This window comes from Pipra filicauda, unplaced genomic scaffold, assembly GCF_003945595.2.
Source record: "Pipra filicauda isolate LSUMZ 115617 unplaced genomic scaffold, ASM394559v2 scaffold401_size638136_pilon, whole genome shotgun sequence".
NCBI lineage: Eukaryota > Metazoa > Chordata > Aves > Passeriformes > Pipridae > Pipra > Pipra filicauda.
In genome coordinates, this window is record NW_024104534.1 from 345,461 (window position 1) to 403,908 (window position 58,448).

A 58,448-nucleotide genomic window follows, 5' to 3' on the forward strand; every position below is an offset into this window, starting at 1 on the left:
CCAACGATGGAGATTTTACAACTTCTCTGGGCAGCCTCTCCCAAGGCTGCAGCACTCTCCTGGTAAATAATGTGCTCCTTTTGTTGAAAAAGAATTTCCCTGGTTTGCAGCATGAGACCATTGCCTCTCATTCTTTCACCTGCAGGAGAAGCTTGGATGCATCGGAATTCTCACCTCCCTTTTCAGTAGTGTCTCTGCAATGAGATCCCCCAGCCCTCCCTTCTGCAGGCCAAACAAACCTAACCCCCATCACATCTCCTCACATGGCACATGCTCCTGCTCACCAATACTGGGGCTGTTGTTGGAGCCTCTCCAGTGTGTCAACATATCACATGTAATGGGGGAGTTTTCTAAAAACTGCACAGAATACTGCAGATGCAGCCTCACCAGTACCAGGCAGAGGGGAATAACCACATCCTCCATTTGCTGACCACTTGTTAATGCAATCCCATGACTGTTGTTGCTGCAGGGAAGCACTGCTGACACAGGTCCAACTTGTTTTCCACAAGAATCCCAAGGCCTTTCCTGTAGGGCTGCACCCTACAATCAATCCCCAGTTTGAACTGACGCATGGAGTTGTTTTGTTCCAGGTTGAAAAAATAAAGCGATTTTATTTTTCAGAGAATAAAAACAAATATATGAGGTGAATTAGACCAAATTTATCATGTCATTAAAGAGTTAAACCCTCATTCCTCTCATGCTGAATGTGATACTAATACAAATATGGAGCAATGGTGGTACATGGTAGCCCTGTTTCATACCTGAGAAATCTTAATTTTCTGCAGGAAGTTCTGACGTCAGTCACAGATATAAGCAAAGGGGCTGTAACTCAGCACAAATTACCCTTTTCCTAGCAAAAGGTCCTGCAGGCTTGAAAGAGAAGCTGGTAGGCCACTGGAATGAATCCCACTTCTATCTGTTCCCCTAGGACCTCAAAGGAGGAGCAGGCACCATTCCTAGAGGGGATGAGCTCTGTGTGGTTTTAAATCAGCATTTTAATCCTTCTTTTGACTTTGCAGATAGGCATACTAGCAAGAATTATCCTTCGTATACATTGAGGTAGGACACAGCTCCAGCTCTTGTAATCAACTAATTTGTTACTGTTCTAAAATAAAGAGTTTTTTATTTCCTACAAGAAGAGATAATTTATATCTCATGTTACCTCTGGTTCAACTAAATGAAAAATGGTACATTTCTTGTTCTTAAAGAAATAAATAAAGTTTATTTTGAAAACCCACCAGTTATCCTATTTCAATTTCCTTCCAGCTTTCCATGTTTTTTTTGAGGCAGACTCTTTTTTTGTCCCCTTCTATTTTCCAGAATTGCCTACTTCTCTTCAGAATGTTAAAACACACCTGCATATCCTATAAAGTGAGTGCAAAGAACTAAGCAGAGAGATATAGAAATACAAAAACCACTGAGCTGGGAACAGTCTAGAGTTGCTACTGGAACTGCTGAGCACAGACCTCTGTTCAGGCCCTTGCCAGGCTCTGGAGGCTCCACACCTCTCTCCTGCCTTCTCATTCTCTCTGTGTGGAGATACATGGCTGAACAGGGAGCAGTTTCTGAAGAACAGATGACACGAGTGTGTGCTGTCATTTTGAAGGTGGCATGGTCTGTGGTCACAGAAGGAAGCCAATGAAGCTAACAGGCTTCTATACTGAAACACTCCTACAGCGAGACAGGTGATCCCACAGACTGCTCCTTCCTGCTGCTGCCCAGTGTGCCAAGGCACAGCCAGTGCTGGCTCCTGGGCCATGATCATGCATCTGGTCACCCCACTGCCTCCCCCTTCCTGATATACTGGGACAAGCAAAGGACTCAGAGGGCTCTGTAGATCTCATGACAACTACAAAGCACATCTAGAAGCTTCTGGGAGTGCAAAGAAATTTTCAGACAAAGGCTTTTCTTTCAGCTTTATAAATATGTTTTCAGCCATCATCATAATGGATCAAAAAATAGCCCCAAGAACACTCCCACAGAACAAAACTCCCATGCAAGAGCTGTTTCTCATTCTTTCCATTTTTTCTTGCTTTATGTACAAATAAGATTATTGAGAACAGGTCTGTACTTAACAAAAGGATAAACCCTGCTAATCTACTGATTTGTCAGCTAGCATTTTGCTTATCACAGCACTGTTTGTTGGCTGGGGCAGACGTGGTCCCAATGTGCACAGCTGCGCAATGAAAACTGCATCGCGTCCTGTGAGAGTGTGGGCAGGACATGCAGTTTGGGGGGCTGGACAAAACGACTGTTCAAATCACAGACTGCTGTGTTTGTGATCTGGCTGTCCACATCCATCTCTGACAGCACACAATGCCATGCTGGAGAACATGTAAGCCAGAGCCAGTGATGGCAGGTAGCCACACAGCTGGGAAATGAAACAATGGGATGATTTTTGTTAGCTTGACAGGCAGAGATGGCAGACCACTATCTGATGGGGCGCAGCAAACAACACACTGGAGAGCCTCGACCAGCACAAAGGACTCTGAATGCGAACAGGATGAATGGCCACTCAGGATGCACATGGACTACAGCCAGCAGTGATGACAGGGTATAAAACACAGGAGGATGACAGAAACTCAAATGGAACACAGTGTAGGGGAAAAACTGATGCAGATCAATACACTAGGAGAAAAGAATGACACAGAAGGAAGGGCCACTGAGTGCTGAATGTGAGTGGGAGAAGACAGGAGCCTTGGCTGGGGTGACCAGTGGGTGTGGGGTGACGGTACTGGTGCCCGGAGACAGAAATGGGACCGAGAGCAGCCAGAGCCACTAGCTGTCACTTGGGCCACCCAGCTGAGCACAGCCACCCGGCACAGCCCGGCATGACCACGGCCCTGGAGCCAGCACTGGCTGTGCCTTGGCATGCTGGGCAGCAGCAGGAAGGAGCAGTCTGTGGGATCACCTGTCACAGTTCAGGAGCGTTTCAGGACACTTCACAATGAGCCCCTGGAGCTGTCGGTGTGCTTCGAACACTGTGTCCTCTCCCGGACAAGGAGGAGCAGCTCAGCAAAGGCCTGTGCTGGGCACTGCAGCCAGACCATCCCCTCCCTCCCTCCCTCGCTCTGCTCCCGGGGCGGCTCCGCCGATGGGGCGGCAGCGCCGGGGCCTCCCGGCGGCTCCGGGGGCGGGCGGAGGCTCGAGTCTGACCCCGCTTCGGGCGGAGCCGCCGGGTGCGACCCGGGCGGGCCCACACCCCCCTCATCCCGCACGCACCCAGCACACCCCTTACGCCGCACAACCCTCACCCCACGCTCCGCACACACCCTTCACTCCGCACACTCCTCCCTCACGGCCTCGGGCCGGCGGTGCCGCAGCGCCCCCGTCGCCGCGCTCGGGCAGAGCGGTTGGTCCTGGCGGGGCTCCCGCCGCGTCCCGTCAGCCCCCGGGGCGGCTCGTGGGGGGCTCGGCCGGGCCGAGCCGCGCTTACGGCAAAGCCACCTCCATCCCACCAGGAGCAAAGCCCTCCCCTCCTCTGCGTGTCGAGCAAATCGCCTGACTCGCACTGTATGGAGGAGATCCGCTCCGTTCCCCCTTCTCCCGCCCCTGCATGGAGCGGGTGCTCTCCACTTCCCTCCCTTCCTCAAACACACCACGGCCCACAGCGCGTACACACACGCATAAGACACACAGACAGACACACACAGACATACAGAGACACACGAACAGGCACACACACACACACACACACACGCGCGCGCGGTGTCGGGCGCTGATCCCCACTCACCCCCTCCGCTCCTGCCAGATCCGCAAATACGCGCTGCCCGGAGGAGCCGCTGTCCCAGTCCCCGCAGGGTTATGCCAGGGACTGCTGCGGAGGCAGCAGGACAGAGCAGCTCAAGACCCTGGTTACAGCCTGACAGAGATCTTCTCTGTGTTTTCCCTAATTCACCGTTAGCTTCCCTCAACCAGGAGAGTCAAAACTGAGGAAAAAAACCAGGAATGGGCTCCCATTGCCCTAGTGAACCACTGGCAATCCTGCTGCATCCAGTCACAAACTCTCACTGTCCATCTTGTAGTGAATCAATACTCCTTACAGTCACCTGAGCATTACTCGGGTTTATTTTTATTTCGCACAACTTCTACTTAGGGTTGGCTAAATGTATTAGTTACACACACACCTGGTTACTTGAAGAAAGTAGTGAGTTACTTGAAGAAAGTAATGGGTATCTGCTGGATACACAGAAGTCCATATCGGGAGGGAGCCTGCCACAGCTCTGGTCATGGACCTCATTTCTCTGATTTCTAAATATAAAAAAAGGAAGATAATGTAGAGGATATTGGAGCAACTGAATTATTTGTGGACTTGTTTCAGGTTTGTGGCTATTGCAAATGTACTACCATTTTCCTGATGAAGAGCTATTATCTCCCAATTCTGCTGGAAGACCTGGATTCTTAGAGGTGATCATATTTGGTCTGACTCTTGGGAGTCACCAAAAGGACTTTCAAAACACACTGGTTTTGAATAAGTGCCAGTTTTTGGCCTTGAGGTCACTCAGAGAAAGAGTGGGAGGAATACAGCTATGGCTGTATTCAAGGTGTTTGGGCAGAGGCCTTTGTGACACTGGCTGCATAGGAATGGTCCCTTTCTGCATCTCTACAACTCACCTGGCCTTCAATGTCACGACTTTTGGCTCGTAACTTGTTAACCTGACATTCGGCAATATCAGCTCGTTCTTCGGCCTCTTCCAGCTCGTGCTGGGCCTTGCGGCATCGCGAGAGATTAACGTTTGCCTGTTCTTCCTGGAAGTCAGACAGCACTGTCAGTGACACAGACAAAAATGACATTGCCCTGTTACCATTAACACCCGTGGCCGTGCCACAGAAATGTCACCTGGTTTAGCCTCACAGGTACATACCTGCATGGCCAGTACCCTGTGCATTTCTATGTAGTACCCCTTGGAGGGCAGAGCAATTAGTCCTGCTCAGTTCCAGCTGGGAAAATTGGCTTGTGTGGCTCCAAAGGTGCAAGAGTTCCAAGATAATTATAGCTACGCCCACTCTGTTCTGAGCTGTCTTTATAAAATAAAGGATATTCAAAGGCAGTGGCCATTGTTGCCCTGTCAAACTGAGTATTCAAATATTTTAATGAGCTAGAGAGCCCAGACCTTTTGGAAATCTGTACCCAAGCCCACTGAAAAAAGACCTGCACTCACAGCTTCCTCAGCCTGTTTCTTGTATGCTTTCACTTTTAACTGCAGCTTGTCCACCAGGTCCTGGAGCCGGAGAATATTTTTCTTATCCTCTTCAGACTGTAGGAAGTGAAAATCATGTCAGCTTTGGAACACGGACCGAGGTCATCCACATAAGAGGGCAGAGGATTTGCAATACCTGGTAAGTGAGCTCCTTCAGCCTTCGTTCGTACTTGCGAGCTCCTTTCAGAGACTCTATTCCTCGTTTCTGCTCAGCATGAAGCTCATTTTCTAACTCATTAATCTGAAACACAGAATTATGGTGAAGATAGCAAGCTGCCAAGAATGGCTGCTGATCCTGCTGCAGGATCCTGGGGACCAGAGTTTTGCAGATAAAGGCTGCAGAGAAAGTGGCAGACAGAGCAGGGCAGATTCCCGTAGTTGCTTCTTGGGTCTAGACTAGCTAAAAAATGCTCACCATGCTATGTTAGTTGTGACATAGTGTATGAATCCATAGTTATTTATAAAAGGATATAGAAAGGTAAATTGTGCATACTTAGAGCATTTATAATCAGAATTAGGCTTAAATCTGTCAGAGAAGAGGAAATTGAAACAGAGAAGGGAGGATCTATCAATATTCACCAGGTAAATGGTGAAAATCTGTTTCATTTGTTATCTTTGACTCCAGCTCATCCTCATGAATAGTCCTTAACAACCTCCCAATGCTCCATCCCTCTTCTGCAATGTGTATGAGAAAAACCTGAATTCCAGTGTTTTTATTTCTGTGTGGATGTTTCCTTTCAAAGCCAAGAGCGCCAAATTCCCAATCAGTTGTGCTGTATTTTGAAACAGAAACAGCTGAAGAGCACAATAAGTGGGTCAGGCAAGTAGTCCACCTAGCCTAATGCTCTGCTTCTGAGAGTGGCAGCAGCATATACTATTTAGGGACAGCATGGGAACCTGGCTGCTGTCTACTCCCTTCACACTTGTCCAGTTTCCGTAGCCGTTAGATTAGAAGTGTAAAGTGTGGCAGCCTGTTCCCTTAAGTATGTCTATAAACCTGCTGATTTCTACTCCCTTTTTGAGCCTTTTACCATCTGCCTCTATAGCCTCTCATGGCAGCACATTCCAGAATTTCACTGCCTACTCTGTAAAGTACTTCCTTTTATTTATTTTAAACTAATCTCCAGGTGAAGATGTCTTGGTCTCTTCAAATAGCAGAGTCCTAGTCTTGTTTGTCAATACTCATAAGGCTTCACCCCCAGATCCTTCTTGAGCTGCAGAGAACAAAACTACACATGGTATATTTAATATAGTGGCAAGGATGCTCTCTGTCTTATTCTCAGCGCCTTTCCTAATGAAGCCCAAATTATTTTCTCTTTTAGGTCTTTGGTTCTACTGCACATTGAACAGTTTCTGAGACCTGTCTTGGATGAGACTGCGATCTCCTTCCTGTCTGGGCTGTATTTTTCAGTTCCAAGTTCATCCCCAAGTAAGTATGCTTTAAATTATTTTTCCCTAGACAAAAGTTACTGTCTGTGTCCACGTTATGTTTATCTGCCCCCATTTTTGCCCACTCAGTGTTTATGAGGTCATTCTCAAGTTCCTTGCCCACAGTGCAATGTTTTTCTAGTCGGCGTAGCTCTCATCAAACCTGCTGGGAATATCTGGGGCTGTCCCTGTTGCCACCCACACAAGAGGTTCCGGCAATCAAAAGCCCAGTCAGAAACTTCACCTCAGGCTACCCAAGTCTTCACCATACCCTTGCTTCTAGTTTCTGGAGTTGCTTCTTTCCACCCTTCAGAGCCAACTGCTCGGCCTCTTCCAGACGGTGCTGCAGGTCCTTCACTGTCTGTTCCAGATTCCTCTTCATCCTCTCCAGGTGGGCACTGGTGTCCTGCTCCTTCTTCAGCTCTTCTGCCATCATGGCCGCCTGGTTGTAGGGCACAGTTGTGTTACAAATACGCCTCCCCATCCTGGCAGTTCTGTGTCCCTGGGAGCAAGACCCAGCTTCTCACTGGTGTGTGGCCCTGCAAGTTCTCAGTCAGGGCCCACAGCTGTGCTAAGGATCTGTCATACAAAGAGGATCATTGTTCCTCAAAGTCTAAAACTGCTTCACCTTGGAGAACAGGCAGGGTTGACATAAAGAAAAAATTAATTAAGGCATGCAAATGGCTTGGTACCAAAGTTTTATTTTTTAAGTCATTGAAAATTAGGGATATTGTGAAATATCACCAGCTAGCACTCTGTGTCTCTGGGCTCCCAAGTGATTATGAGTGTCTGGCTATTTGGTGCCTAAATTTGCCAGAGGCAGACTACTAAGCAGTTTTTGCCAATGAAATGACCCTGAGTACCTCAAACTGCACTGAAAAGCTTGTGCCTGCTGAGATCCTCAGGACCCAGGATGGGTAGCTGTTCCCAGTGTGGCAGAGCAGAGAGGTCAGGGGGACATGCAGCACTGCAGGACTAGACACTGGTGCACCAGGACTTGATGCAATAGTGTCAGTATTTTCTGTTTCATTTCCATATACCTGTCCTAGATGGTCCTAAACGTTGGTAGTTCTGATGCTGTGAAACTGTAGTCTTATTTAAATGAAACATTTATATTCTCTCTTTTTATTTCTTACATGTCTAGCATTTGTATAGAAGTGTGTATGATTTTTGTCTTAATTTCTGATTTTCTGTACTGTGTCTAAACAGGCCTCGGTCCAAATAACTCTTTTCCTATTGCAATTTTGCCACCATCTGTTCTATCCTGTCTATTACATTTATTCTGGAAGCAAAAGTGAATGGGTTTGGGAAAGGGGAGAGGAGATGCCTCTTCAATACAGACTGCTAGCAGGACATGAGGACCATTTCTGAAGGGGTGTTCTGTGGCAAGCAGTGGGGCAGGGCTGTGTGAGGTCCATGTGGGAGGAATTGTGTGTCACAGATACTTTCTGTTGAAGAATTGGTTCTCCTCCACGTGATTCATACCTTTCTAAAGTGTAAAAGTGACTATGGTAGTATAAAATGGAAGGGAGGCAAGCAAGAGGACTCACATCTGTGATCGCTTTCTTTGCTTTCTCCTCTGCATTTCTGGCTTCCTGAATGCTGTCTTCGACTTCATTCTGTAAATGAGTAATGTCCACTTCCAGTCTTTTCTTGGTGTTGAGGAGGCTTGTGTTCTGTTGGGACAGTCAGAAGACAGGTCATTCCCACCCCATTTGTGCCACTCCCATATGCCTATGGTAATCTCCTTTACTAGGAGATGCCAAATACCTGTGAGTGGAGCAGCTGCACTCGCTCGCTGGCATCTGTCAGCTCCTGCTCAGAAACCTTCCGGGCTCGCTCGGTCTGCTCCATAGCAGCTCTCATCTCCTCCATTTCTGTTGTCATCAGATTGTTCCTACGCTCCACCATGGCAAGCTGCTCTTTCAGGTCATCATTCTCTCTCAAAGCATCATCTAAATGGAGCTGGGAATCCTTAGGAGGGGAAAGCACCATGAGAGACTCAGAGGCAAGCAGAGTGAATGGCAAAGACCTGTGGGACAGAAGCCTTGTGGTTCCTACCTTGAGTTGCCCTTGCACGGCTTTAAGGTGTTTCTGTGTCTCTGCTACCTGACAGTTGGCATGCCTCAGCTGTATTTCCATGTCATTCAGATCTCCCTCCATCTTCTTTTTCAGCCTCAAAGCATCATTTCTGCTTCTGATCTCAGCATCCAGCGTGGTCTGCATAGACTCTAATACCCTCTGGTGATTCCTCTTCAGCTGTTGAATTTCCTCATCTTTCTCTGCAGTCCTTCTATCAATATCTGACTTCACCTGGTTCAGCTCCAGCTGAACACGTAAGATTTTTCCCTCTTCGTGCTCTAAAGAGCCCTGTCAGGGTTGAAATATTATCATTTGTCTCTGCAGTGTCCATTGGTGGGAAATGCCCTTGCAGAAATGTGACTCTTTGCAGCCAGCAGGGCAGGTGTATTTGCCTTACTGTGGACCTTTAGAAAAGGCCAAGTACTGAAAAAACTGCTATCACAAACTCAAGAGTCACTGTACCTCATCTGGATATTAAATGGTAATTTAGGAATAATACTCCTTAGGGAAATGCCTCCAATACCACAAGGTCTGGGCACTGAGGGCTATTTTGACACTGCAGAGATAACAAATCATATGAAAACATAAAATAGGACAGCCAAGCCTCCTGCTCAGAAGCAGCTTGCCTTCTCTTGCACCTCCATGATGAATTCTGCTTAGGGACTCTACCCTTAGTCCCATTCCAGTGACTGTGTGGGCATGTTCCCCTTCCACACAGCCTTTTCCCTCTGGTACTGGTGTCATCTAGCTTCAGCTAAAAGGAGTTAAAAGCCTGAAGCTGGCTCTTTACAACCAGTGGACAGAAATAAGACATCCAGAGAATGAAACAGTTGATGTAGCCCTGGCATCCCTTTTAAGAAGAAACTCTCCAGAGATGCCTGTTTCTCCTTTTTGCTTCTAGAATCAGCCTATGGTGACTAATTCGGGATTAGATTGATGACATTTAGATGCATAAATTAGAGCAGATGGATTTCATGACCAATACCTCTTTCTCCTACTGCCCGCCCATCTAGTGAGATCTAGAGATGTACCAGTTGTTTTATACTTCTTTTTCTACCTAAGGGAAGTTACAGAGAAAATAAAGTGAGGCTCTTCTTAGTGGTGGACAGCAAAATGACAAAAGGCAACAGTCAACAGTTGGTACAAGGGAAATCCTGACTGCATATGAGGATAAAAGTGTTTTCCCATGAGAATGGTGTTGCACTGGAGAAGGCTGTCCAGCAATAGTATGACATATTCATCCTTAAAAATTATAAAGATCAATTACACAAGGCTTTGAGCAACCTAATATAAGTTCAAAGTTGGCCATGTTTTGACCAGGAAGTTGGACTAAAGACCTCCAGAGATCCTGTCCAACTTAAGTTAATTCTGTTTTTGAGGTATGCCGTAGGTATATCATGGACAGCTCATTAAGTGCTCTCAAAGACATTTTGTGGAGAATCAGATGTGGTCATGCAGAAGTATAAAACGTTTTCCAAGAGACAGGCAGGGCAGATAGGGAATAGAAGGCAGAACCCAGACAAGAGGGAACTGAAGGAGCTACAATGTGACCTGGAATGGCAAAAAAAAAGTAAGATTTGAAGCAATGGAGAACTGAGGGATAGCCAAAGACAGTAAGGAAGACAGAAATCATGGAATTGTGGGACCTGGCATACAGCCTGTGCCAGCAAAGCATGACAGTGTACTAGTGTACTCCAAGATTCAGCTGATCCCCAGCAACCTCTTCATGTTCATCAGAACGCACGTCCTGTGAACTGACTCCTCTTTAAACATGTTACTGACTCCCACTCATTCGAAGTGGAGGAACTCAAGAAATATTGTCTTAATTTTCTTCAGCATTCAGCTTGCTTTGAGCAGGGGGTGACATTGAGAAAACTCGAGTATTGGTTAGACCTTCTTGGAATACATCCTTGATTAATTTGACTAGAAAACAAAAATTATCAGTGTTTTGAAGTACAAATTACTTTTCTTCAGCTTTCTATGGGAGCAAATTCAAACATGATGCAAAATGAACTCAATTTTAGACTGGGACTGAGGTTTTTTTGTACATGGTAGTACAGCAAGGAATGCCACATTAATATGGAAGAGAAGCGGATCCTGAGCTATTTGGTCTGTCTGTGCTTTCTTGCTGCACCTTTTGGACAGTTTAAGGATATCAGGAATATAAAATATATATTTAAATTTTCCCCATTCTTGATTTCTTTGAAAGCAAGCACCTTATTGAGGACACTTACCTCCGCTTCTTCTAATGCTGCTTGTAGGTCACACTTTTCTTGCTCAATTTGCTTCTTTGCTTTCTCCAGCCCATGATTTGCTTTTCCACACTCAGCAATCTGTTCAGTCAGATCAGAAATTTCCTCTGCAACCAGAAAACACATACTCTTCTCATCTTAGATAATGTTATCAGTGGCACCTGCAATTGTTCTTTGGCAACGAGAGTGATGGAACAGAACTGATGTAATGGGATGAAGCAGTGAGGAGAAATCACAGAATCATGAAATCATAGAATATTCTGAGTTGGAAGGGACCCACAAGGATCGAGTCCAACTCTTCAGTGAATGGGTAGGGTATTGAACCTGTGACCTTAGAATTATTAGCTCCAAGTTTTAACCAACCGAGCTAATTGCACACTTCTCTCATGTGCAATCTTTATTTCTGATAACCTGCTCAGTGTGCAATTTGAACACAGTTCAGTGTGCAATTTGAAAATGAGAGGGACCAACTGGAATGAGCTCAGAAAATAATGTCAACTTCCTCTGGGTAGTGAAATTACATCTCCAAAGACAGTCCCCAGTGACCATTCAGCTCACAAAAAGGATCTGAGTTGTATTTCCTTTGTATAGATAGTTTGCTTATTAAATGCCAATCCCTTGTGCCACAGCTGCATAAACCTCCAATAATCAGGAGACAGATAACAGCCCTCCAGATTTTTTCTAGTGGCAGTGACTGACTGAAGTAATCTGAAAAAACTTAGAATCATCATAATTTCTGTCTATTCAGTTAATTTGGTCCCTATCCATGCATGGGATCATGACGGTGTGAAGGAGGAGGAAGTAGGATGCTGTAATGAGCTGTAGGCATGTGTTTGCAGGTGACTTTATGATCAGCTGAACAAGAAAGAAATTTGCTACCTTTATGGAAAATTATAAGGAACAAAACCTTGGGAAGAGGCAGAGTTCTGGTAGTCCAGAGATGTGGAAGCATCTTAGGGCTCATGGTGAATTCCTGGTGACAGATAGCTGAACTTACGCTGGAGGTTCTTGTTCTCTCGTCTGACAGTCTCAGCCTGGTCAAGCATTTCTTCATAGGCATTCTTCATCCGGAAGATCTCAGTGCTGAGAGAGCGAGACTCCTTCTGGGCAGCTTCCAGCTCAGCCTGACTCTCCTGGTACTTCTGCTTCCATTCAGCCATGACCTGGAGTAACAGAAGCATAAGAATGACCTGTTCTGCAACACTCCTGTCTCTGCACCTTTACAAGAACTCAAGAGGCATGACCTATCTTGCAGTCTTTGGCTTTGCACTGTTCTCTGCCTGTGACAATCAACTCGCTGTGATACATACTCTGGCTGTTTTGGTGGAATCTACTTAAATGTGCCTCTTCATCCAGCACTAGTGCATGCCCCAGACTCTCAGGCAGGAGTTTGATGGGACACCAGACTGGACGCTGTGGTTGGTCTGAATAAGGATGTGTGAGCCTTTGTATTACTGCAGGAGCCAGTGGTCCTGGACTCAGGAGAAGACTCCAACAAGAAAGGCTGGAGTCTACTGGTTCTCTCCTGAATTTGATACCACGGCTCTGTAAGGCATCCTTTTTAGTACAGTGACTTAATTCACTCACACAAGGCTAGACCAAGGCACAGGGGTATGCAACATCCGTAACTTGGTCCAACAGTGTAGATTCTTTTAAATATTAGTAAAGGCAATGCAGGCTGGAACATTACATGACTCTGAAGCTCTGCCTCACCCAAATACAAGGCTGGCAGACTAGCACCAGGCAAAAGTCAGGGCTTGATAGCTGACATGTGAGTACTTGCTCAGTCTGCTTGACCAAAGACTACATATGGATCCTGCCAGTCTCCCTTGCAAAGATTTCATGCTTTCAAAAACTATCAGAAGGCTACTTCATCATTTGTTGCGGTCATCTGGGTTTACTTACACAGTGACTTTATCTTTACCATATGTCATATTATGTGGTCCTTACCATAACTTTGCTTTGGGTAAGATGCAATTTATCTTACTGTTAGTGTAGAACTTTGATAATTTCAGAATTTGTCCTGGCCTATCAAATATCTAATGATGTTCAGATCTGGCATGGTCTTTTGAATGAACCTTGTCAAAATTCTTCTGCTTTTTATCAAATGCTGCACAGACTGCATTTGACCTCTCCAGGTCAATCGTCAGGTCATCCACTTCCCCCTGCAGCCTCTGCTTTGTCTTCTCCAGTGAAGCACACTTTGCATTGACAGCCTCAATCTGTTCCTCTGAGTTCTGCAGGCGCTGGGCCAGCATCTTCCTGCAGAACGAGAAAATCACCACTGAGAAAAGGAAAATTCTGACCTCAGAAAACGGACATGAAAGGCATTGGGAATGGGAGAGCAACATAGAACGCTGTGGTGCTAAGAGCCTGGGATGACACAGCACTCTGGAGTGGTGCATGGGAAGGGAGAATACGTACCCAAGTACATACTGTACCAATGTGGAGAGGGACCAGAAATACACTTTCGATATTGGCAGTGTAAAGAATGTGATTTTTCAACTACTATGGTTAGTTCAATAGTTAATGCACTGGAATTCTCTTATGTAGACACTCTTGAGCCTCGACCTCTACTCCTCCCTTAAATGTCTACTCACTTCGCTTTTCACTCCTAATACATTACAAAGCACACTGCTCTACGTATTCCCACTACAGGTGTATTCTGGTTTCCTTCAGTTATACTCATTTATACTTAAATATCTTTCTACTTGTTCCAGGCCATCCCACTCCCCACGTACTTGGCCTCCTCGAGCTCCTCCGTGCGCTGAATCGCGTCCGTCTCGTATTTGGTTCTCCACTGGGCCACTTCGCTGTTGGCCTTGGACAGGGCGCGCTGCAGCTCCCCCTTGGCTTCCTGCTCCTCCTCATATTGTTCCCGGAGCAAGTCACAGTCGTGGCGAGCGGACTGCAGGGCGTGGGCCAGGGCGTTCTTGGCCTTGATAGTTAAAATGATACAAATTGTCAAAACGCTAACAATGTGTGACTGGATTTTTTTTTACTGCACTTTGATCAAAGTTTCGCTTCATATCTCCCTGCTACAGTTGCTAGAGCAACAGAAGGAACAACATGAATAGCATTAGGGACTCTGTGTTTCAAACTTGATGCTATTAAACAAGGTCAGATGCTTGTCCATCTTTTTCTGGGACACCACCTCTCAAACACATCTGCACCAAATGCTTCAGGAAAAGATAGAATAAATCCAGCAACAGACAAGGTGCAAGCACTCCTGCTCTATTTCCTTTTTTTGGCTGCTGCTGTTTGCTTTGCCTCAAGGATTTCCAGTAGCAGTAAGGCAGACACACAGAGCTGATTTTATTCACTTCTCTCATGTTTTTGAACTTCAGAAGTCTTGATGAGAAGGACTTAAACTTTCTTCCTTATTTGATTTCTGATGTCTCTTCTCTATATTATACCACAAGGCACAGTTCAAAATTTTCACTGTTCTGATGTCACCACCTTTCTCTGAGGAGAAATCTAATTTGGTTTTTTTAGTGCATTTATTTATTTTACAAGTTGTCAGTCCAAATGAAAGCAAGTCACCTTATTTTCTTCCTCTAGTTGCCTCTTCAGCTCTTCAATCTGCTGAGTGAAAGCATGTTTGCCTCGAGTCAACTGAGAAATCAAGGACTCCTTCTCCTCCAGTTGCCGAGTAAGTTCACCTAACGAGAAAAAGTTGATTTTTTTAGACAGAGATATGAGACATAAAACAAATGAATGAGAGCAGCTAGCCATGTGGAAAGTGATTACAAGATATAATGTGGTAAATTGAAGGGTTAGAAGCAATATCATTCCCACCGATAGGAGAATCTGTCAAAGAGAAATGCTGTGCTGGCATCAGAGGAAAGAAGATAAACTGATCACAAACTCACACATTCATTTTGATTGACAGTTCTTCTTTTGGTTTGGTTTTATGTTTCCTTGGGTGGCATTTGTATGACTGCCACCAGGAGGAAATTCTACATTGTGAGTTTTGTTCAGATCACTGAGTAATGAACATGTTACAAAATACACAGGTATTCAGGCAGCATATTTAAGTACCTGACACGGGAGTATTACATCTCATCAGGGGACATACCATTCTCAGTCTGTAGGCGTGTTTTCTGTGTGTTCAGATCATTAATTAGTCGCACATGTTCGTCATCTTTTGTTCTGACTTCACTGAACTGGTCTTCGAGAGCTCGGCACATCTTTTCCAGATTGCTCTGTGAAGAGACAGAAAGCATCTCCTTCAGCTCATCCAGTTGTTCGGAACAACAATGGTAATGATGAGAAACATTTCTTCCTGTGCAGCAACCTTGGCTTTGGAGACAGACTCCATGTTACTGGCCAAGTCATCAATCTCCATCTTGAGCTCGCTCTTCTCCTTCTCCAGCTTCTGCTTGACGCGCTGCAGGTTGTCGATCTGCTCCCCCAGCTCAGCTGTGCTGTCCGCGTGCTTCTTGCGCAGGGCGGCAGCCGTGGCTTCGTGCTGCAGCGTGGCCTCTTCGAGGTCCCGGCGCATCTTCTGGAATTCTGCCTCCCGCTTCTTGTTCATCTCCACCTGAGCTGCCGTCGCCCCTCCTGCTTCTTCCAGGCGCTCGCTGATCTCCTCCAGCTCCCTGGACAGGTCAGCCCGATGCTTCTCTGCTTTAGCGCGAGAGGTTCGCTCGGCCTCGATTTCCTCCTCCAGTTCCTCATTACGGGCCTGAGAGAGTTAATTGGTTAAAAGAGGACTTCTGAATAAACAGATTTGAAATTATTATTAAGGAATAAAGAGCAAACATTCACATCCATTTATGGAAGCGTAGAAAGAAAAGCACCATTAGAAACTTCACTGAATTGGGTCCTAGGACATGCAATATTCAGCTTTGGAACAACAGTGAATGTAAAATCTGATACTTCATTTTATGTTACAGATCAGAATGGATTTATTGTTTTGTGAAGAAATTAGAATTGCACTTTTCTGAAGAAATAGAGGTGGTGTCACTGGAAAATGTAAAACAATGCAAATTTCTTGAAAATTTTCCAAAGGGCAAGCCAGAACAAAACAGTGTCCCTTCTCCATCAGCAAACAGGATGGAAGAAACTTTGAGATGAGCAGTCATGGCATAATAACACTGAAGAGAGCTGTCTTCTGGCTCTGCGTTTAGAAGGTGATCTTTGTCCTGATCATGACACATTATGTCACATTCTGTTGTTTCCTTAGAAAAGCCATTCTCAGTGTCATTTTTAAAGCCTATAACAGTCTTCACCTAAAACATTTCCTACATATTTATGTATGATTAGAGGCCAGAGTCACTGTAAAAGTGCCCTGAGATGGGAACAGCACGCAGAGTCCATATTAATGGTTATTCATTTGAGAGAAAATATTTTTGTAGAATGGTGTAAGAATAAATATTATTTAATTCTAAGAAACTTGTTCTTGCTATTAGAAGTATTAATAACTCTTTAGACTTTACCTGAAGCTCCTTAATTTTCTTTTGCAGCTGAGAACTTTGAGCCTGTTCATCTTCAATTTTACTTTGCAACTGGCTAATTTCAAAATCCTTTCTGTTAAAGAACAAGAGGGCAAATGCAATACAGTTAAGATAAAACCTGAATTTCAGAATTCAGAGCATAAGAGGTCAGTGCAATACTTTTTTAGCCTGTCATCCATCTGTTGCTTGTCATTTTCCAGATCCATGACGGAATCCTGAAACATTTTCAGATCACCCTCCAGTTTTCTCTTTGCTCTCTCAAGGTCCATTCGCAGTTTCTTCTCTTGTTCCAGAGATGCTTCAAGCTAAAACACATATAATATACTTTGAAACACATAAATTTTACTTTGAAAGTAACTATTCTTGTTTTAATAATCTAACTAAGTTGGAAATTGATGCATAGAGAAAACAATCAGATTATCTCCACCTGTGCTACACTCTCATTGTGAGATCAGAGCTGCCATGGTCATTTGATTTCAGTCATTGAGCTGTCCACAGCTTGGCTGTGCACAGTAGAAATAAAAGTTTTTAAAAAAAACAGAAATTAAAATCTTCCAGTGGCTGCAGTCTCTAGCATACAGACCGCTAAATATGGTCGAATTCCCAGTATTCATAACTTCCTGGCGTATATGCACACACAAATAACTGTGTAGCAACTTTCAAACTGTCACAGGTGTCCTGCTCCAGCTAATGGTTTAAATCAGGTTACAGAAGTCTACAATGCTGAAATGCCCAGTGATGAACATGAAAAATGTACTGCATTCTACAATTCCCTGTTAATTAGCTGAAATTATTAGAACTGGCTCAATTACTTTAGGTGTTGCTTATACTCCCAATTACAGATTTCTAGTCTCTTCTAATATGTTAGAGCATCTATATACAGAAATTGAAAACTTTTACTTACATCATCTACTTGCTGCTCCAGTTTGGTCTTGGCTTTGGTGAGCGTGCTGACTTTGTCTTCCTCAACTTGCAAGTCATCCAGCGTCTGCTGGTGGGCTTCCTGCAAGGCCTTTTTCTCCTTAGTGAGTTTAGAAATATTTTCATCCAGAGTTGCCATCTCTTCAGTAAGATTCTTAACCTGTCAGACAGCCAGCATCCATACTATGAAGGGATGCCTTGAGAAATGGCACAGCAAGAACACAGTGAGTGCATCCTTGCAAGCTCTTGCATGAATGTAGTCAACTCTCCACAGTATGTTTATATTGATTTTGATGAGGGCAGCAGCAAGTGTCATGCCTGAGGGTCTGACCTCTCTGGTTCTGCTTGTAGGAATTCTTGCTTTAGTTATTTTTGACCCCCAGTCCTATCCTACTGAATTCTGTAGTGGAACATGTTCTGGATCTTCACTTGCCTCTGAAAGCATTTCCCACTGGGATTTACAAAAGCCCTCTGAATTGCTCATGCTCAAGAAATGTCTCTCCTGCATGTGATATTTTGCTACGAAAACAGCTGTAAATTCTCAGCAAGTCAGGTTATTTAAAAAGATATGATCAAGTGGCAAGCATAACCAAAGATATGTTAAGTTTTCTGTAAAACTGAAAGAAACACAATGACGTGACAAAGACCCTTATGCCTGTGGAACAAGCATTCACATGTTTAGGGGAGGGGCTTCTAACTGGGCTCTGCTAGCTTTATCTTGGAAATTCCTTGTACTCAATAGAGCCTTGCACATCAGCAACCTTATCTCAAATGCATCAGGTCTGTGCATTAGCCTGCCTAATCCTTGCTTCCCATTTGTCACATTTGAATGTGAAAGCCTGACAGTAAAGATAAGGAAAATCCATGCTGCTAAGTGTGGAAGTGGCCCTGATATCCTAATACCCACCACTAGCTAGATTTTCTCTAGGCATTAGTGTAGCAATGTCCAACACATCTGTAATTGCAAACAAGATCTGGTATTGATCTCAGTAATGGCAGTGGAGGGAACTCAACATTGTAGCTACAGCTCTGCCATCATTGTTTCTACAGCAGGGCAGAACACTGTCCCCACACACATGGACTTTTGAATTCTAACATATATAACTCAATTCTGTTTCTTCATATCGATTGTAGAGATGTACATGTGCATTTCCTGGGAGATAAATGAGTTAATGACCACTTGATATAGACCGTCCTTGCTACACTGACAGTATGAACACCACAAATCAGGAAGGACTTTCGTTGTATCATCAGGTCAATGGAAGGGAAGGATATCCTAGCTGAAACCTGGTCTTCTTAAATACATCATAAGAAAACATTTAACATCTGCAAAATCAGTTCTCGTGCATGTGAGAAAGAACCAGCATAGCTGTTCTATGCTGAGTTGCTCACAAGCATCATAGTCCTCCATTATGCACAGGAGACACAAATATACTGATTCCTTAAGACTGCAAATAGGCAAATATGAAAATTCTCTATAAAGCACCATAACAACCTCTTAACTCTTTTTGAACTGTCACAGAAAATACATCGTTCCTAAGAAAAAATTAAAATTTTAACAGAAAAAATTCTGGCAGCTGATTAAGTGAGAATACCTCTCACCCATGCCTTGGGGACATCTCACTTCTGTTCAGAACACTTAAGAATGACTGCAACTTTCCACAAAACTGACAACTGTCTCTGAAAACTGTCTGGGGAAGAATAATTCCCCAATTTCTCTGTCACCTTATTCTCTGTTGCATGCTTCTCCTTTTCCACTTTGGCCAGAGTCATTTCAAGATCATCAATATCTTTCTTCAGCTCAGAGCACTCATCTTCAAGTTTCCTCTTCTTTGCTGTCAGTTCAGCATTTGTCTCCTCTTCACCTTCCAATCTTTCATTCAGTTCTTTAATTTTAGCTTCCAGCTGGATTTTACTTTTAATGAGTCCTTCACATCTCTCTTCAGCATCAGCTAGATTTTCCCTCTCCTGTCAGAACATATTGAATGCTCATTATATTTATCATAACAATGACAAAAGGCAACAAGTTCAAGTTCCATATCCACAAAATTGATTGCACAAGTCAGGGCAGTAATGCCTGTGATTCAATCATGAGGAAATTATCCTGTTCAGCCATGGCTAGAAAAGTGGACTATAATCCCATGGTAGAGACACTTCCTTTTAGCTGGTCAAATAGTTTGACTACAATACCATACAGTAGACTCACAGGGTTCAGTCGTAACAAGGAGCTTGCAAGGAATTAGTGAAATAAATAGGTGGGCAGAAAACTGGAATACTACCATCATGGAAGCATGGTCTTAGATGTGGATTTGTATAACATACAGCATTCAAAGTCAACTTTCATAGAACAGTAGATGAGTCTGACTTTAATAAGCTCCTTTAACTCTAATGATATGTCAGACTGTCTTTCCCCAGTTTATTCACATGAGCCTAATCTGGTTCCCATCATTCTTTAATCTCTCAGCCAAGATAGGGTCAAGCTCAACCTAGATTGTAGCCTGCAACTTTCACTATAGCTAACATTTTGTGACACATGATTAACAGATAAAATTTTGTCTAAATTAATGCTACTTTGATGTATTCTAGGCAGAATACGAGAACAGGTATCTGCTGTCTCCTAGGACAACAGAGGGCACCTGCAGCAAGGTCACAGATGATATCAAGTTGTGTGGGAGTGTTGAGCTGCTGGAGGGCAGGAAGGCTCTGCAGAGGGATCTTGACAGGCTGGATCGAGGGGCCAAGGCGTGAGCTTCAACAAGGCCAAGTGCCCGGTCCTGTTGTTGGGTCCCAACAACCCCACGGAGTGCTCCAGGCTAGGGGCAGAGGGGCTGGAAAGCTGGAAAAGGACCTGAAGGTGTTAGTGACAGGAGCTTAATGTGAGCCCAGGTGTGCCCAGATGAGTATGAAGGCCAGGAGCACCTGGCTCGTGTCAGCAATAGCGTGGCCAACAGGACTAGGGCAGTGACTGACCCCTGTGCTGGCACTGCTGAGGCATCTCAGATCCTGGGGTCAGTTTTGAGCCCCTCACGACAAGAAAGGCATTGAGGGGCTGGAGCATGTCCAGAGAAGGGAATAGAGCTAGGAAAGGGTCTGGAGCACCAGGAGCAGCTGAGGGACCTGGGGGGGCTCAGCCTGAAGAAAAGGAGGCTCGGGGGGACCTTATTTCTCTCTCCAGCTCCCTGATAGGAGGGGGGAGCCAGGGAGGGTTGGGCTTTGCTCCTAAGTGACAGGACAAGAGGAAACAAGCCTCAAGTTGCACCAGGGAAGGTTTAGACTGGATCTTAGGAAGAATTTCTTCAATGAAAGGGTGGTCAGCATTGGGACAGACTGCCCAGGGAAGTGGTAGAATCACCATTTCTGGAGGTGTTCAAAACTTGTGTGGATGTGACACTTAGGGACATGGTTTAGGGTTGAACATGGCGGTGCTGGACTTACTATTGATGGACTTATTTGATGATCTTACAGGTCTTTTCCAACCTCAACAATTCTATGAATTAAGGTGTTAAATTGAAGTCCCAAATGCTTGTAAACTGGGTGGGTTTGGGAGAACAGAGCATTGAGTACCAGGAAAGGTACAAAGAAACTCGGAAAACTCAGTGAGGTTAAGTTCTGAAGAAGGATTCAGATAATGAATCTGATGTTTAGCAGATACAGGTAAAAGCTTTGACATGTGAAACAATACAGGACTCTTGCTGAAACTCAACTGATTCAAAAGCACATGCCAACAAGTGACAGGTCCACTTGCACCAGACTGCCTTTGGCCTTGGTATTACCTATTAGAAGCTGACATGTGCAATTTCAGTCTCTGTCAAGCAGTATTCCAGAGAAAAGCAGTTTGCACAGATTCAGTCCTGTCTCTGACAGAAAAGCACCCCTGTCCTGGCTCCATATTTAATGATCAGCAGATGTGGAAACAGCATATATTTCATCCAGAATCAGACACCACTGTGAGGATCACGTTGTATATACTGTGGGACGTCTGATTCTTCCACTGGTGATTGCTTAATGGTAAAGTGGATTTATCTAGGAGTCCAGTTGGAACTTCCTGTATTCCTACTGGTGTTAATTTATGTGCTTTGTGCTCACTTTGCTTAGATGTAAGTGAAAAGACCAGATACAAAGCAGTGTTCCTTTTGCATGTCTGTTTATGAAGGACAATGGAAAAGGGAAGGGAAAGAGCAGCAGAGTAAGAGGAAATGGGGTGAATCTGAAAATGGAAGTTACTCACAGACTGGACCTGAAGCTGCAGATCATTTTTCTCTTGCAACAGGGTCACCATTTTTTCCTCCAGTTCTTTCATTTTTGCCTCAGACTTTGCAAACTCCTCCTTGATTTTCCCAACCCCCCCCTTCACGCTGACCGTCTCCGTCTCAGACTCTGCAGTCTTCAGCGAGGGCTTGATCTTGAAGAACAGCTTCATCCAGGGCCAGTGTTTGACATTCATGTATACACGAACGTTGTACTGAATGATGTAAATGGATTCTCTGAAAACACATGAAAACAGTTTATGAGAGTGTGTGACTTTAGCTGGAAACATACTCTCATTATTTACCCCAAAGCATCAGCATTTACCCCAAAGAACTTTTGCATAAGACTTTTCTTCGTCACCTCCCTTGCTTTTATTAAAGAGTCATTTCTAGGCCCTTATTGCAGAATGGCTGGTTTGGTAACTTGAATGACAACTATGTCATGATACATGAAGGAGAAATACTCCAAAACAGACAAACTTCTCTGGCATATTGGCTGGCAGTCTCTGAGACTTTCCTCAGTCTCAAGGAAAATGCAAGTGCTCAGGTATATACCAGAGTGAAAACTGAATCCTTGAAGTACTCCTGCTGAGATTACAAATCTAGCAGTTTCTGTCAATTGTGGAAACAGTAGCTTGATGCTTTTGGGGTCACTCAAAATAGCGAATGTCATATTAGAAATTATTAACAGAAACTGAAAAAAAAGAAACTTTTTAATGGTATTGAATGCAAAAAGATGTTGATGCTCAAAGGGAGATTAGACAAATCCTTGCAGAGAATTCTTAGAAACTATGTGTGGCTCAAGAAACATCTGAGCTAAATATATGCTGCACAGTATTACAAATAAAAGCAACTGGTTGGCAGAGCATCCTGTACATTTATGCAAGCCTTGCTCCCCCTAAAGCTTTCACTTGTCAACAACATTTGAGAAAGTTTGCTTGACTTGCCTAGTGCTGTCGCTCCTGCACTCTAAATTTTGCATGTGGAATAGCTGAAAGTAGGGAATTGAAAGGATGAAGTACCTTCTCTGTACAAGGTAGAATTGTTCATCTTAGATGATGGAGCCAGGAAAGGAAATTAAAGAAAAGTAGAGCAGAGTGGTTGTATGTCATTCCTTACAAAACCAATGTGATCCAGTGAAATGATGAGACATGTTCAAATCAGACAAACCTTAGCCCTTGTTCAGTTGTCTGTTTCTGTCACAGGGTTCTTTAAAGGTTGAAAACAGTAAGTAAGTAAGTGCATTTCTGGAGAAAAGGTTTCTAGTAAATACTAAGTATCATGGTCCAGCTGCATGATCTAATTGCTAAACAGCCACTGCTAGAATTTGTGAGGCTGTTGTGAGGAAGCTGTTAGTTTATAATTGCTTTGTTCCCACTTTCTAAGGTTCTTCTCCAATGACAGTTTTTTGTCTGAGATCATACACTGCATTGATGGACCCTTGGTCTGACACAGTACAATCGTTAGTGTTTTCTTATATTACCTTTTTACATTCATCTTTTTAAATTTAATTCTCATGAGGTACCCTCTGCACATAGCTTGTGTGTGAATGATCAGGCTCACGAGCTTCTCATCTCTCATCTCTTCTAGGAGTCCCAGAAGACCTGCCTTGAAAAACACCTATAACATAAAAGAGAGTCAAATAGTTTGAGGCTTAGGTGGATACGTGGCTATTGACAGCTGATGCAGGGTAGTACAAGTCAGTTTTGGAAAAGTAAAGGTTTAACAGCTGGAGAAATTTTGTGTCAGTATTCAAATCCTCAGTGTTCCTGTGATTCATGACAGATCGCTCTGTATGATCTAATCACATTATTGCAGTGTTGTTTACTGCCTGCTCCAGTGTAGGTCACGAAGATCTAGCTCATCAATAGTTATTAAATTAAATAGTCAACTTTCAACTTAGTACTATATCCTACTCTGTCTCTTTGCTGTACTCTACCCTTCTCTGTCAGGCTCAAGATTGGTCTGTAACTTTCTTAGAACTGGCTTGAGAAGCATACATGGTGATGCCATCTAGAAGGATCTGGACAAGCTCAAGCAGTGGCCTATGGGAATTTCATGCAGTCTAACAAGACCCACCTGCTGGTGCTGCACTGGGGTTGGAGCAACCCCCGGGATCAATCCAGGCTGGGGGATGAACAGATGGAGCCCAGCCCTGGGAGAAGGACTTGGGGGTGCTGGGGGGAGAGAGGCTGGACATGGCCCAGCCCAGAAACCCTCCATGCCCTGGGCTGATCCCACAGTGTGGGCAGCAGGGGAGGGGGGGATTCTATCCCTCTGCCCCTCAGGTGAGACCCCCCTGCAAAGCTGCTCCAGCCCTGGGGAACAGCACAAGAAGGACATCGACTTTTGGAGAGAGGCCAGAGGAGACACTGAGATGATCAGAGGGGTGGAACACCTCTGCTTTGAGGAAAGGTTCAGAGAATTGGGTAACCTAATTGTGGCCTTCCAGGACCTGAAAGGAGCCTACAAAAAAGATAGAGAAGGACTTTTTACAAGGGCCTGGAGTGACAGGACAAGGGGGGAATGGCTTCAAATTGAAAAAGAGTAGCTTTAGAGCAGATATTAGGAAGAAATTCTTTCCTCTGAGCATGATGAAACACTGACACAGGTTCCCAAGGGAAGCTGTGGCTGTCCCTTCCCTGGAAGTGTTTGAGGCCAGGTTGGACAGGGCTTGGAGCAACCTGGTCTAGTGGAAGGTGTCCCTGCCCATGGCAGAGGGGATGGAACCAGATTACCTTTAAGGTCCCTTCCAACCCAAACCATTCTATGATTCTGTGTGTGTTTAGTAGTGGAGGTGGTTGTGTTTGTGTCCAGAGATAGCACTGCCTTGGTTGTGCTGACAAGAGAATCAGTGTCTCACCTAACACTGCTTTGGATATGGAAGATAGACTTTGTGTACCTAAATCCCCTGAAAAATAGGACTGTCCAAACTTGTCTGAGCCTGTCTAACATGCACTGATATAAATGTGTTCAACTGGCAGGGGAAAATCTAGTTGCAGCCATGCTGGATCATTCTGGTAGTGTGTTTCCGAGGGCTGGCATTACTGCCTCTCACACAGGAACCAGACAAGTTTTCTGTACTCCTTCTTGCTAGTGGTGTACTTTGTTTATAATCATCATGAAGGCTGGTTTTGTATTCAATAAATACTTTCAACAAACAAAATATTTTGCCATTAATTATACCTACTCTTCAACACGGGCTTTACCTTGGTGTGGCCAAATTTGTATTGGTTGTGGTCAACATCAATGGAGGAAAGAAGCTTTTCTGAAGCCTTTTTACTGTCAGTGAATTGGCCTTCTGGAATGGCTGAGGCATTAAGGATCTTGTACCTATAATGAGAAAGGTTGCAAGAATTGGTTGCAAACAGGGTGAGGAAAATAGGATTCATTGTATAGCATGAAATATACGGAAACTGAGCTATCTCAAAGCAGCTGAATATGTCATCTGAAATCTAGACCGTGTTTGCTGGCTAAACAGAACGTGATGAAAAGGGGACACATCTATAGAGGAATCTGTTGGGTGTGTATGGTGTTACATATAAAATTAAGGCACATACTTAAAAGTGTCTGCAGATCCAATTAGGAAGAAATTAGTGAGAACTAGTCAACCTCTTCTCAACTTGTTTTGTTAATCAGAGGAATGCTACTCAGAGTTGAAGATGAATTAAAATTACTGACAAAAATCAACTATATTGCAAAGAGAATGCAGATCTTGCACATCTCACAGCCTCTACAGTTGTACCAATGAATCCTTGAGTGGACTGAAAATGACACAGTATTGTTTTCTAAATGCTAACAGCAGTCTTAGCATTTTGCAAGGTAACTTAATGATTAAGGTAATCCTGTGTCATAGACAGGACCACCTAATCCTTCTAAAGGGGTTTCTCAGATACATCAGTATGGATTTGTGACTGTACATGGGAGCACTTCTTATTCTCAAGTCTACCTTGAAAAAAATATGTAAAATCACAACAAGGATAATAGTGCGGTGAGTTTATTCTCCATTTTAGGCTTCCATTGTCATTCCTAAAGTACTTTGTCATTCTGGACCACAGCCATTATCGATAGATTCCTTCATCTATCACATCAAATTGAGATTTGACAGTTGAGACCAGCTAATCCCTTACTAAATATCAGGGTGAGGGCATTTTCAGAGAGATCTTGGGTCCTTTTCACACCAGTGCAGCATAGAAGATTCTACTGTTACATTTAATTATAACAGCAGTCAGTTCTGATTTAGCACTTTATAGCAACTGAGCCCACACGAACCTGTTTAGTTGTCTCCGTTTTAAAGACGAGGAAAACAAGGCGCAGGATGCAGGCCAGGGACACGGCACCGGCAAAGCCTTGGGTTTCTGAATGCTCAGTCAGTGGGGTGAGAGGAAGCTGCACTGACATGTATTGATATTGTATCTGCACTCTGTGAGACTTCAAAGAGCAGCCTATAATGGCACTTTATTCTTTACACTGCAATTGTTTTGCATCTCTTTGAATCATAGGACATTGCCTTCAGTTTAGAAATTCTACTGGTTCTGACGTATCAAGAAATCTCTAGTCTGGTCAGAGAGGGAAACGCTGGAGTGACCTCTGACAGTATTAACAACTTGGTTCCCTCCAATGCCACTGATCTAGTCTGATTCAGAGGGTGTCTCTCCCATCATGTCACCTGAGCTGTGTGTTTACTCAGGCCTTATCTTAACAGGCAGTAATAACTGAAGACCTACCGTTGCTTAAAGTCCGCATAAAGGATTCTGCTTGGAAAACCCTTCCTGCAAATTCGGATGCCTTCTAGAACCCCATTGCACCGCAGCTGATGCATCACCAGATAATGGTCCATTTCACCTTAAACAAAATACATCCATCATAATTCCCTTTTGCTTCCAAAAAATCTTCATATGTATTAGCATTCCAGAATGACCTTTCTTTTTTTTTTTAATAAAATTCAAGCAGCTCTTGGTTAAAGATGCAGGAAGTGCAGACAGAACATGCCTTCAATTCATATAAGTTGCAGAGAGTTGCTTCACTGAGCTTTACCAAGAATGTGAGGGCTACCAGTGCCTGTGTAAAAGCATAAGGCCACATTTTTTAAAAATGGTATGACAGTGCTTTAGGAGACCAGCTGAAAAATCTTCAACAGCATCAGCCTTCTCACTAGATGTAGGCAAAGATGGCACCGCGTAGTGTAGTGCCCTCCGGACAATTGGTTCTTCATGTTCTTTAAGATTTTACAGCTAGATTCCCACACAGGAGTGGAGAAATAGGTTACTTAAAGCTCTTAGTCCTTCTGTGGACTTTAAAAATGGAATAAAGTTCCTTCTGCTAAAAGATCTATTGAATATAATAATCAAGTGTATTACAAAGTACAACTGGCAGAATAAACTCTCAGAATCACTTTGTTATGTAGAAATTCCCACCAGCTTCATTATTACAGAATGGTCCATACACTTAACTTTATCTTTTCTGTGTAATCAATAAAGTTTTACCCAAAGAAGCTGTTAGAGAAGTCAATCATAAGCAGACTAAAAACAGGTAAAAATCAGAAGATGTCCAGTTTTCTTTCCTTCATGTCACCATCCCTAATTTGAATCAGATAGTACTACTTTTCTTTTAAAAGGCAAAAGTCAAGATTCCCTTTGAGTCACATCTGTCAAAACAACCAACCCAACATTAAAATGATAGCCATATCTGGCACCATCATCCATTCAAATATGCTTTTCTATTGTGGTTGGTTTCCTTAATTCCCTCCTTGCACCTTCTTGCCTGTCAAGACCCCAGTGGGATTCCTCTTTCTTCACTTTTGGATATGAAGTGTGGGCATTTCCATTAGGGCTCATTTGTAGTCAGTGGAGTGAAACAGTTTCTTCTAGAATGTGATTCATCTCATCCTAAGATAGATGTATATAAGCAGCCAGATGAGTCATACCTTAAAATGCCAATTTAAAAGGCCAGCTTCTCTCCACTGAGTTTGTATGAACATCTGAAATGTGAATGTTACACGTGTGTTGCTTAAACCTGCTTGTGGTGTTCAGGGTTACAAAGAGAGACATAAACAAGAAAGGTAGATATTCTCAAATTCATTTTTTGTTTCCTGAGCAGATGCTAAGCTCCTGTTTCGGGCTACTCCTGTTGCATCCACTACATTCTAACAGTGTCTACCTTATCATTCTAACACTATCAGGTCTCATAATGGTTAGGCTCCTATAACTCACCCTGGCAAACTCTTTGCAAGTACTTCAATTTATTGAACCACATGACAATACTCCCAAACTTGACTGTTCTCAGAAACTAATTTGTGAGTTAAAAAAAAGTAACTTTATATCAAAATGCTTTCCAAGTGCTAGCAGCACACAGCAGCTTGTACATAGAATTCTACAAATGACATATGATTTCTTTGACAGTTCTCCTGTTCAGTGAATCAGATCCTAACACTGGATAATTAGGAACTGTTAAGTGGTCTTGGGCTGAACCCAACAGTTCTGAATGATACAGTGGTCCCTTAAACTAGGCATTTGTCAGGGATTTTCTAACGCTGTTACCCACAATAGACAATTTTATCAGTTGTAATCAAGCCCATCTTTATCACCTTCAGTTCTGTACACACATTAGTAAAGATGGGTAAGTGTGGACCAAAATTTTACAGTCACAGTAGACAACACAAGAAAGTTCCATTGGTTACTGTCTCGCAGGCCAACCCCCACAAGGACTTCACATGCAAAGGAAGCTGTTCAGAAGTTGGTTTGGAAGCTAAGCAGGCTATTTCCCATCAGTCTCACATTTCAGAGTATAATGATGGACTTACCGGGTGTCTTGGTCTCATTAGGAACCAGGCAACGCACAAAATGAGGATGGGTGCTTCTCAGGTTAGTCATCAACTTGTTTAGATTTTCCTGTGATAGCACAAAACAAGGGTTTCAGCTTCAAGCTACAGAGCTTTTGCATTCTTATTCAAATGTCAAGGAGTTATAGAATCACAGAATGGTTTGGATTGGAAGGGGCCTTTGAAGGTCATCAAGACCAACATCACTGTCCTAGGCAGGGACATTGTCCACTATCCGAGGTTGTTCCAAACCCCATCCAACCTGGCCTTGGACACTTCCAGGGATCCAGGGGCAGCCACAGCTTCTCTGGGCACCCTGTGCCAGTGCCTTACCACCCTGATAGTAAAAAAAATATCTTCCTTCTATCCAATTTAAACTTATCCTCTTCCAGTTTAAAATCATTGCCTTTTGTTCTGCCACTACAGCCCCTGGTAAAAAAGTCTTTCTCTGTCATTCTGATAAGCTCCATTATATGTTGAAAATCCAGAATAAAGTGTCCCTGGAATCTTCTCTTCCCCAGGCTGAGCAACCCCAACTCTCAGCTTTCTTTAAAGGACAGATGTTCTAGCCCTCAGATCATTTTGTGGAATCATGGTTCATATAAAAGGAAATGCACATACTCTGAACACAGCAGACACTGTCTGGAAAGAACCTCCTTTCTTCTTAGCACCTTTCTTGCCACCACCAGCACTATCACCTTGGAAGAAGTAGATGGGAGGTGAACAGTTAGAATTAGCAGTACGTTTTGTAGGCCTCACCTTTCTGTCTTTGGCCATAGGCTGATAAAATTACTCTAATTTTAAATACTGAAACATTGCTACATGAGAGTTTAGCGAACCAGTGCTAGCTAGTTGTTGATCAGTGTATGGTGTATTAGATTTCAATGTAAGATTTATGTTGCACCACAGTGTATACGGCTTTGCTGGTATGGAACAGTGCGGCCTGACATAAGTTTTCTAACAGTGTACTCTGTGCTACTAGTCACATTGCTTTTACTGTTACCCATAGCCCCATTTTTAAATTTTTTTTTGATTAGGTGAAAGACCACAAGAATGTGACTCAGCAGTGGACATTCATTTATTAGTGCAGTGAAGTCTTCTTTAGAAAAATCTGCTAATCCAATGTTCCAGGTGAAGAATACAGTTCTATTCTGAGTTATGGCAGACCCGAGATGGGAAGCAAATTATAGACTCAGGAATTCAAGTCCAAGTCTCAGGAATTCAAGTCCAAGCATCTCACTTGTCTTTCCATATTTGCTACACCCTTGAAGCCAATTAAATTGAGATTTAATGGAATCTTTCTGCTCTGAATTTCACACCTTATCCAAAATTTTATCTGTACAACCTGTGTTCTTGTCTTCCTGATACTGATGGTACCTGCAAGGTTCAGAGCTGACTCGTCCCCAGTATCCCCTAGGGGCTCGCTCAGGCACACTGTATGTCAGCCAAGCTGTCCCCAGGGAAGCCTCCATGCACTGTTGTCTTGAGTCTCAAACCCTGCTGTACCTGTGCCTGACTTTTTGCTCAGCATCCAGGCTGCCAGAATATTGGGATTTTGTTGTAGAAATCTGGGTGGCCATTTTTGGTAATGCTTACTGACTGTCTGACTTGATAGTCTTCTAAAACAAAAAAAAAGGCAAGATATTGGACTGCTTTCTTATGCCCATAGAGAACTTCTAAATTATATTTCCTGTCTCTCATTTTCCCTTGCAAAACCAGGACTGCTCAGCTGGATATGAAATAGTTCCAAGGTCTCCTTTTAGTTCTTCCAGCTCACCTCAAGAAACAAAACTCTGTCTTCAAAGACTATAAAGTGCTTGCACACTGCACATGTATTTGGCACCTGTCTAGTGGCTGGGTAAACATGATGTGATTCACAATGCAGTCAGGAAACATACACCTCCTGTCACTTGGCGTCAGACTTGCTACACTTTACTTCTCTGCAGCACAGCTGGTGTCTTAGTGTTGGCATATTTGGATAGACACCAGAACAAGGCCACATTAGGGGATGGTAGCCTACGGTATATCAAGAGAGGAGACTTTAGTTGATTCTTGCCTTATTGGTCATCACTGAAAAATCACTTACCTGTTTCTGCAGCAGCATAATTAGAAAAAAGGAAGGACAGCAGCTTCAAGGATGATTTCTGATACAGCCCCACGACACTTTCATTCAGAGGGTCCTTGTTCTTGTCAAGCCAGCCACAGATGTTGTAGTCCACTGTGCCAGCGTAGTGCACCAGGGAGAAGTGGGCCTCAGCCTTGCCTTTGGCAGGCTTGGGCTTCTGGAAGTTGTTGGACTTGCCCAGGTGCTGGTCATAGAGCTTGTTCTTGAAAGAGGTGTCAGTTGCCTTGGGGAACATGCACTCCTCTTCCAGGATGGAAAAGATGCCCATGGGCTGGGAGAAACATGAATACATGAAGCAAATAAGGGTTGGGGAGGGGAGCCATTATTGCAAGGAGTAAGGGTTGAGGTTCACCTTACTGTTAAAGGCAGTCATTAAAGGCTCCAAATTAACATTGTGTAGCCCCTCTCCCTTCCAACCCAGCAATGCTCTTCAGGAAATCATTGTTTGGGCGGAGGCAGCCCATTACTCCAAAAGCTTTGGTTTTATAAGCTACCTCTTCTGATGTGAGAGGGTAGTTCAATAGTAATTTGTCAATTGATCAAGAATTACTGGACTAAAATAAATGATCATAAAAGAAGTGTGTTCTCCTACAATGAAAAGATTACTTCTACCTTCTCAATGAGCTCAATGCAGGCAGCCAGGTCCATCCCAAAGTCAATGAACTCCCAGTCAATTCCCTCCTTCTTGTACTCCTCCTGCTCCAGCACAAACATGTGGTGGTTGAAGAACTGCTGCAGTTTCTCATTGGTGAAGTTGATGCACAGCTGCTCCAGGCTGTTGAACTGCAAATTCAAAATATAAAGAAAAGCCAGTTAGTTTCAAGCAGTCCTCAATAGGCAAGTGTACCTAAGGTGACTCACATCAAAAATTTCAAAGCCAGCAATGTCCAGGACACCAATGAAGTACTCCCTGGGCTGCTTCGTATCCAGCTGTTGGTTAATACGAACAACCATCCACAGGAACATCTTCTCATAGACTGATTTAGCCAATGCACCCACTGAGTTGTACACCTGTAAGAAGTGCAGCCATGGCAGTTACAACTGTTGAGTTAGCTTTGAAGTTGAAAGAACTGTGTGAAGAAATTGAGAAACTGATCAGGTGTTTATGTACCTGTTGGACATTTTGCCCTTTAGTTACATATTCATTCCCGACTTTCACCCTGGGATAGCATAAAGCCTTGAGCAAATCAGCAGAATTCAGACCCATCAGGTAGGCAGCTTTGTCAGCCACTAGGATTAGAGACAGCAAATGCATTCAAAAGAGACAAAGAAAGGTGTTGTGGTCTGCTGGGATGTTTCTGTCACAAGAAGTCTACTTTTGGCACTACTCAAATGCACCTATTGTCAAGAGAAGCTCCTCTCCAGTCCAAAGGAGAATATTCTCCCTGCTCCAAAGGCAATGTATAAGCTGCAGCTCACTTCTGTTCCATGCCTGGAAGCCTGCAGCAATGCTTAAGCTTTATGTCTCTCTGTTTCCTTGTAGAGCATAAATTAAATCATTGACTTTGTGGAACTTGCAATAAACCTAAAAAAACTATTTTCTGGAAGGGAAAATATCTTTCAAAGTGTTGGGCACTTTATGGGACTGTGTTACTAGCTCTCTCCTGGAGCAGGTCACAAGCAAACTCTGCAGTCAGCTCTACCTTCTGTGTTGTCTGGCTCTGCCTGCTCCTCCCGCTGCTTCTGCTTGAATTTCATGTTCCCATAGTGCATGACAGCCCCTGTCAGCTTGTACATCCCCTCCTTCTCATCGGTGCTGAAGCCCAGGATGTCGGCGGCGTTCTGCAGAGGCAATGGGCAAATTGGGAAAGCACAAAGGCTGATGCACAGGTGGGGTTTCTCTCCCTGCCCACACCGAGCGTCCAGCACCATCCCAGTCCCGCAGCACTGGGATGTAGGCACTGGGCCCCAGCTGGCCAGGCCTGCCTGGCTGCTGTGCTGGTGGAGGGTGCTCGGCTGAACTCACATCTGTTGCCAGCAGCTCCTCACTGTCGTCAATACTGGCAACTTTGATTTCTCCTTGGCTCACGTAGGGGAAGTCATAGGGGTTGGTGGTGATAAGGAGGAGATCTGCAGGTATATGGGCACCTTTAGTGGTAGTGGGGCAGGTCACAGTAGAAAGAGAAAGCGCTCACTGAGCCAAGTCCAGCACTGCTAGCACTCACCAATGAGCTCTGGTTTCTTGTTGGACATTATCTGGTAAAAAATATGGTAGCTCCTTTCACAGGCCAGCTGAAAAGTCACTCTGGATTTCTCCAGGAGATCTAACCAAAAGAGAGGTGCCATTAGTGTCCTGATAAATTTGAGATTGTAAGTGCACAAGTTCTGCTTGCACTGACTTGCTCCAACTCACAGGTTTCAATATCCGCAGAGGCCAGCTTGCCAGTTGCTCCAAAGTGAATCCGGATGAATTTTCCCTAGTGGAGATCAACCCATTGGTTATGACAATCAATGAATGAGACTTGTATTAAATATCTGTATTCCAACAAATCTGAAAGGAACTCACAAAGCGTGAGGAGTTGTCATTCCTCACAGTCTTGGCATTGCCAAAAGCCTCCAACAGTGGGTTGGCCTGGATGATCTGATCCTCCAGAGTTCCCTAGTTACAGGACAAAATGCTTCTTACCAACTTTACTACTGGTTAATAATGAATATTGCAAAAGAGATATTACAAACAGAAAATTTTTACACATCACATGTGATTTTAACCTAAAAATTAGCAGAGTTTTTAAGCACTCATCAGCCAACACTCATGAATATTGCCATTGGTTTCAAAGTGAAGACTGCTGAAAGAAAGATCTGTGTTTTATTTGCTTCTTGTACCTGATATCAGATGTTGGATATCACATACAGAGTCACTGCAGTGCAGCTCAGGGCCGTGACAGCTAAAGAAAATGTGAAGATTCTGGAAATTTTTTTTAAGGTTATTTGAGCCCAGGACACACAGAAAGAGGTACATCCTTTGGTAGGAAGCATCTACCAAGAGAATGTGAAGTTTTGCAATTGCATTCAAACAACAGCAGCCTTTCAGGATGCAGCAATACATCTCTCAGAATGCTTTGAAAACAGTGAGACATGGACAAAGCCTGACACTCAAACACCAAACTTAGATAAGTAGAGAACAGGGACTCTTTGATTTCCTCCCCCCCCCGTGTTACTTCTGAAGGAATGTTCAACATGTAAAGTTTTGATACTCTATTGTATCTCTCTTTGCTAACTGCAAAAATATGGGTGGAAAAAAAAAGCTTCTGTGACATTATGTCTCTCCTTTTTTGTGAGATACAGTCCAGGAAGCAGAGTCACTGGTGTGCTTAGTCACACTATTGCTACAGGCATTAGTGCTACAGGCACTAGAGTGTCTCTAGCAAAGTCATGATTGATCCTACATAGTCACGGCATGAAAGTGTTGCCAGGGATAATTTCTGAAACATATGGAAAAAAAGAATGAGAAAAAAAGATAAATCGGTTTTTATCCAGATGAAAGAGGAGCGGCACTGCTGCAGTTACTGCATCTTTGTGAGTGTACTGCTCAGTGCAGCCTTGAACAAGTTGCAGTGGAGAGGGAGTGCCGTTCTCAGCACTGTCTGCAGATGGCACAGCAGGTTTAAATTAGTTTTTGTTAGTTCACCGTGAAGATGGACACTATAGAATTAAGGCAACACAGTAGAATATGAAGCTCTGTATCTTTTTTTTTTTCCGATAAAAAAATCCTAAATCCATAGAGTAATGGCCTTTCAGCTTTCTAAGTGAACTTTCTCAGGGAGAGGGAGAGGGAGAGGGAGAGGGAGAGGGAGAGGGAGAGGGAGAGGAGAGGCGAGGAGAGGAGAGGGGAGGAGAGGAGAGAAGAGGAGAGGAGAGGGAGGGGGGCGGAGGGAGAAAAAAGACGAGAGGGAGAGGGGAGAACTGCGAAGATGGCTCAGGGCGACAGCGTCCAAAGTTGCTCTGGGAATCACACCCACAACACCACGAGCGGGGGCGAGGGAGAGGAAGGCTCGTCGCGGCCGGAGCTGCGCGGCGCCGGCGCGGCACTGCATCGGCGCGGCGCGGCGAATGCGCGGCGAGGAGAAGGGCGCGGAGAGGCTAGAGACGGTCGCGCGGGCGGCTATGCTGCGACGTGGTCGCTTCGCGTCGCCTGCAGCATGCGCTTACGATTACTCGTCGTCTCGTGCTCCTTTTTCGCTCTTGTGTCAGTGCAGATGACTACACCAACATCAAACCTCTTTTTAGTGCGCAGCTATTAACCAGGGAACTACCATGGGAGAATTGTAAGTGGATAACAGCATGGAAGAAGACATGGCAATTCTTTACACAAGTTCATTCTGGAGTCCTGTGTGATGATGTGCTGGAGGCTGAGGCAGTATTCTGGGGAAATGCTGTTACATGCATCCCTTATTCCTATACCCTTGCCTAGCATCTGATTTCAGCCTCTATCTGTGATAGAATGCTGGGCTACAAAGAACGATAACCTGAGTGTTTTATTTAATGTTCTTATGAAGAGGCACGTACTATTGTCACCGAGATTGGAATACTAAAAAAAAATAGAGTATTCTGTGAATTAACTCAGAAGAGGGCAGAACAGGTTGCTGTCAGTCTGAGAGCTAGGTGATATTCCTTATATCAGACATGGTCTGCACATCTCTCAGCTGTCTCAAAGCTTTTCTGAGATCAGTCCTGGCATAGTGAGCAGCTGATGAAAGCTGAGCCCAGGAGATTCTAACATGCTGCTGATGGAAAGACTTCTTGTGATGAACTTGCCTTGGCCATAACAACCCATCAGTCACAGACACCTGTCTTTGAGTGCAAAAAGAACATTCAGCCTTGGAATCTCCTTAAGTTCTGCTATGTCCTTGGGTACTCAAATAATATGCTGACACGTGTCACCCCCTTTGATGCACATACCATCTCACAGGCTGTGGGGTCATACACTTGTGCCATAAGGGTGTTTGTTGCTTGCTCGGTGCAGGGGAATGAAGCCTTGCAAATGTACCAGTGGGCTCAGATTGCAGCAGCTGTGCTTGCTTTCTTACAAGGATTCTTTCTGAGGTTACTTTCTAACTGTCAGGCAAGTAGTCCCAGCTGTCCCAAATCTGTCCCTTTTCTTATGCTGCCCTTCAGGGCTGTTCCATTGACTGCAGGCAGGAAAACAAGACAGTGGAAACTACCACCTGATGCAATTGAAATGATTCTTAACTTCAGCACAATCACTCTGGAGTCCAGAGTTCCTGTACTTCCCTTGTCAAAAGGAATGAACCAAGGCCCGGGAATGACACAACTATGTGTCAGTGGGAACTGACTGCTCTCTCTACACCTGCAGCCACTCAAGTGCTGTGGATGTGGCTGATCTCAGAGGATGCTGATGGATAGGTACATAGATGGACAGCACAGCGAAAGTTGCTGTCTAACACTGTCTTTCTCTCCCTGGTGAAGACTCCTGTGTGTAAATGGAGACTGGAGAGAAACTGAGGCTTCGGCCTTTCCTACGTTGACAAAATGGTCTTATAAGTAGAGTTCAGAGGGATGGAGGCTGGGTAGCAGGGGTAAGCAAGAGTAGGTATGCTCAGGTTGTGCATCCTGACTAAGCTGCACACACTTTCTGGCTTTTGACAGTCCTGCAGCCCCAAAATACACATTGGTACTTTTTGCTCTGTGGGCACAGTGTGGGCAAATGCTAGAAGGGGGAGCTGATGTCATACCTGCATTTTGCCGGGCTGTGGATCTTTCTTCTTCTCACCAGTAACTGCAATTGTTGCAAAGTACTGGATGACACGCTTTGTGTTCACAGTCTTCCCTGCACCAGATTCTCCGCTGTTGAAGTAAAAATATTAATTATTACAGGAAATATTTTCACTTTTCTGTCAACTTTGTCACTCATACCAAAATATACTCACGTGATAAGGACTGACTGGTTGTGATGATCTGAAATCAAAATCGCAGAAAGAGCTGTTCAAATGAGATGTGGAGGGCTTCTGTTCCTCTGATACAACTAACTCACTTCAAGGGAAAGAACTATATTGTATCTGTATTTATCACTGTTAAATGATAAGGTAAATTCTGCATTAGTGTGCATCTGGATTTCTTTTTGTTCAGAAAAGGTGAAGCAGCTCAACATTTAACTTCAAGCAATGATTGTTTATAAGGCTTCCCACTTAATCTTTGGGTTTTTTATATATAGACCTTGGCTTATTTACTTGAAATCAAATTGTTTGCTGTGTTTCTTCTTTACCATTTCTTTATGTTCCTTACAAGGAGAGGTGGCACAAAGCCATACAGCCAGCTACTGCTTTTCCTTCATTATCTGACAGCTCAGAGGTCACTAAGATGTCACAGGCAGTCTGATCTTGAGTTGTGCTGGAGGACTATGGGACCACTGAGTAGACTCTAAGAGGCCTAAAATATCAAGTGTTCCTTGACCAAATGCATATCAGGTTTTTCCACTCTTGCCAAAAGACTCACCAGTCAGCATGAACTGATAGGCGTTGTCAGAGATGGAGAAGATGTGTGGAGGGGCCTCCTGGCGCTTCTTGCCTCGGTAGCCAGCCACCACCTCCGGGCTGTACACGGGCAGCCACTTGTAGGGGTTGACAGTGACGCAGAAGAGACCCGAGTAGGTCTGCGAGGAAGGGACACAGCACGTTGGCTTCCCCTGGGCCTGGCAGAGCAGTTCCTCCCGCTGCCCAAAGGAAGCTGCTGCTGCCACTTACGTAGATCATCCAGGCTGCGTAACGCTCTTTGAGGTTGTACAGCACAGCGGGTTCGTGGAGGTGGGTCATCATGACCATGTCCTCGATTTTATCAAATTTGGGAGGGTTCATGGGAAAGACTTCATCATCCTTTACAGTCACAGTCTGACAAAAATAGAAGGGAACAAGAGGAGGAGAAATCTGAAACAGGGAACTACCTCAACTGAATGATCACGTATGAGTTACAGTTGGTATCACCTACCGTGTCGTCAGATGTTTTAACTGTGACTTTGCCACCTTCTCTGCTCTGTATGGTAGCTTTCACATACATTTGCTTATCATCCACTACAAAACAGGCTCTCTTAGCATCAAATGGGCGATTCTGGGCTTCAATTCTCTCCTTCTCCGTCTTCCGTAAATAGGGAGCAGCTTCTCCAAAGACTGCCATCTCTGCATCCGAGCTCATGGCTGCAGTTTCTCTGGAAGAACACAGAAAAGCATCAGTGCCTGTGCATTTGTAATTTATATTTATCCAGTCATGCTGAGTGACTAATAGACAGAGGAGGGCTAATCAGGCACTTAACTTCTGCCTCAGTTTTAAGTATCTGCTGAAGAAGTGTTAATAAAGAAAGTTCCTTTTGTAGACAGAGGTGTATTATCTTTGGAGACATCCCCCTTAGATGGGATGCCTGTGTGCCCAAGAGAGGGCAGAGAGAATATCAAGCTAGAAGTCTTCAAAAGCTGGCCTGTTCTATCTTCATCTGCTACTCAGAAAGCTGCACAGCCACATCCTTCTCAAAGCCACACACAGGGCCACTGAGATTGTTTCATTAGACAAAACTTTAGATGCAAGTAAGATCTGTAAGTTGCGCAGATTGGCTCTCACACGAGATTTCCAAGTGGAGATATTCCTAACACCCTTCTGTTTTCTATGTTGTAATACCACTCAGGGGAAATTCAACTGGTTTCTGTCTATACCGAGCAGGAACAAGTTGTGAAGATCAGTCATTCCCAATCTAGAAAGACAAACCTGTTTATCATATATACGAAATATAAAACATTTTTTCAGATCTGTTGCAAAATTAGCCAATAAAGGAATATCATATATTACAATAATAATTAGTTATAATTAGCAATAATCATAACATAGTATTAGGTAATTAACACAATATCTAGGTAAATATGTGATATGACATTTCAAAGAATTTCAATTACAAAGTACCTTTTAGCTTTAACATATTATATAGACTAATATTAGTTATGAATCACTAAAAGATAATTAATGTGTACCAATATGTGTCAGACATTATCATGGATTTGTCTATAGAAATATTTCAAAAACTACTTTATGGTCAGTTTTATTTTACCTTTTTTTAAATACCTAGTAAAAAACTAGAAATAGCAAAAACAGAAATAATGTGGGCAGGAACTAGCTTAAACAGAAGCATAAGCAGTCTAATATACAGGCTAGAAAAAAAGTAATACAAAAATTCCAAACTCCTGCTACTTCATGCGCTGTCTGATGCACTGTGAGACTAAAGAAGAAAAAGGATAGAATTGAACAACTCTGACGTGTTGGCATTGCATTACAGTACTGAAACTGTCAACATGGAGTGGTTTTATGTGAAAGGAATATGAAGGCATTTGTAATGCTACTTCTGGACATGTTGTAGAAGTGCTGATCTCTCTCAGCAAAAGCTATCTGCTATGGATCTACACCCTGCAATGACTTTGAGGGACTGCCTCTCACAAGAGCTTTTAGCATCTAGGAATTTCAAAGCACAAAATCCAGAAACTTTAGCTTTGGAAGTATTATTCTATGTATACAGAGCCCAGAGTCTTTGCCTCTTTGAGTCTGCCTCTGAGGGGCTCAAGGAAAGCAACATGAAAGAGAGAGAGAAGTCATTTCACAATGTCCATGCAAAGGTGAAGCAAAGCATCAGAAAATGCCAATACATTATCAGAAAATTCCTCAAGGGGCACCGTCTGTTAAACTACTGAATGTCTTTGACAGGAGATAGTGTAAAATTTAATCTTTCTCCTGAACAGAGAAGGTGGCATTCTCTGGGAGAATAATGCATACTCCATCCCTTTCAGCTCCAATTTCAGTGAACACTTTTTGGTTTTAGGATAGAATGCACTTGTGTGGAGGGTTCCTTCTGTGCTCTGCTGAACTCCCCCTGTCACCAAGTTACTAATCTTCCCCAGAAAACCTAGAAGGAAATGGGCATACTAAGTTCCCTGTAAAGGTTACTCTTTGGACATAAATGGATCTGTCTATCAGGAAGGAGACAAGATAATTCTGAACTTTGTTCTGGTTTGGTGCTTGCATGATAAGTCAAAATCAGTAAATAATGTTCTAGATCTTCCCTCAGAGGCAACTAACACTTGAATTGTACTTTGAGCTTCCTCTTTGAACACAGCCCCAGTTTCAAGCTTCCAGCCGTTGTGTAGAGGGAAGGGGATGAATTTTAATCATCTATAAATCCCAGAATGCAAAAAGATATTGCTGTCTCTGTCTCCCATGCCCTCTTGGCTAAGCTTGACCATCTGTAACTTTTCTTTCCCAATAAATGGAATATTCCTACCTAGAACTGTGAATATATTGATTAAAATAGCATGTAATCTTTTCAGTGACCCTGGTTCTATGTCACTCTCTTTTGCACCTGCCCTTGCCGTTGTCTGGGTGAGCTTCACTCATTGCTCAGGATCAATTAGCAAAGGTATGTGTTATTTGTTAAACCCTTACCTTCAGAGAGCCCACGAGGAAATATGCCTCAGTACCTGTGTGGAATGGTTAAAGAAAGGACAGAGAGAGTTACATCAAAACCAGTCCATGGTCTTAAGTGTATGCTGTATCAAACATTTCTACACCCTCTGTAGTCTCTCCAGACAGCTGAACTGCACACAGAACCCTACAGCTCCTGAGCTGGAGCAAAATCCCACAAAAAAATCTTATTTTCCTCCCCATATAACTGTGAGCTGCTAAAAACAAATCTAATGTCCAGGAAAAGAATGACTACTTTACATATATAATCCCAGTCAATTTCATCTGCCTTCAGAGTTAGTTTTCCTGTGCCTTTCATAGGACTTTCAAAGTTTGTCTAGAAGGCCCTTCCAAGGAATGGCATGCTATGGCTCTTCTGCTTCTGCTTGTGCCGCCACACTGGAGTGGTTTGGGTTTTATAACCTTGACATGGCATGTAAAGCATGACCTGGAATGTTAGAAGTGAAGAATGAGAAGAAAATCCCCCTACATATTCCATGTCTTTGTGGAGTTCTGGAGATATGGTCAGAGTATGAAGCAAGCGGATGGGACTTACCCTGAGATGCTGAGGTAACAAATGATAAAGTTGCCTTCAGCTGTGGCTCTTTATATGTAACCTCCTGCCCACGCAGCATTAGAGTGCTCTATTTTTGGTCAATAATAATTTACTCTTTAGTTGTAAACGTGTTGAAGCTCTGATCTCTCTGCTAATTACTCAGACACAGGATTGGTTTTAGGTTGTATTGAGTCAGCTGCATGACCTGTTCTTTTCACATTGCTCTGTGCCAGGATGGAGGATGGAGGCACCAAAGACAGCTTTGATAATGCCAAGTAAGGCAACACTTGGGTCCACACTGCCAGAGGTTGCTTTAGGCCAGCAGAATGGGTTTTTTCTAATTGTACACCATTATTTTTTTACAGATATAATTTTAACGGTTCCCATCCTATCCTCTCTGTCTATCTACACTGATAGAGAAGGAGGAAGATTTAGCGAGGGAAAATTTTTCTCTCATTCCATTTTTATACCACTGTGTGAGGCACTGACAAGCCTTGAATTTGGAACAAAGTGAGACAACTGCCAGCTTATGGACCACAAGACAGACTTGCAGTTCTGGCCTGTAGGTTTGCAATATCTGGGGACTGCAGACATGCTCAAGGTCTCAGCCTTCAGGCAGGAGCCTGACTTCTGTGCCACTCCACCATCCTGCAGAGGATATCATGGAGCAGGCTGAATGTCAAATCACAGTAACTTGCTCTGTAAGGGGATGTAGAAGGAGAGTGTCTGGTGAAGGGCTGGTTTTTGACACCACAAAGGACAGTAAGAAAGGGAGGAAACCATAACTGAGAACATACTGGAATACAAACCTGCCTCACAAATGGTAAGGAAGGAGGTGATGTGGACCAAACCTGGTCTGTCACACTGCTTGATGAAGGCATGCAGGAAGGGTGTAAACAGGAGCCAGTCACTGTACTTGTCTGAGCACTATACCTGATCAACATGGTCTGCCCTGTCTTCTTACATACCAATAAATCTTTTCTTAACTATCTCTTCATATGATCTCACTCTCTGTCCTGCATGTGCATGCATCAACTAAGTGCCAGTTACTGGTGAGGCCTCTATGTATGTGTGAGTAAAAATGGGTGCTATCTGCTGGAACCAGGCTGGGGACCTCCATGGCATGTGGTGTCAACTGCTGGAGCCAGAGAGGTCTCAGCATCAGTTACTGGATCAAGTGGGGGTCTTTAACCTCTGGGCAGTTGTGTGGGTGTGTTACTAAAACCAGTTTACTGGGAAACACTGAGGTGAATGAGGGGTTTAATGCCGTGGCTGGAATGGGACCAGAACTAACAGCCCCAAGTGCCTGGTGCTGGCTGCTGGGAATGGGTGGTGAGCATCTGTTCTTCCTGAGTCCTGGTGTGTATGTGTGCACTCACCAGCAAACCTTAAACTGGACCATCTGGTCAGTAGGGGAGCCTTGGGCCTGAGCTGGGGTATCTGGCAGGTGGGGAGCCTGTGCTGGTGTGTCCAGGGGAATCTGTGAATAGGAGGTGCCGTCGGATGACTGTGGGTGCTTGTGTGTGTAAGCATCAAGCTGGACCAGCAGGCAAATAGGTAACTGGAAGGTGGGTTAGAGGGCTGAGGTCTGAGCCAGGACAGAGGTGCTGTGCTGGACCTAAAGGAGCTGCAAATGTGCATGTGCTTGGGAACCTGGTGAGTAGGTCTGTGTGACTGTGCTGGTGACTCCTGTGTCTGCCAGTCCCTGAGGAGGAGGGGATGTATCTGTGCCTGTGTGATGTAGGTGCTGTTGGCAGCATCTGGCTGTGACAGTCTCTTTGACCGCTTGTGTCAGTGTCCTGTGTGTGTGTGTGTCTAAGTCTGTGTGTGTCTCTGGGGCACTTGCTCAGCTTTGCTGCTGTTTGAACCCACTGAAGAGACAGCTGTGTCCCTCAGCCTGAGCAGAATCACTGGGTCCATGGGCACCAGTGGCCAGGCAGGTTTACTGGGCTGGAGTGGCTGGAGGACGTGGCTATGTGTTCTAATGTCACTTAGCATCCCCCATCACAGAGGTGCAATGGTTTTGGGAGCATGTGTGGGAGACTTATGTTTTTGACAAGCATTTACTAGAGCCCAGCTGTGTAGCAGCTTCCTGGTTAGGGGTGTTCAGGTGGAGACTTCATTCACAGAAATGCGCTTGTTAGACATGGTGATGGCTTTTGAGTCAGGATGTGCTGCCTGACAAGTCCTAAGTGTAGAGGAGGAAATTCCATTGTCAGGAATGGAGGAATCCCCCCAGACAAGCAGTACTTGGCTTAATATTTTGAGAGGAAGAGCTATTTTATCTGTATGATTTCTTCTGACCAGTGATAGTCAACTTGGACCCCATTTCTGTGTGTAAAGTCTGTGTGGGATTAATTTTTTCTCATGGGCATAATTTCATGTTTATTATTATTAATTTAGCCTGCAACTTTAATTAAAAGATAGTTAAATTGAGGAAAGCAAAGAATGAATCTCTCCTCCCTTTCTCTTGAAGTTGCTTTGATATGAAGAAAAAGATTCCATAGTGTTCTGAGTTAGAACAAATATGAGAAAGCCAGAGATAACCATGGCTCTGTAGGATCACCACCAGGGAGGTCCATTTCTGATATTTAATCTGCAGATGCTTGCTATAAAATATACATAGAGGCCTTTGAATAAGGATTAGGATGTAGAGCTGAACAGTAGGTTGCCAAGTCATCCTGTGTCCTAAGCACTCCTGGAGAGTACTTTTTTTTTTTCTTGGACATTAGCAGGCATGTTGAGAATGTTTAGCTGTTCCCACCTGGGCCCATGCAGAGGATGAGATCCCTATGGCTACAGGAATGAGCGCTTGGGATCTGCATTCCTCAAGCAACATTAAGAGTTGATTTCAGGACACTCACAGCTTGGGAAAATACTCTTACCATTAGATTATTTTGTACAGGAGATGAGGTTGGAAAGTAGATTTGTCATCATTACCTCTTCTTTTCTTTATTTTAAAGGCAGAGGAAACATTTGTCAGAAAATTGTTTAAACATTAGAGGCCATGAAATCTAACCACCTCTTTCTGGAATGACCCAGAAAGAGAATGAAATGTCAGACGCATTGTTGTCATCGCTTTGTGTTGGCTGGATCTGGGGAATGTCCTTGCTGCATTTACACAGTTCTTGTTGGCAGTTTGTTTTGGAAATGATCATGGTGCCTATGATTTAGCTACACTGTATAGAAAGCAAAAGCATCTATACCGGATTCTGCTATAGAAAATGGATTCCTGGAATGTTGAGATGCATCCTATTTAGGCCTTTTCTCTTGCTTCTTGAGTCTTTTTTAGTGTGTTTTTTTTTTCCATGCTTTTATTACTTTTTCTTTTTAAAACAGAGTTGTTTTCAGTCTCTCACAGTCTGAACTGAAGTGTGAGCACAGACCCTGTCTGAAATGACAATGACACACTTGGATGTGGAGGAAATATTGTTATTGTATTTTTCTTACCAATTACTGGGTATCAGACAGGGGACCTCTGGTGGTCTAGTGGTTAGGATGCAGCACTCTCACTGCTGCAGCCCATGTTCGATTCCCGGTCAGGGAAACTCCCCCGGGCAGATGGAGCTCGTCAGCCCTGTAAGACCATCCATCTAAGAGAAGGTCACTCTAAACAAACCTACGTCCTGAGGACCTCGCTGCCACTGTCCAAGCTCGCTCGGCCCTGGCAGATGAACCTTAGGATTAAAGGGTGGGCTCAGTTCAGCGCACACTGTGTCTCACCTAAAAAATCCACTGCGCAGGCTCGAAGGGTGAAGACCTTTCCCAAATCTTCACTCACGAAGACTGGCCATACATACACTGGGTATCAAACATTCAAATTAGCTGTGCCGGTTGCAGCACTAAAATTAAAGGCACTTTTTACTTTTTAACAGTCTCAAGACCTGGTTTTGGTACCCCACATCTGTATTACATACTGTGTTCTTCATTATTTGCTACACGCACTTACATTTGCATTTTAATTATGTGCTCTTTAGTTTAAGCATAAGTATACTGGAACCATGATTGCTCTTTGTCGGAGACTATCTAGTCTTTTCTATCTGATTCTTTTGTAATTAAAGTGATTTTGTATTTTCTCCTGGGTAAAAAAAAACAGTAAAACAGTATGTAATGAAGAACCAATTCTTTCCAAAGGCACTGGTGACCCTATACATTCAGAATCATTTTGGCACCTATCAATTCAGCGAATTTGAATCTGTGTAGTGTGTGCTGATCTAGTCTTGTGATGGTCCAGCTTACCAAAACACATACAAATGAAAATTAGTAGCAGATATATGTACTATTAATGCTTTTAACAAGAAAATGTATAAACTCAGGTGGTGGTGGTGGTAAATGACCCATGATTCAGACCCATATAAAAGAGTAGACAGCACAATGACTCTGTAAACACTGGTCTTCGTACTTTTCTTCAAGTGTTTATTTCACCAAACTTTTTTATGAAGCTTTCCAAAAGCTCTCTATGCCTTTGCTAACCTGTTGTCTATCTCTCCGTCAATCTTACCATCCGAGGAGATGAGGCTCCCTAGGTAATTAAACTGCTGGACTGATTTGAGCTCTGATTCACCAATGGTGATATGGGGATGATGGAAGACTTCCTGAGATGCCGGTTGATAGAAAACTTCAGTCTCCTTCAAGCTGACTTCCAGCCCAAAGAGCTCAGCAGCCTCAGCAATGCAGGATGTTAAATGCTACAGAGCTGCTTCTGTGTGAGCAACAAGGGCGTCATTGTCAGCGTAAAGCAGCTCCTGGACAAGATGGTTTAAGGTCTTAGCATGGACCTACAATCCTAAACATCCACTGGTCAGATTATGCAAATAATACATCTGTTCTAGAACAGGCAGCAATTATGAGTATTGAGGCCATGTTGCTGAGAACACAGCTGTGCTGGGCAGGGCACGTCTCCAGGATGAAGGACCAACCACCGCCTCCCTAAGATCGTACTCTATGGTGAACTTGCCACTGACTGCCACAAGAGAGGAGCCCCGAAGAGGCTCCCTGAAGCAACATCTCAGCCTTGGCCACACTGATCTTCATCGCTGGTCTACTCTGGCCTCCAGTCGGGAGGTCTGGAGACACACTGTCTGTAATGCTGTTGCTTCCTTTGAGAACGCACGCGGCATCACCATTGAAGAGAAAAGACAATGCAGAAAGAATCGTGTCTTGTCGATACCATCCAAGGAGTTTTTCTGCTGTGCCTTTTGCAACCAGACTTGTCTGTCTCGCATTGGCCTTTTTAGCCACCAGCGCACTTGAAGCAAATGTGGGTAGAGCCCTTCCCAAATCTTCATTCACAAAGCCTGACCATGATGATATAAACTCATAAATATAAACACAGTTTAAAGCTACCTTAAAGACAGTGCAAATTACTGGATTTAGTTTGTCATATCAAGTATTCCAGTGTTTGTCTCAAATCAATATCAATATGATTAGTCTATTATTTACAACACTGTTATAAGTTTGCAAATATGTATATTATTTGTAGAATTTTAAATTGCTAGCTGCCCTCTGGGGTTTTCCCAATATTTCAGGATTTACTGAAAATTGTTATCAGTTAAGCTTCTGCAATTTAGTGTTTGCTTGCCAGGCTGTGAAACAAGTTATTTCGGAAGAGGCATGCCGAAGGAAATGACTTGAACTGAATAAGCTCCACCTGAGGAATGACTAAGTACACTTAGTCACTTTCCAGTTTGAAAAAGATTCAGTGGAGAAAGTAATATATCTGAAATATCTGAAAAATCCTGAGTGCCATAGTCATATTCAGTGTCTCTTTTATGTAAGAACTGTGCAATGGCAAATGAAAGCAGGATGACAATTCAAAGCAGGTGAAAGTTGTACCAGAAGGCATAATGGATGGCACCTACACAGGGCATCTGACTGCAAGGGTCAGTGAGAATGGCTTCCCCAAAAGAATGGGGGAATGAAGGAGAAGCAGTAAGGATAATCCTCCAGCATGTCTCAGAAGTCACAAGTGTTTGGGAGAGGACCTGGGGTCATGAGAAGCAAGGGACTGGAGGGGGTGCAGATGATGAGTTTCAGGGATACTATCAAGCCACAGATTGTGCATTTCTCCCCCAGCCAAAAGGAACTACCCTTAGAGGTGATGGCAGTCCCAGAGTTGTGATTGCTGCCAGCACACACAAAGAATCTTTAAATAGAATCTCTTCTGTTGTTTTGACAAAAATTCATTCTCTTTTCTTCAAAAGTGATGTCTGGCACTGTCTCTCACAGGACTGCTTTACTGTCTGTAAAGCAGTCCTGTACCTCTGCACACTATTCATTATGCTTCTAGAATACAGAAAATAAAACATAAGTGCTTCCACCAAACTAGAATGGTAGGGACAGGTCCATGACATCTTCAGGGCACATTGTATCTTCTGTCTTTGTCTTAGGTACACTCTTGTCTGAAAACTAGAGCAGGAAAACCAGAAGAAACCTGCAAGGAAAGAGAATAAACCAATAGGAACACATTTGTCCAAAATGGCCACAGGACATTGAGCTGGGGTCTGGAGGCACAGAATAGCCTGGGCTTTACACTCCACTGTGGCCCCAGAAATCAGCAGCCTCCTTGTTCCTGGGACTCTCCTTGTGAGGGACTGTGTAACTGGTTGGCAGAGCATAAGCAGAGTTTTCCAGCACTTCTCAGTATCTCTTCTGACCCAAGGTTAGTCATTCATGTCCTGATGAAATTCAAATCTGGTGATGCTGAGAGAATGTGGGAAGTCATGTTTTGGGGTACTCTCCTTACATGGTATATTACAGAGCAATGAACAAACTCGGAAGCAATCTCAGGAGGAGAATTATTTTCTAGATAAGACAGATCCACATGTGCTGCTTCTTTTTGTTTTCCAGAGCATATGGTTGTCTTTTAAGATTGCTCCCAAGTTCCTGGATATAAGTGGGCATCAGTGTTGCTCCCAAAGAAGTTTCCCCTCTTGGTAATCATCCAATGGCCCATTATCTTGTAAGAACAACTCCAAAGACAGGGAAAGGCTGTATGTATGCCCTTGAGCTTGCTAACTTTTGGGGGCATCCCAGTAAGGCACTGAGGAGCTAAATGGCTCAGGGATCTCAATGTCTACCTTGCTTCCCATTGTATGAGTGGGGGAATAATGTCTCCTTTGGGCAAACAAAATATAAAAGACTTCTCTTGTGGTCAAGTAAAAATTTTCACTTCTAGTGAAAGTGAAAATTAGTGATAAGCTGAACCTACAAAGTTTAAGATGAAAAAACAATCAACCAAATCTGCTGCATGTAAAGACTTGGAAAACATTAGTATCAGGAAGATTGTGGAAAGCGCAGTTTAAGTCAATTCAGGTAAACACACAAGGTAGGTTCTAGAAGTAGTGGATATGCAGATATAGATAAGATATTGATGTGACTGGTCTATTGTCTATCTTGTTTAATGTATTGTTGATACTACTTACTTCATATATATGTATCACAGAATCACAGAATATGCTGAGTTGGAGGGACCCACAATGATCATCGAGTCCAACCCTTAGCCCTGCACAGGACCATCCCCAAGAGTCACCCCCTGTGCCCCAGAGGATCAGCCAAACCCTCCTGGAGCTCTGGCAGCCTTGGGGCTGTGCCCACTGCCCTGGGGAGCCTGGGCAGTGCCCAACCACCCTCTGGGGGAAGAGCCTTTTGCTGAGATCCAACCTAACCCTGCCATGACACAGCTCCAACCATTCCCTGGCTGCTGTCCCTGGTCCCCCCAGAGCAGAGCTCAGTCCCTGCCCCTCCTCTGCCCCTGCCCAGGAAGGTGGAACTGCACTGAGGTCTCCCCTCGGTCTCCTCCAGCTGAACACACCAAGTGCCCTCAGTGTCCTCACAGGCCTTCAAATCAAGGCCCTTCCCCATCCTCCTTCCCTCCTTTGGACACTCTCTAACGGCTCAATCTCTCCCTTCCATTGTGTCCCCCCAAACTGCCCCAATGTTGAGGTGAGGCCGCCCCAGGGCAGAGCAGAGCGGGACAATCCCCTCCCTGGCCCGGCCGGCCATGCTGGGCCTGATGCCCCCAGGACAGGGTTGGCCCTCCTGGCTGCCAGGGCACTGTTGACTCAGGGCCAACTGGCCACTGACCAGGACCCTCAGGGCCCTTTCCTGGCACTGCTTTCCAGTCTGTCCGCCTCTTTTTTCTTTTCCTGAGAGGAAGTTTTTTGACCCACGGGACACCTCGCGGAGGATGACTAAGAGACAGAGAGCGACCCATCTCAGAGCGATGTATTCTGCCTTCGGGACTGCCTGTGGGACAAAGGACTCCATCGCTGGCTGCAAAGCCATCGGTAGCTGCGGGCACAGGTGGCTGTGAGCAGCTCTTGAGCTCCCGGGACATTTTGCCTTCAGTTCCGCCCCCCTCCCCAGGTTGCCGCGGGTTTCTCCCCCCTCACCCCCCCCCCCCCCCCCCGGGGAATTGGGACTTTGTTTTGTTTCTTCTGAAAGTTTTTGATTGCACTATTTGTTGTTTATTCAGATTTTATTAATAAAAAGCTGTTCTTTTCCTTTTCCACACTTCCACCTGAAGTTTCTTAATTTCTAAGTTGTAATCTTGTTAAACTAAGACAACTTCTCAAAAGTGTCTGGTATTGCATGCTGATTTTCTGCATCACTGAACATGAGTTTGACACTGCACCAAAGCCAAATAGAATTAATGATAATCTTCGAGGCATTCCTTTCTAAAAATATATTTGCAAGGTTTTTTCACAGTTGTCACCTACCCCCAGCCTAGGAAAGCTGCTCTTGTAATACTGAAACATGGCCGTTGAAGATGCCTTTCAGCTACTACTGCAAAATGATATATACTGTCTATTTGAGGAGAAAGGAGATCTCTATCCTAAATTAATTTTTCTATCTTTTTTTTTTCCCCAGCAAAAGCAGGTATATGATCATATCTTCAGATTGTTTCAGCAGTTGCAAAGTTGGCAGCAATCTATATTCTATGCAAGTTCCTGGCAAGAACTGTTTATTACCCTGTGAACTGTGGGGTTATTTCCCCTCAAATGACAGACCTACTTCCTTATGCCCTTTCTGAGGCAACCAAACTAGAAAACAATTCATTACCAGGCCATCCTTTGTACCTTGCCACAATGAAGTCAAGAAAACACTTTTTTTCCTCCAGGCCATTCTGGCAACAAAAGCAGAAGTAGAGGCAGGACCAAATGAAATAATACAGGTTGTTTGCTCCCACTTACAGCTGGTCCCATACCTGTACTGTCTCCTTCTTTAAGAGCAAATTATATTTCATATTTGGGATGTTTTGTAGTAGCAGCAGAAAAAAACCCAACCAGTGTTGAGATAAAAATGGTTTGACTTCCATGCCAGAATTTTTCAGGTACTTGAATGATGAGGGTTGTACATTCTGCCTGTTGCCAAATAGACAACATGAATAGTTAAAAGTGGCCAAGACCAGAGGGCATTTACACAAGATTTCAAAAAATGCACGGGAATGTAACATCTGAACTGTTGACTGTGGTGTGTGAACTTTTACTGAAGCTGCCTTGCTTTTGGAGATCTGGAATTTGTCTAGTAGAATGCTAATTTTTAAAGTGTTTTAGAGAATTATGGCCGAGTAAACCTGGTGCCAGTACTGGAAAAAGCGTAGAAGCTAATAATGAGTAGAATTTGAAACACAGTGATAAATATAACACTGAGAAAAATAGCATTTATTTATACTGAGAAAAATAGCATTTATAAAGGGGAGTTGTATTCTACAAACCTTGTAGAGAATCCAAATATGTGGGTAGGTGGGAAAACCAGCTGGTACTGCCTTAATGAATATTAGCCATATGAGAAGGTATATCACCTTTCTTAAAGAAGCTAAGTTTGTGTCTGTGTTGTTATATAAGACAGTTTTGAGCAGTGATCCTGGACAAGGACAGGCTGATAATCCTGCTGCAGACAGTGTCCCTGGGGATCGTCTCTGAGTGTCCAAAGTGGCTTGATCTGAAGCAAATCCCATGAGCAGCTATGGGGGAAGCTTGATCCAGCAGCTCTATTTATACATATATTGCATTAGGGCCCAGCACCGCCCTCCTGTACTGCCCTCAACGGGCTTGGTGTCCTCACTCTCCTTAATTAACCTCACAGGCCTCCCAGGTACTGTCCCCTATACCCTTGCTGTCCTTCTCCGTAGGACCTGCAAGCAAGTTATGAAAACAGATATCGTTGTGTACTGAGTAAGGATTACCAGGGTGTCAGAAGGACCTTGACTGGTGTTAAAGACTCCTCTGTTTTTTGTAAAATATATTCTACATCTGGGACATCAATGCTGTGCTTTGCTTGAACTGTTTCAAAGTAGGCAGTAAAGGCAATGTAGAGAAGTGACCTTCTGACACAGCAGGATTGCTTCTCCCTGTTGCTCTCTCACCACCCACACCTGCCTCACCTCTCCCTTCAGTGTGACAGCAGCCAGTGCACAGTTGCTCAGGTCATGGGGCTGAGACCAAGGCCCTGCCATTCTCATGGCCACTTGGCACTACCTGGACAGCCATCCAGTCCAAAGCTGCTCTCCAGGGCATCTCTGTGGAGCCAGGCTGAACCCAACTCCCTCTGGGACTGCTACTCTCCTTGCTATGAAAATAGCTGGGAGGATGGGTATCAAAAAGAGTGGCATTTGTGAAATGTGCTATACTTTTCTAGTTTTCGAAACAAACAGAAAACTCCATAATGTCCTTTTCTTCTACATTTAATGGGGAAGAGCCTGCACCAGCTCTTTTCAGATCCCTTCCTGGTCTTCCCAGCTGAAGTATTTTGAAAGAACTCTTGGATACTCTTGTAGCAGCACTATAGCAAGCTCAGGATTTTGGAGAAAGATATAACATGCTCATGCAAAATATAACATCACTCTCAACCTGAGAGTGACACAATTGGTGCAGCTCCATGCCCTCGGGTCCTGCGGATATCTTCCCAGAGCATGTGTGTACACCCCGTGGGGCAATTGCAAAGCTGCACTCTGCACGTTGTTGGCAGTGCTCACAGGCACTATCCCCACATTTGCAGTACTTACAGCTCCAAGTTTAATTGTAAAGAAAGAATTTAAAAGGTAGGGTGTAGAGACAAGGGAGGTCAGAAAAAGGCAAACCCCACAAAATCCTTTATAAGGAAGGTAATGATGAAATTTCCACCTTTCGTCCCTCCTATAGTGTCCCTATGTGAACTGAAGCCCTGTTACTCTATTTATGAACTTTGTGAAATTAGAAATTCTTCTGTAAGTTGAGGACACTCATTGGCAATTGTTAGTACCTCTGTAACTCAGCTTCCAACACAGGGTTTGCAGAGAACCTGGCCTCAGCTCTCTGATCTCTACCTGCTTTGTAGTCAAGGTACTTAGGACTTGATCTGTGGTGGGCCAACAGTTTTTCAAAAGAAACCAACTCATTGCAAAGCCAATTTCCACACCAGTCTTCACATACACAATATTGTGCATGTATTTCTCAGTCCATCGCCCTGGTTAATCCAGGATTTTCCCTCACAATATTCCAAAGGTTTGGCAAATAATTCTGACAGATAGAACACATTTGAAAAAGGATCTATTGCCTTCCTCCATTGGGAATACTGGATCTGCTGTTTTGGAAACAGTCAGAGCCCAGCTGTCTCTTGTCGGCTGTGCCAGATGTTAAAGGAAAATACATCATGCTGGATCCAACAGTCTGAGAGAGGTTAGGCTTCAGGAACTCCATGTTCCCTGTAGCAAGGCTCAAAATGTGCTCTCAGGAGGCACAAACACACACAGAGCAAATGTATGTGCCCTGTACGTGCATTTGCATACATAAATACATCTATCTATATAAAAAGAAATATATACATATATAAATAAGTGGAGGACAGTGCAATGATCAGGCACAGGGCATGGTCACAAAGGCATGCTGACCAGCCTCTACTTACACATCATCAGTCCTTTTTATCTCCTTACACCTCTAGTTTGGTATATTTGTTCCTGCCCAGATCACCTACCCTCCTCCTCTTCAAACCTTTGGTTTATCCCTAAAATGTCCCATGACTATCTCTTTGTGCTCCCAATGTCTCTTCCCCTGCACCCCTCGGCAGCAGCTCTCCTCAGTCAGAAAGGAGAGTTGCTCCCTGTGGCTCGTGGGAGTGGGTTTCACACCTTGTGTTGCATCAGGACATCCCTGGGGACCTGGCCAGGGTGCTTGTTCCTTGGGAGTCCCCACTGTACCCTGTGCTCCCCTGGACTACAGAAGTGCCTTTGATGGGCTGATGGGCTCCTGTGATGGGCCTGGGAGTAGCTGGGCAAGGTGTTATTTGGGCTTCTCCTCTTGCCATGGTCTTTCAGTGTTGCTTCGTGGGTGTTATCACATAACCAACACAGATCACCCAGATGTTGCCCCCAAGCTTGCTGGGATTCCTGTGGGGGACAACACAGCATGGAGGTGGAAGAGAGACCTTAGGAGGCACGTATAGATCTTCCATGATATTTTGGGATTCATTCCTCTGACTGTCCTGCTATAAGAAGTTGCTGGGGAAGGGTCTGGAGCACAAGTCTGATAAGAAGCACCTGAAGGAGCTGAGGGGGCTCTGCCTGGAGAAAAGGAGGCTCAGGGGGGACCTTCTCACTCTCTCCAGCTCCCTGACAGGAGGGGGGAGCCAGGTGGGGGTTGGGCTCTGCTTCCAGGAAACAAGTGACAAGAGGAAGCAGTTTCAAGTTGTGCAAGGGGAGGTTCAGAGTGGATATAAGGGAGTATTTCTTCCCTGAAAGAGCGGTCATTAGAAGGCATTGGAATGGGCTACCCAGGGAAGTGGGGGAGTCACCATCCCAGAAGTGTTAAAAAAACATGTAGGTGTGGCACTTAGGTACATGGTGGTGGACCTGGCAGCGTTAGGTTAACGGTTGGACTCAATTATCTTAGAGGTCTTTTCCAACTTAAATGATTCTGTGATGCTATGGTGTAAGATATTCCAGGGGTGGGATCAGCTCCTCAGTCAATCCCAGTCTCTGCAGCCCATCATACCAGTGGGGATGAAAACCCTAGCTGCAGCCTCATGTCTGCAGAGGTTCAGCTAAAGTCAGCCAGGCAAAGAAAATGTCACAGCTGAAGCAGATTGAAGCCTTATTTTCTTTTTTTCTGTAAAAGCATTTGTAGAACTGAACCTTTTCCACTCACTGCTTTTGCTTTCCTTCAGATTTAGCTGAGGCATGTTGGTTGTGGGGCAATGGTTTTTGCTATTTAATGTTTGTTGTTGGAAATGTTTGTCCAGACCAGAGACTTACCTTGAGGTACTGCCTCGTCCTGCAGTGTTCTCTTCAGGGAGCCTTGGTCAACAGCCCCTGTCAGTCTGCCTGTGGTGCACAGGGGCAGAGCCAGGCTGGGGTGGAGGTGGAGGTAAAAAATTATCTGCTTGACTCAGGCAGGAAAAAACTATCGTGAAAAGGACCCCAAATGCTCGAACGGTTCCTTGGCAGATTAGAGGGTTTCTGAGCAAAGAGGCTCCTACTGCTTTTCTTTCCATGGGATGCATTAAACCAGGACTTGTCTGCATGGTACAAAAGCTGCATGCTGATTTGTCATCTTTTTCTTTCTCCAAAAGGAACTCGATAGCAATCCTTTTCACAGGTGACAATCAATCCCACAAATGTCCTTTCTCAGGTGTCTGACATGTGACTCTGGGAACATGTTTGGAGATATTGTGATGCTTAACTAGAGGACTCCTTCAGGGCAAGCTGTGCTGTACAGCTGTAAAGTCCATATCAAAGCCTCGAAATTGAATGCTAAGAAAAGTGACTACTTTTGACCTTGATTATATATCAGTAATGAAACAGTAACCTACATTTTCATGTTATTGGCTTGGTGCTCACAAAAATAGTTTTGGAAATTATGAGTATGTGTATGTGTATGTATGCATGAATTGCCTTCAGTAAATACATCAGTATGTGATCCTGGGCACATGTACAGGCTGGGCAGGGAATGAATCAAGAGCAGCCCTGGGGAGAAGAACTCGTGGATGCTGGTGGGGGAGGCTGGAAACCCCCCTGTGTGCTGGGCTGATCCCCCAGTGTGGACAGCAGGGGAGGGGGGGGATTCTGCCTTTCTGCCCCCTCAGGTGAGATCCTCCTGCAAAGCTGCCTCCAGCCCTGGGGGCCCAGCACAGGAAGGATGTGGAGCTGCTGGAGCGAGTCTTGAGGAGGCCAGAAAGATGTTTAAAGAACTGGAGCCCCTCTGCTCTGGAGCCAGGCTGGGAGAGCTGAGAGTGTTCAGCCTGGGGAAGTGAAGTCTCCAGGGAGACCTCAGAGCCCCTTTCAGTGCCTAAGAGGCTCCAAGAGAGCTGGAGAGGGACTTTGGACAAGGGCCAGGAGTGACAGAACAAGGGAGAATGGCTTCCAACGGAAAGAGTGTAAGTTTAGATTGGATATTGGGAACAAATTCTACCCTGTGAGAGTGGTGTACCAGGATGCTCTGCCTTGATACGTCTTATCTGCCTTGGGCCTAAAATACAGTGTCTGTGATGAGTTACTGCTTTTAGTGTTGAATTGTGTTAAAACCAGCCTGGTTCACCAGACTGCAAACAACCCCCCTGCTTTTTGAAGCAAGATTTAACAGATAAGCTGCTGGCTGGCCTGGGAATATGTGACTGGCAGTCAATTACTTTATAACTATAAAAGCCCAGTCCAACTTTCATATGGTAGATTCTTCCATATACTTTTTTTGAGTGTGTGGAGCTTCTCCTGTGAAGCAGAGATACCTCTTCGTGGTTAAGTGAAAGACAGAGATCTGCCCACAATTGTTGTGTGGTGAGTCACATCAATCTCTACTTACTGATTATTTCTTTTTGCCAGCTTTGATACAATTGCTTTAATACAATTGCTTTGGTACAGTGCACTGTATCACTTTATGCTATACTGTACTCTACTAGTAGTTTTTTGCTTTTATACTGTGTAGTAAATAATTCTGATTAAGATATTTTATCTGTTCATTTGTCATAATAAATAATTCATTTTATATAAATATATCTGATTTGCCATCATTAAGACCTGTGGGACAAAAGTGGTTTAATCATGACTCTATAATTCCTTAAATTTAAACTGTGGACAAAATCTGAGGCTGAGATTGGATCCAGACACACCGAGACTCCTCTCTGAGAAGGAGTTTGGAAAGCAAAGGGGTCCTTTCTGTACCTCATAGCTCAACAAGAGGGCTTCTCTAAAAAACTTTGTCTAAGCCTTCCACTCCCCTGGGACAGGTGGAGAGGCCCTGGCATAGGTTGTCCAGAAAAGCTGTGGTTGCCCCATCCCTGGAAGTGTCCAAGGCCGGGTTGGACGGAGCTTGGAGCAACCTGGGCTAGTGGAAGGTGTCCCTGCCCATGGCGGGGGTGGAACAAGATGACCTTCAAAGGCCCCTTCCAATCCAAACCATTCTGTGATTCTAGTAATTCACACATCTATCTTAAAACCTTGGAAAGCCTATGAGGAATTTAGTATTTCCATCTTCAATCCTAGTTTGAATAATACTCATTAAGTAGAAACTAAAGGGGAAAAATTACTGAATAGCTCTCAGTCACTGAATGCTCTCTTTCATGTGTCAAACTAAGAATCAGAACTGCGGAAAACAACCAGAAGTTATATAAACTAATACATAATCAGAAGTGACTGTCAATTGAACACTAGTCATAATTCTCTCTGTTACTCACCACTCCATGCTTAGAAAGCTTAATAACTTTTTTTTTTTTTTTAAATAGGAAACAGGAGGGTGATGAATGACAGACAAATTATTTGGAATGATGGTCAGTTCTGAGACCTGCAATACTCTTTAGTCCATCATGGGTCATCTACCGCCACCACCTGCGACTCCTAGAATGCTTCCATCAACGCTGCCTCCGAACAATCCTAAACATCCACTGGTCAGATTATGTGACCAATACATCTGTTCTAGAACAAGCAGCAGTCACAAGCATTGAGACCATGTTACTGAGAACACAGCTGTGCTGGGCAGGGCACGTCTCCAGGATGAAAGATCACCGCCTCCCTAAGATCTTACCTTATGGTAAACTTGCCACTGGCTACTGCAAGACAGGAGCCCCCAAAAAAAGATACAAGGACTCCCTGAAACAACATCTCAGCCTTGGCCATATTGATCATCATAACTGGTCTACTCTGGCCTGAAATCGGGAGGTCTGGAGACACACCATCTATAACGCTGCCGTTTCCTTTGAGAACGCACACAGGATCACCCTTGAGGAGAAAAGACAATGCAGAAAGAATCGTGTCTTGCTGGATATACCACCTAAGGAGTCTTTCTGCTGTGCCTTTTGCAATCGGATATGTCTATCTCGTATTGGCCTCATAAGCCACCAGTGTGCTTGTAACAAACGTGGATAGAGCCTTCCTAAATCTTCGTTCGAAAAGTTCACTGAGAAGTGCAATGGCTTTAATGTTGGTCTGAGACAGTGGTGTCTCAATGGCAAATGCAGATGTGTTGTGGGCTAGATCACTTCTCTCAGAAAAAGCCAAATGAAGAAACTACAAACGGATGTCTACTGTGAGGAAAGTTGTGTTGTTTATCATAGCCTTCAGCTCTGGACTTCAGCTCCTATGTCTTTGGACACAGCAGAGAGCACCATAGCCTCATTGTTCAGTTAACACTAAGGAATGAAAGGAAGAGATGTAGAAGAAAGTTTTAGAGTATGGCCCAACTCAAAAGGAAGATAATTGAATATTCTTGGTGCTTGTGAACTCTGACAAGTCATCAGGTTTATCAACTAATCAAACAAAGAGAGGGACAGGCCCATGTCACAGCAGTGAATTGCCAGCCCTTCAGTAATGCAGTCATCCTTTGCTAGATTAGCATTTTCTTTGGTATTCTACAGAGACTATTTTGACATTTTTCATTGTAGACAACTGATTTTATTTTCGAAGGCATAGCTGTGGATCTGCAACAGGAGTAGTTGATTTGGTTTCTTCAAGTATCTTATTTCCAAGTGGAATATGAAAAAATCTTGAGAAGGTCTCACTGGTTCAAATATCTTCAGACTGGGGAAGGACAAGTCCTCTACATATTAGATTATGACAGAGAAAGTGACACCTATTTCTCCTTTTTTTTAAGAGGTGACCAATGGATTTCTATGATGTGTAATGTTGTAGGGATAGGTACAATTTTGGAAGAATTCGTGATGGAAAGCTAGAACTCAATTTCTCTCAGGAAGACTGTAAAATGCCTTCTCAAATGGGTTAAATGGTTTTTTTCCTTCCTTCTATATTTCAGAGAAAGTCACAGGGAGAAGCTGTAAGATATCTCCCTGGTATGCAGGGAGATAACATGTTTGCAGACACGTACAAGGCATCGTCAAGCCAGAGAGTGTGGGAGAGGAGAGAGGGAAGATACAAAAAGAAGGTGGGGCATTGCTTTTTTCCCTGAGGGCCCGGTGCATGCAGCATGTTAAGAAAGGGCCCTTGCATCTGAAATAAACCTTTTTTTAAATTGTTCCACTGCCTTGACATTTTTGGGAAGAATACCTGCATATGTTTTACTTTATATTGTAAAGAATGAAAACACATGTTTTGAGTGATGCCAGGCTGGGTAAAGTTATCTGGGTTACCCTGTAGACTGCATAGGAGGTAAGTGTCTGCCTGGCCAAGTTAGAAGATTCAGGGGAGTTTCGGGAACAGAATATAGGCAAGGAATGACTGACTATTGCTGGTTGCTGGTTGCTGGTGTGCTGCCCTGGGAATGTTGGTTTGCACATCACTTTCATGAACAAAAGATGAAAGTAGACCTCATTTTAGGTTTAAATGTACTCTAAACTATGTTCCAAAGTGGCTTGAAGGATTGAAAAAGCTTAACTTGAAATAATGATCAAAGATAAGGCTGGATTAATGGAAGATGCAATAAATTCTTATTCTTTGGACAGAGCAATTGAGTTAATATCTATTGTATTCCTAAAGCAACTGTTATAAGG

At 44.0% G+C, this 58,448-nt stretch overlaps 1 long non-coding RNA gene and 1 pseudogene across 2 annotated transcripts; one reads left to right on the forward strand and one right to left on the reverse strand.

Moving 5' to 3' along the window:
• Positions 1 to 4,465: 4,465 nt before the first annotated feature.
• Positions 4,466 to 37,681, reverse strand: LOC114002584 (annotated as a pseudogene).
• On the forward strand, positions 5,114 to 56,383 carry LOC120324032. 2 transcript variants are annotated; one of them, XR_005565025.1, is made up of 4 exons: positions 5,114 to 5,340; positions 6,524 to 6,630; positions 14,525 to 14,615; positions 56,232 to 56,383. It is a non-coding gene; the product is annotated as an uncharacterized LOC120324032 (long non-coding RNA). The 2 variants fall into 2 exon arrangements; XR_005565026.1 differs by lacking the exons at positions 14,525 to 14,615; positions 56,232 to 56,383 and adding an exon at positions 8,805 to 8,963.
• The last annotated feature ends 2,065 nt before the right edge of the window (positions 56,384 to 58,448 follow it).